The sequence below is a fragment of the Ptychodera flava genome, chromosome 17 (genome assembly GCF_041260155.1).
Source record: "Ptychodera flava strain L36383 chromosome 17, AS_Pfla_20210202, whole genome shotgun sequence".
In the NCBI taxonomy this organism is placed as follows: domain Eukaryota; kingdom Metazoa; phylum Hemichordata; class Enteropneusta; family Ptychoderidae; genus Ptychodera; species Ptychodera flava.
The window spans coordinates 1,932,505-1,987,500 of NC_091944.1; the positions used below are offsets into that span (position 1 = coordinate 1,932,505).

The window sequence follows — 54,996 nt, forward strand, 5'->3', positions numbered from 1 at the left end:
GAGTTGTTTCTGAGCAAGGAATATAATATCCCAGTCCACTGAACCTTTGCTCTGCTGAAAATCTATCCACTATCTATCTATCCACTGTCTATCCACTTCAAAAAAGCATTCGTAAGCACCATTTGTTATAGGAAAAGCATTTTTGGTTGTCCCTGTGATAAAGATATAGGTAATACGTTGATTTCAAAAAGATGGAAATAAGTTAAAGATTTTTTACCTTAAACTCTGTCTTGTACTTGCATAAGGGATATAACCTAACTGTATTGACAAAGTGTGCAGATTTGAGGTCAAAGGTCAAAGTGACTGTTTGGGTAGTGTAGGAGGGTCTTGTCAAAAAGTACTGCCCAGTCACAGAGTTCATTGTTTGATCAAACAGAGTCGCAAGGGAATTGGAAGAATAGTGGTTGTGGGTTGATGTAACAGTAATACCATTAGCAGCAGTGTATGTTGGTGAGGCTGAATATGAACCACCGGTCAAGTCAAGTCGCTGTCCGATATTTTCCATTTCATCCCATACAGCACTTCTACCATTGTTGTCCACTAGCAGTTTGGTGTAATCATCCTCAGTATGTTTAAGGAATACCGTTCCAGCAGCACCAGATTCTGCTATACAGCAGACTCGCCCACCATATGTGTCAAAGTTGCCATTGAAGAAACCCTGGGTGACGTTATTGGCATAGTAAGCAGCATTCGGCCACCAGATCCACTTCCTCCGATGCTGATGTCACCAGTACCACCCAGCGTTTGAATTCTACCAGTATGACCACCTGGTGAGTGACATAAGAATAACTGTTTGTACAGGAAAATGTCAAAAACCGATTTTTGATGGCTTATCAACATTGACTGTCACATGATCCTTTTGTAAACAATAATTACAAAATACACATCAAAGCATTCGCAAATATCTGAGCTTTCAAAACTATATACCTAAACGGGGTTATGAGCTCAGTTTTCTGCAGACAATTCATTGTTTAGAAATGCTAAATACTTGTCAAACACCCTTACAAATCTAAAATACTAAAGAGAAAACTAATTTCCAGAGTCACCATAAAGATTTCCTTCACACATAAAAATTACACTTTCTTGAATCAGTGAATTTTTTGATTACCAATACTTTTGAAAGACAAGTAACTTTGGTAGCAGTGTCAAAGAAACCTTCGAGTACTTTATTTCAAAAGTAGTGTGTTCAGTGATTGATCAATGATAATTAAAAATACTACAATTATAGCTTTATCACCATAAACTTACCCATGAGGGCGCCACCCTTAATACTACAATGATGGCGCCAACACTTTCATACCATGATCTCCTTTGACTTATCCATGGGGGCACCAGCATGTATGGTCATGCTACCATGATGGAATCAACACTTTGACAGCATCCTCACCATAAAGTTAGCCATGAGGGTGCCAGCATTTATGGTAATACTACCATGATGAAGTAAACACTTTGATAGCATCATCACCATAAACTTACCAATGAAGGCGCCAGCATGTATGGTAATACTACCACCACTTCCACCACTGTCACCATTGATACCTGGTGTTGTATCCACATCCAGACTGTTAGCTGTGATATTGCCATCTACTTTCAGTTCATGTGCCACATTTATATCAAGTATTCCACCACCTAGAATAAATAATAAATACACCTCTTGAAGTCAAGCAAGAAAGCAAATTGAGGACAGATTTTGGCCTGAAACACTTTTATAATTCCTCTCTTGTCTAACACTTGTGAAGCTCATTTTGAAACTTTTGGAATACATAAAGTATCACAAACTTATTTGTTTGAAAATTGAATTTTTCACTATAGAGTTGAAACACAGATGGCCATCTCTTTTGAATTTTTAATGTCAGTAAATTTGGCTACATTGCTTTGTAAAGACAAATCTTTGCACGGTGACCCCATTTTTATTCTTGATTTGGTATTAAAGAGAGTGGTTCATTCTCGCGAGCCAGACCATTTCCGCTCCGCTGACCTACCCAAAATCAAGCTCTGGCAGATTACGCCGGGAAACTTTGAAAGTATGAATGGGGGTTAATTAATTATTCATGAGAACATATCATCAGAATTAGCCAATCACAAATCGGTTTTACAAAGTCATGTCGGGTCGTAAGCCCCTCATTGTCTGTGTGTACACAATCGAGCTTTCAGGGCCTGAGATCCTCTGGTTCCATTCACTACGGCCCAAAAGTATGCCTCAGTGTACGGTATTCCGCGAAGCACAATTTCTATCGAACAGCGCTCTCAGCCGGTCGCTATGGACAACGGCAAACATTGTATCAATTTATTTTCAATAGATTATCGATCGAAAATCTGTTTGGGCGCCGCTTGTGCCGGGCGCTCATGTGTTGAGGTCACGTCTTAAACATTTCCACAATAACCCATATATTGACTTATACACTTATAACATCAAGGTATCCGTTGGTTTCCTGTACTGACAGTTAAATCGACGACAACTTTTTCCAGTTTTTGTGATACTTTTACGTACGTTTCAGCACATTTTGGCGCACCTCGGCGTAGTTTGGCGCCATTGTGAACGGGGACTACACGCGAGTGAGCGAGACAACAATGTATCAATTTCGGACAAAAGGATATCGATCGATAACGTTCACTGCACGATTACAGTGGAGACTCTACGCCCGTTCGCCTCTGTTCTGTGTTATTTTTGCAGTTTACTGGAATTTTCATAGTTGATATTCGCCAAAATTTGGTATAAATTACAACAACCTGACTGGTATTTGGTTTGTACAATTTAAGAGACGCTAACATATTAAAATGGGTTAATATTAGACCCTAATTCTGCATATGCTAACGCCGTAAGATCGCCATTTTATTGAGGGCAAGAGCAAAAATTCAGCGATCGGAAAAATAAAATGCAACTTAAACAAGTTTCGTCGAGAAATTCAAAAAACTAAAACGACAGCAATTTTGTATATATATCAAGGAAACACCGTGCCACTTTTCACTATAATTGGTTGAGAATTGAGAAATTTGAACGAGCGAGAGTTGTACGGTCTGTTCAGTACATTAAACGCCATTGTTTTCTATGGGAAATCGAGCAGATTAGACACATCGTAAAATGAAAAATACATCTGAAGAAAACCGTTGGTTTAACTTTTTCATTTCGCTGTTATTTTTTATAATATTTGGTATGACACATATCATGAAGGGTAACTAAAACTCTATGGTTTTATTTTTTTGAGTTTCTCTCTTATTTTTATGAAATGACGAGTTGAAGATCGTTTTGCTGTTGACTGTGTTTTTACTTGATTTTGCATATGTCTGTTATCGCTTACGTATTTTTGGAATTCCCTTGTGAAATTCTTCCCAAAATATTGTAATTGTAAGGGCAGCATATACTGGAAATAGGACCTGTTGCTCTTTCATTAATATTTAGATGTGCAGCAAGGAAATACGACGAAATTTTCAACATGACGCGGGAGGTGAAATTGACTCTCTGAACGCGCACTCCACGTATGTGTGGCGAAAATTCGGGACGCTATTACCGTACAAAATGGGGCGCCTTTGGGCCGTAGTGATTGCATCTCTTCCAATATATGTTGCATTAAATCCGACAGCTTTCAAAATTTTGACAGTTTTTCTGTCATGATGGAGAGCAACGGCGACACCATGTGAATATAACAGTCCAATTACTACGCACTCACTATGGAGTCAACAATTTGGCAATTTTGACCCCCTAAATACCACTTCCGTCCTATTAACAGTTTTAGGATAGAGACAATAAAGTTTCAAAGGGATAGGGTATGGTAATAAAATGTCGTTCTACTCGTCATTTGTGAAACGTCTTTGGGTGAAATTCACTATACCCTGTCCGAAAACTGTCACCAGGTCACACTGAGCGAGTGTACGCATATGGGCTACGTGTTGGCACCAGGCTGAACTGCAAACCCATGGATGGAACAATCTAAACCTCTCTTGGTTTGATTCTGTTGTTAGCGTAACTTTTGTGATGATTAATGAAACATAATCGGACTTGAACAACTACGCAATTTTCCGAGATCTGTGATTTCGGCAGTGTTGAGACGATCGGGAGCCTAACGTACATTTGTGATTTGTATCGCGGAGCACCAGCTCGAATGAAAGGGCCCAATATACTATTCATATGTTTCTAGCTCCATGTATACCCACAACACGATAAGAAAGCTTTCAGTGTGAACCTAAATGAAGAGATCGATACATAAACGTTTATACATAACTTGTGGTAAAGTAAATTTATGATCAATAGTTTTGACCAACAGGTTTTACACAGTGGTGTTGTTCTACGCCGTTCTACTGTGCACAGCGAGGCGTGGGGCCAGCTGCTCAGTTATGCGATACCCTTTGATATAACGCTCGTGAAACACGATGGGCCAGGACGGCCTGCCATGCCTGGTAGCATACAGACTTGCCACCGCTGGTCCTCGTGCAAAGAAACCCATTTCTTCCTTGTAAAATTATCAATGGCGTCTTATTGGTTGAATAGAGCGGTTGAGAACAAAAACATTAAACATTTACACATTGCGCGCTCTTCGTCGACAGTGAACGCTGTGTGGTGGTGAGCACCAAGATCAGCCCAAGTCGTGTATTGCTCATTACAATAATTTATGCGCGTTTATGAGACCTACTTTCTGATTGGCTCCGTTCAGCCAGCGCTGGAAACCAGCGATAGATCCGCGAATCTCTGCGTAATCAACCACGGTCTCTTAACGGGTAGCGCTGAGCTGTTGCTGTAAAGAGGCACGTGGTTTACAATGATGGAATGGTTCAAAGTTTCCTCAATGAAAGTTTTTAGCAAACGTGTTTGTTTTGAGGTGCCTCCTTCCATAAAAGTAACATAAACCTCAAAGATAACAAGTTTCAAACTTTTGCTTATCTATATCAAAAGGAAACCTTAAGTTTAAAGATGATTCAAAATTTATTGTAAAACTTTGAGAGTCAAAATATCTATCTGAATTAGCACATTCTTTCTGGATCAGTTTGTATGTCATGCCATGGAAGATCTTTGAAAAAGAACGGTTGAAAGATTCCTTTCCTATTTTTACGGAAAATTTGAGCTAAAGTTTGTATCATTCACTCTCAAGACAGACATCCCTTCAACATCTACATGTACTTCTTTCAAGCCAAATGGCCAAGACCTTTTTTGATCAATTCCTTAATTCTTAGGGAAATATGTCTACACTTAAATTCAATGAAAAGTAAATGAAACAAGTATGTAATGTACAGAATAGTTAAATCAATGAAGGACTTATGGTAAATGACCTAGGAAATGATAAGTACTGTAAATTACAAGTACCATAAATGAAACAGGTATGTAATGCACTGAACGGTTACATCAAGGAAGGATTTATGGTAAATGACCTAGGAAATGACAAGTACCATAAGTGAAAAGTACCGTAAATTAAACAGGTATGTAATGTACTTAATAGTTACATCAATGAAGGATTTACAGGAAATGACAAGTACCGTTAATGATAAGTACCATAAATGAAACAGGTATGTAATGTACTGAACTGTTACATCAATGAAGGATTTACGGTAAATGACCGAGAAAGTGACAAGTACCATAAGTGACAAGTACCGTAAATTAAACAGGTATGTAATATACTTGACAGTTACATCAATGAAGATTTACAGGAAATGACAAGTACCGTTAATGACAAGTACCATAAATGAAACAGGTATGTAATGTACTGAACAGTTACACAAATGAAGGATTTACAGGAAATGACAAGTACCGTTAATGATAAGTACCATAAATGAAACAGGTATGTAATGTACTGAACTGTTACATCAATGAAGGATTTACGGTAAATGACCGAGAAAGTGACAAGTACCATAAGTGACAAGTACCGTAAATTAAACAGGTATGTAATATACTTGACAGTTACATCAATGAAGATTTACAGGAAATGACAAGTACCGTTAATGACAAGTACCATAAATGAAACAGGTATGTAATGTACTGAACAGTTACACAAATGAAGGATTTACAGGAAATGACAAGTACCGTGAATGATAAGTACCATAAATGAACAGGTATGTAATGTACTGAACTGTTACATCAATGAAGGATTTACGGTAAATGACCAAGAAGTGACAAGTACCATAAGTGACAAGTACCGTAAATTAAACAGGTATGTAATGTACTTAACAGTTACATCAATGAAGATTTACAGGAAATGACAAGTACCGTTAATGACAAGTACCATAAATGAAACAGGTATGTAATGTACTGAACAGTTACACCAATGAAGGATTTACGGTAGATGACCTAGGAAATAAAACAAAACTAACCAATTCCTGCCTTGGATCCAGCACCACCACTTCCAAAACAATCAGGATAGTACATATTACAGTATGGCACATGTCTCTCCAATCGGCATGTTTTGAAACCATCACAGCCTCCGCGTCCACCCATACCGCCATGGGACGCTCCAGAGTTTCCGAGCCTATGGGCAACTCCAGGCGCTGGGTGAAAATTGTTAACAACTAGGTCACCGAAGGATGAAAACTAAAGAAAAATCATTACATACTGTGCAAGGAGTTTCAAAAAATAAGCTGCATCTCTTAAACATCTGCATCTTGCTCTTTCAAGAGAAAACCTACCAGAAGAAAAGCTAATTACATCATATTCTTACAGTAGGCACTCTATCATGATTATGTTATAACCACAAAAGCTAATATTGATATTATTTCCTTCACTCAAGGTGTTTCCAACAGCCTTTTCCTGGTTCTATTGATATTATAGCCTTTTGGTGATGCAAATCCAGTAGTTAGTTTGTTCTTTTTGTGTTTTTAAGTAGGCTAAGGGCTTTCAAGTTGTAAAACAAACAGACATACATATGCCTGAAAAGAAACAGAATGTATATCAATAGCTCCTATACCTAAACTGTACTGTTGGTCAAACTCTATGCGTCTTTACTATTGATATCTTTATAAACATACTGCAGAAATGACAAATGGCTGAAACAAATTGTTCCAATAATCCGACCTACCCTATTTTTTACCTGCCCATCCTAAACTTTTTAGAGCTTAGTAAACACGGATTGAAGTAAAAAAAGAAGAAGAAAGATCCTGTAAAATCATGCATTCATACCTGGCATTTAATTTTTGCTTCAACTCGGATGTATTTTATTTTGTTATTCCTTTTATATATAATATGTTTTTTTTTGAAATGTTGTGGCCAGTGTTTGATGCCCTGAACCCGTTAAAATGCATATTTAAAATAAAAAATATTTTGGAAAAAAATCCCTGCCTACCTACCTACCTTTTGAAAACTATGTTATTGGAACAGCACAATTTATTTATTTTTTGGCCTGATATACTTATTTCACAACCATGTCCAAAACATGTTTCTAGTTCTTCAAAACATCTACAGGAAATCAAATTGCATATAATAGTTCATATTCATCAAAACCCAAGTACTGGTAGTCTAACCTGAGAAATCATAAATATGCATTTGCTAGACAATTTGGTATACTGGTTAACTCACCTGGTCCTTTTCCAGCAAGATGGCCGCCATCATCACTACTGACGTGTCCACCATCATCTACTGTCATACTGTTGGCATCTATTCGCAGATTCTTGCTGTATACTCTGCCGCCTCCTTCCACGATCAGGTTGCCAAACTCTAGTTTGTACTGATCAGGGTGGGCAAATGGACTTGACGCATTGATGGCACTGTTTGCCTTGACAGTAACTGTACCGTTGAACCTGAAGTTAAGGCGTGAGAGTCTATTGGTAGACCCAGTCTGGAAGAGTCGAAGCTCCGCGCCATTTACGATTTCCATATCATGAACATGGTCCATGGTTCCTTCCAAGTGTACAAAGACATAGCTCAACTCACTTTTTGGAGCCAGTCCTAGGTAGCCTCTGTGGTAGACATAGGAACTGAACGGCGTGTCTATGAATTCTCGCTCCAGGTCCATGACTTGGTTTGGGCCGACATGGATGTAACCAGTGCGATCACCTATCATATGTTGGAAGTGTATAGATGCCCCATGGTCATATGGCTCAGTCAGTATTGCTAAGTGAGCACGGCCATATATCTGTAGTTCTTCAAAGTGGTAGTCATGGCCGCCTCCAGCAAATAAGTGCTCACTTGCCTGAGGAAGAATCCATGCTTTAAAGCTGTCATGTGAAATGTCAGAATAATTCTTGATTAGCTCTACGTGCTCACTGTTCAGATCATTGTTTTCTATGATGAGTGTTCTGTGGTCATGAATCATGTGATATGCAAAGATGGTACCTGGACCACCCGGCTCACCCTGAGATGTGAAGGTCTTATCATACCCACCATGGCTTTGGAATGTACCATAATAAGTCATATTCTCCCAGAAGTATATGGCACTTCTACCACCTGCACCGCCACCACCAAGGCCATTGCTATATTGGCCACCACCATTGGTTGTAATATTGCCGTGTCCTCGGAATAAGTTCAGATACATCCATACACTGCCTCCACTGCCACCACCACTCTCAGCATTTCCTGCCGGTGCACCGTCAGAACTTACCACACCATCAATCAAAGCAGTGTCAGACACATTGATCCATATCAGTCCACCTCCTGCACCACCTTGGCTTCCACCACCAGAGCTTCCAAGGTCAAATGGTTCATAGATATTCCCATACGGCTGGCCAGTTTCTGGATACCAGCACCATGTCCACTTGTGCCACCATGACCTCCACCAGAAGATCCATAGACACTGGTGTACCCTTTGCCAGGATTTGATCCCAGGGTAACCATATCATCTATGGCTCTATAACCCTTGCCATTGGCAGTGAGAGCACCACCGTCATCAATGGTGATATTCTCTGTTACAATGGTCATGTGAGTGACATGGAAAGTTCCGCCTCCTTCGATTGTGATCGTACGAGTTGTCATATTCATGCCTGGATTTTCAACAGGATTTTGAATGGCTGTCACCATGGCAGTGTCCTGGATCAGAACACGGTCAAACTCAAACTGATTGGGTTGGACAAATACAGTCTGTCCTCCATCTTCCAAAGCTAATAAACCACTGTGGTGGAGAGTGATGAAATCAACATGTGCAAGGACACCACTTAGCCATATGCTGACATTATGAACAAATGTTTCTGGAGCTAGGCCAAGGAATCCACCGTGGTACACCCTGACAGAAAATGGCAGGTCAATTTCATGACGGTTTTCAATTTCTAAGTCCATAGTTTGGTTGTAGCCAATGTGCACTGTAGCGGTTCGATCGCCTATCATATACAAGAAAAACATTGTTCCTGGTGCAAAGACTGGATGAGTGAGCATAGCCATGTGAGCTGAACCATACATCTGTATTTCTTCAAAGACGTAGTCATGGGTACCACCTGCAAAGAAATGGTGTCCAGACTGTGGCAGGATCCATGTACGACAACCGTCATGAGAAAGGTCTGCATAGTTATCTATGATGTGGTACTTGTCTCTTGGTTCTAGGCCTCCGTTGTCTATAATCAAAGTGCGGTGGGTGTGGATCAAATGATAGACAAAGGCTGTGCCACCACCTCCATGTTCTGAGTCATCTCTGCCAGCTCTCCCACCCCTTGTGTGATAGCTGAACCCTGTAGATGTTTCATTAGTGATGAAGTATATGGCTACTCGTCCTCCTCCGCCACCTCCGCCAGCATAGGATGGATTTGTGGAACCCTCTCCACCATCCGCTGCAATGCGACCATAACCCTTGATTATATTTGCATAAATCCAGACGCTACCACCGCTGCCACCGCCTCCACCATGTTCGTCAGCAAATCCACCATTTGCTGTCACTTCTCCATCAATATTAACGGTATCTGTGACATTCATCAAGATGATACCACCACCAGTGCCTCCTGGCTTTGCATTGTAGCTGAATCCACCAGCACTGCCAAAGACATATGGTTCATAAAGATCACCATAGGCAAAGCCACCACATGGCCATTAGTGTGTGAACCACGTCCTCCACTACCACCATGGCCAGCACCACAACCAACACCAAGGTCAGAATTTGGCTGGCCAATGTTCACATCCCCATGAAGTGAGTCATCACCATGGGTGTCATTGTTGTGGTATGGATGGTATCCAAGTCCATCTGCAGCTAACTTTCCACCAGCATCAACAGTGATGTTTTCAGCCAGAATGGTCATTCGTGTCCCATGCATTATTCCACCTCCTTCGATGATAAAGGCTTGCACAATAAACGTAATGCCAGGATCTATTATGGGATCAGTGGTTGCATTCAAGTAACCGTCATCTTGGATACGTACAAACTGAAAACTGTAATGGCTGAATGGTTCTCCGATTGTGCGTCCGCCGTGCTGACACCAAAAGAAGCCACCATGGTGCAAGGTCATGTTCACAACATGTGACAACAAACCAGCCATGTGAATTTCAACACCATGAACAACAGTGGCAGGTGCAAGGCCCAAGTGACCATCAAAGTAAACGTGCACGCTGAATGGCAAATCAATCTTCTCTCTTTCAAGATCCATTTCTTGTCTGTTGTAGACATGAACTGTTCCACTGCGATCACCAATCATATGTCGGAAGTGGATGGTCACCTTGGGGGTAGTCTGGGTGTGTAATTGTCTGGCTCACCAACAGTGGGCAGGGTGATTCAAAAGTGTCATTTGGATTGAGTATGGCAAGGTGTGCACCAGATAGATTTGAAGTTCCTCAAAATGGTATTCATGGTTGTGATTGGCAAATTCATGTGACCCTGCATCAGTCAGTATCCAACCACGGCAGCCATCTTCATCCAGAGAATTCCAGTCAATAGCTTTCTCTCTCGGCACCAGGCCTGCATTTTCCAACATCAGAGTTCGATGGTTGTGCACCATATGATAGAGGAATATGGTACCAGGGCCTCCACCTTCACATTCATCACAGCTGCTGCCACCTGCTGTCCCTCCATGAGATTCATAAGTGAACTCAACAAATGTTGTATTCTCAAAGAAGTGGAGTGAAGTTCGTCCGCCTGCCCCGCCACCACCATAGCCAGCACCATTTCCGCCGTTTGTTGATATCAATCCATAGCAGTGATGTGGTAGCTGTGCATCCAAATACTGCCGCCACTCCCACCACCAGAGTGGCCTGTGCCATCGGCGCCATTAGCTGACACTGTGCCATCAATCTGTATGGTGTCAGTGACGTTGAACCAAATGCGACCACCACCAGTACCACCATTGGGACCACCTCCAGCACTGCCAAAATGCTCTGGCTCATAAATGTGGCCGTACGCTCGACCTGTCTTCTGTATATCTGAAGAGAACAGTGCAAGAAAATATTTTACATTAATTTAAAAACCTCTATCTAAACATGAATGAGAGTATTAAGTTTTTTTAGCACAAATGATGATATGCCAAGTTTAGAAGGTCATCTCAAGTAGTACCTTATAATACAAGTATCTGATACTAAGAAGTAAATTAGATTTGTGACAATTCCAAAATTCATTCTATAAATTTGCTGGTCTGACTACAATGAAAATAAGTCTAAAGACTTTGTCTACACTGTTCAAATTGTTGACATTGGCATTTATTGAGACAGACTGTGTGGCTTGCTTTTTCATTTCGTGTATGTCATCAGTATCACTAAAGCCCCTCTATTGCAGGATTGGCAAAAGCTCAACAATCTTGTTTGAAAGACACAAAACTTAGCCATTTGCCCATGTTACACAACCTTCATAAATACTCTTACAGTACATTTTAAGCCTTGCGAGCCTGTATGTACTGTGAGATTATTACAGAAATAGTGCAAGGGATGCACTAGGACACTGGTGCAGTGTATCACCCAAAACAAGGTCAAGGTCGATATGCAGCACAACCATGTAAGTGTATCCTTTGTTTTAGTTTCATAATAACCTTATTATTACACATCTTACAATTGTGATGGGCCTATGTTAACCCTTTTTCATGTAATGTCAACAGTTGCCTTACTAAAACTCCGAACTGAAAAGTATACAGGTACTTTACTAGCACATAAATCCAACACAGGGTGTACTTCAGCAAAATGTGAACAATTACGAATATGTAAATCCTACTTCACAGTGGAAAATTTGCACCAAAATTGCCTTTATTTGTGTTAGAGGCAAGTGTCTAAATAAAATGTCTAAATAAAATATACACAGACGTATGCTACATTGCGATGAAGGTCTAACATTATGATCATGTTTTTGTGTATACATGAAATGTACATGGACCCTTGCCAGCTAGAGACAGAGTCAGTCATGCTGGTGTCATTACAGAGCGTAAGTCAGAATAATGCATATTTTTAGTATAAATAAAATGAACATGTGATTTTAGATATTTGCACTATTTATAAGTGCATTGATTCTAGTGTAGCCCCACCATTATTGAGCTGTGCAATTATTTACCCATGATCCTGTTCGTTCATTATGGCTGCTCAATAGTGTAATAAACATGAGTATCAGAACCTACACCATGTTTGCCATCAGCTTATTATATGACCCAGAGGAACCGCTTTACAAGTGCATTTACTCAAACAAACCTCATAACACAGCGATTACTCTTTTTTAGTTTTGACTGCAGCTGCTTTGAAACATACCTTGTATATGTTGTAATGACTGTTAAAGTAAACAGATGAAGTGCAGAGAGATTCATTTTAATTTTTCAGAAATGCATCTGTACAGAACTTACTAGAGCATTCATATTTTACATTAAGTAAAAACACATTTATATATTGTGTTGCTGCACTCAACACACTTGCAGAGAAAATTGCCATGACAGTGATTAATAATAATGCTTTATTTCCATTCCAAAGTGTAAAAATCACTTTAAAAAACAGTCATATAAAGAAAGTACTACGACATGTCTGGAAAAATGAGAGTGAAATATAGTTGTCCAGCAACTTGAAGAAGGGGATGGAATCTCAAATGTGTAAGTGAAGAAAACCAGATTGAAGTGCCATACTCAGCGTAACATCAAATTGTATATCGAGAATAATTGGTCCAACATAATTTATACATAAACTGTACAACGATCCTACCAAGTCTTTGAATGTATAAGTGCATTTTATGTATTTGTGCTATTTCAATATACATAAAGTATACATAAAGAGTTTCCTTTATTCTTGCTTACTCGACCATCAAATCTTATATAAATTATACACTATGTACGGTACACATCATTCATACTTATACTATGCACATGTCCTATTCATTCTTTACACACGGGAAACTAGTATATTTTGTGCATACAAGTATACCTTATGTAGGGTAATTTTGGTAAGGTTTTTTCAGCTGACTTATAGTATATGTATGGTGCGCTATCTTGTACACCATTCTGGATAGCCTGTGCACTGCACGTGAAGAGTATATGACTTCTGGCAATCATCCATTTTGTCCCTAGTAAATCTTCAACAGTGAGAGCGCAGAGGCAGTGCAGAATGCACTAAATATATAGGACACCTGAAAGTAGTAAATGATACAGAACAGGTGTTCTGTATTGCTTTTCCAGCACACACTAAACTCTTTTTTCTCAGTGGTAGATGTGTAATAAATATACAAGGTCATACACATGCTAGTGTATAAACACCCTTGGCTACTTACATCTGCCGTGGCCTCCTGTGCCCCCATGCCCACCACCTGAGCCATAGCTGCTGTATGTGAAACCCAATCCTTCATTGATGACACCATGTAAACCAGTACGTGGGGTGCCATCTGGCTCTCTGCTGCTTCCATCACTTACAGAATAGCCAAGACCATCTGCGCTAAGTCGTCCTCCTGCGTCCACAGTGATGTTCTCGGACCGGATGTACAAGTGTGTCCCTTCCACTAATCCTCCACCGTCAATCCAGAAAAGCCTTGTGGTAACAACATACCAGGATCACTGACCGGATCTGATATCATATGGATGTATCCTTGGTCTTGTACATGAACCACGTCAAACTTGTACTCACCAGAAGGATTTCCTTCAGTTCTCCCGTCCCTGTTCAACCAAAACCTACCTCCATGGTGGAGAGTCAGATTGTCAACATATGCAAGAACACCATCAAGGAAGATGGTCACATCATGGACAAATGTTTCATTGGCCATGCCGAGAAATCCACCTTCGTAGACGCGTACATTAAATGGCAGGTCAATTTCATCACGAAATAAATCTACTGTCTGTTTCATGCCAATGTGAATGGTTCCTGTTCGGTCACCAATCATGTTCTGGAAGAAGAATGAGGCTTCTCTGTCTGGTGGATCTGTCAATATCGCCAAGTGAGCTTGTCCGTAAATTTGAAGCTCATCAAAATGGTAGTTGTTGTCACCTGAGTCAAAAATGGAAAAATAACAGTTCATACTATAGTTTCTTTATAACTTATAATGAGAAAAATTACATTAAACTGGGCTTAAAAAGTTGTTCAAGAAAATCAATAAAAAAATTCAGTGCCATTCAGATTAAATTGTACACAACTTTCATGTAATAAAAAATATTACTTTGGATCTCATGACAAAAATGATAAGGTATTTGTATTCACTAACATAGGACTTAAAAATAAATCCATATCATTTACCAAAATCTAAATAGTTACCAGAAAATTCATGGTCTTCAGATGATGGCAGAATCCAGGCCCTGCTTTCATCTTCAGTGAGATCATGGTAATCCTCGATCATGTTTTCATCCTCTTTGGGTCCCCTTCCATTGTTGTCCACCATCAACGACAAGTGATCAAAATCTGACAGAAATAGGTTTCTCCCAAAATGAGATAGATTTCTAAGATAAAACCAACCTATGGTATGCATTGAGTGTACTTCATGTATCAACCTATAAAGTCATGTGAAAGGCTGTAACATTTTTTAAAACAAATCAGGTGACGCAAGTATTAAATCTTTTGCCCTCAACAATTTTTGATTGCCACAAGATTGCCAAAGTAGTTCTTAATTTTTTTGTACATACATTCTTCTCCGCATTTCACACATGAAAGTATGAAACAGTGGTAGCTCAGTCTGTTTGAGTCAATTCATTTTCTGATATCCTGAATGTCAATGATTTACATTGTGTGATCGAGTGATATTTGACAGGGCTCGAAATTAGCGGTAGTCCCGCGTCCACCAGACTATCAACTTTTCCCTGTGGCTACCAAAGTCCATGAAATGGTAGCCCACACGGACTACCAAAGCCTGGGACGTGAAATACTTGGGGTGCGATGTCCGTCACTTTCGGAAGAGCTAAATGCAGTCAATCGTCAGTTTCATTTGTTTGAAGCAATTATCCTTTCATCTGTGAAGTTGCTTATCTGGTGTGCAGTCTTTGTATGCCAGTTCACACTATGCTGTTGATCGGCTGCATACAAGACATACTTGTGTCATGTTTTGGAGTTTTGATGCTGAAATTTCACAAAAATGTCATTTCTATATCAAGAGATTGTGTAATCAGTTTGATTTGAAACAGTAAATAAATCACTGTGTCAGTTAAGCTTGGCTGAGTTTCGCTGTCTTTTATCTAGGGTTGTCAATCAGTTTCAATGTATTACGTTCTGTATAAAGAGACTTTGGTGTAACAATGCATGCCAGTTCATAAAGATGATGAGAATATTTTTTTTCTGTTTTTCTTTACTCAAGTTACAATTTCTTTGGATGTGTAAGCCGATTTTGAAAGTGATAGAAAGTGTTAAAATGTATATAAATTAGCATAAATTAAGCATTCGTGACACATAACATGAGGTTTCTCAAGTTGAAGCCCTAGTGTTGCTGAACCGGGGCATATACTCGGACGAGTACAGTATCCCTAAACTAAAATATTCATGGACTACCAGCCATTGTCACTGGGCTACCAACTTCAGAAAATGGTAGCCCAAGTGGACTACCAGGGTAAAAAATTAATTTCGAGCCCTGTTTGAGAACACTAAAGTGGCGATTTGTTGAACACACCAAACCAAGGATAATGCATGGTCACAAAGCATTGCAAACGATGACCAGAAACAAACCATAATATTCTAGGCTATTTCAAGAATTTATTTCTTCTCATAAATTTTGCACTAAATTTTGTTTGAAATCCATTTCCTTACAATACTACAGCTTGACTGAATCACATTATCATATGTTTTTACCATTATGATAGAAAATCATGGTTCCTGGACCACCAGCCCCTGCGTTGGCACCACCAGGGAGACCACCATGGGCGTTGAAGGAACCAGAGTAGGTTCTGTTGAGAGAGAAGTAGACAGCAATTCTTCCAGCGGCTCCACCGCCACCATGGTAACTACTGTGTACATGACCATCTCCACCGTTAACTTCAACTTCACCATATCCCTAATCAATGTACATAGAATTTAAGGTAAAAAACCTTTGATAGTTGCAGAATTCTTGATCACAATGCAAGGAAATATCATTACATTGTTATCTATTTATAAGTTGACTACTATGTGCTGGCCTTGTACAATGCTAGTCTGGGAATGTTATTGTTGATTATGAACTCCAGTCCACTTTTGAATTTATTTATTTCATCAAAAATAATATTGCATGGTACAAACATACAGACTGTATTTACATGTCAAAGACATGGATGGCATTACCACTTAAGTCTTTGGATAAGAAGAAAAAAATGTATTTCACAAACAGAACGAAAACCAAGCACAATGGAGCTTTCTACTTGTAATGAGCTCAAATACTCTTTGCTAGTAAATGTTCAAATGTCCACAAAGTTTTATACGAAGAATTGTTGTGTAGCCTGCCATATCATATACAACACTCAAAACATAACATTACATAGTGATGAAACTTTTTTTAATGATAACATTGGACATCATGTGAATATGCGAGTCAAAGGTTTCAGTAGACTTTTAATCCAGTTGTGTTTAGTCTGGTGACAAATTCCTTTACTATACAAGAATTTCATAACATGGTAAAAGACAAACACTGTTGATCAGATCAATTCCCGGAACCAACTTGATCCCTGCCTTTGATGTCCTCATAATATCATGTTTGGCTTAGTCACAAATTATGTGAGGTGTTCATCTTACCTGTATCATTCTGGTATTGATGCGTATGGAACCCCCACTGCCACCTCCAGAAGCCCTGCTCTGTCCGGATTCTCCATTAGCACTTACTTCTCCGTCAATCTTCAGCCAATCAGTGTTGATCGTCATCTTACCACCTCCTTTCCCACCTCCAGAGCCTCCTCCGGTACAACCAAAGTGGTCTGGCTCATACAGATGACCAAATGGAGCCCCTGTTTTTCTCTGCCGTGATCCACGACCACTACTTCCGCCATGACCAGCCCCTGTTATGATAGAGAGTCACAAAGGAATTTGAAAGTAAAATTTTAAAGGGAGACTAGATTAGGCTACAAAGAAATTTAGATTTTCACCAACGTTCCTAAATTAGAAGTTATGCCAATTATTATGACCGTCTATAAGATTCTTCCATAACAAATTACATGCCAAGGTTTGAATTTAACATACTTGTCCACAGATGAACTTGTTTTTCACTTTTGATAACCAAAAAGTCAAAAGATTGTTAATTGATTTCATTTGGACCGCTGTCATCCCCCTGACCACACAAAAAGGGCAAAGATTTATTTACAGCCCTCCAAAGTGACTTACGTCCAAGCACCTCTGTCACTATGATGCAGCTAACAGAACTTCCATCATCGGATTTCAGATACCTCCTTTGCCTATGTACGAGGCATGTGACTCCACAATAAAAGAGTATTTTTATCCCGTGAAACTAACACATGGATCAGTATTTTAAAATTCACAAGAGAATTGATATGAATATTTATCAACGTATAATAATAATAACAATAATAATAATAATAATATTTATTTCAAAAACGCCTTCCATGTAAAAAAGACATCTCAAATCGCTGTACAGTACAGTGAGTTGATAAAATGTTACAATCTATCTGAAAATAGCATTAAAAACGTGAAAATAGCATTAAAAACTTTCTAAAAACGAATGTGTTTTAAGTCCAGACTTATTCGACAAGTTTTTAATGTTTAAACATTAAAACTTGTCGAACTATGAAGATTTAATGGAAGCCTATTCCACAGCTGTGTTCACAGATGGCAAACACTCTATCACCATAAAACTAGGTATTAGGCCAAAAAAAGAAATGTTTCTGGTCAGTGCACACATCACTTGAACAACAGTGCGTCCCTTTTTTTTTCCTGTTTTGTGGCCAGCGGCCGAGGCAAACTACGTACTGCTTCAGCTGGCTATACATCAACTTTAAGGGTCACTGGACACTGGTGGCAGGCTTCATACATCTACCTCATGCATGTACCTCTTTCTCTAATATCTACCCACAATTCAACGTCTAGCTATTAGTAATACACACATTGCGCAAGGGTGCTTGGGAAGGATATTCCAAGGTATAAGGTCCACCCAGCATGGCCGACGACCTAATCCATCAACAAGGAGCACATACGTTCTGTGTATTGACATGTTTATCTAAGTTCAATAATGTTCATATATATGTGACTATATTGATATATATACTGTTATCTATCTATTTATCTATATATATATATATATATATATATATATATATATATATATGTGTGTGTGTGTGTGTGTGTGTGTGTGTGTGTGTGTGTGTGTAACTATATTGATAAAACTATAAAACTGGCCCTCCTCCCTCCCTTGAAGGAAAAAAATTATAAATTCACGTCACCGCACCATTTTTTAACCCTTTTCCTACCAAACAGAATCACTTCCCCATCAACCAAGTCAGTAAAAAGTGGTATTAAGCCAAAACATGACGTATTTTTCACCCACTTGGCTTGGTCTGTTATAGCATCTTTCGTCCAAAAAATCAAGTTTTTCAAGTTTTCAGTATTTATTTTTTCAACAGCTTTCAAATTTACGGTATTATGTAAAATACACCATATGGAATATGTTGTGTTTCATTAATTTTACCATTTTGACCTGATGGTGGAATATGGACTTGGCAGGAAAAGGGTTAAAGAAAGGCCTGACCAGAAACATTTCTTTTGGGGGGGCCTTACATACTGGTTGATACAAACTGAATGAACTATTCGTTGCCAACCGAATGCTTCTACCCAGAACATCAACACTTAAAAGTTCTTTCAAGTATAACGGGGACGTATCATGCAGAATCTTTGTTCAACATAAAAGTTTGTACACAATGCGCTTGTGAACTGGAAGCCAGTGCAAGTAATGCAATACTGGTTGTATATGAATTGATTTCTCAGCTTTTGAGACAAGAGGTGGTGCAGATATCAAGTTTTTAATAAATTGTAATATCTTAATCCGATACTTTGGAAGACCAAAAGTAAACTATTACTGTAATCAAGTCTAGATGTAGTAGAAGCATGTACCAATTTTTACCAATTTTTCTGTAGAACTCTGATCAAGTAGGTTGCAAATTTTACCAATTTTCCATAAGGCGAATGAAGCTGATTTATATAAACTTGTCACATGGGCTGACATAGTTGCAGATGCATCTAAAATAACATCAAGATCCAGAACTTCGTTTGATGTATGAATGCTGACTCCCCTACGTGTACATCACAAGCACGCAGTTGACCCACCACCAAACTTTGAGGAAAATCTTATTACCTCTGTCTAAACTGTCATTAAGTGCCAACATGCATGTCAATTTTAATGATTTTAAGTATCTTTCGAAATGGCCACTAGCCTATTTCTTTTTTTAGTATAAAGCACCAAAAAACATGGGATAATGTGCCTGAGGGTAGGTGACTCTTGCTCAATGCAAGGAAGACAAATTGTCTCCTACCTCGAGGATACATAGTCCCTTGTTTGAGCTATGTTTTTCTTACATGCCTCTCTTATATATTTTTCATTTCAAATGTTTGGCTTTACATACAAATGAATGACAATCATATGCTTTATTTCCATGTTTGATGAAATTATGTCAAAAATAGAGCGATTTTCTCTATCAAATGGCGCACTGATATATTGAAATCACTGTCATGTAGTTTATCAGATTTTTAATGCATAATTTTGTGAAAACACTATTTCCTATGTAAAACATCTGATTTGATTATTTTTAAACCCCGAAGTTATCAATTTGAAAATAGTTCCAGTTCATTTTGAGTCAAATGATAACTATGTGGCCGACTACATATTAATCAGGTTACCATTGAATCCATGGAGCAATTAGCGACATTCAATATGCCATGAAATAAGGACCAGTATGAAACCTGTGGGGAGCTCTTCAACATACTAATCTCCCAGTATGATACTGTACGTTCTATACATATGATATCACTAGTAATTTTTTACACTACTTTTAAATTTAGAGCTTTTTTCACCTACCAGAACTTCCATAGTCACTTGATCCAGTTTTGCCGGCACCTTCTGAGACATTGCATGGAATGGAATGATAGTCTGCCACCAGACGACCAAGATCATCAATAATCAAAGTGTCGGCATTTACTTCAAGATTTACTGTATGTACATGTCCACCGCCTTTAATGTGAAAATCTCCAACCTGTGCGATGGGCAGAAGTAAGAATTAAGTCAATATAGGGCACTTTTGCTATTCAAAACAACTTTACCATGTAGGAATTGAAAATATCTAAACAATTGTCAATTTCCATGGGTAAGAGTTGCCGGTGTACAAGCATAGAGAGAAGGTGCATGTACCGGTACACCGGCGGCAACTCCAGGCACCTGTGGATATGACAAAGTCATGGAACAATAGATATCTCTTACAAATTTAAAACAATGTACCATTATTGGCCATGAAAAGTGTTCTAGTGTGAATTTTGAATCAAAATTTTCAATTTTACTCTGCAGGCGCCAGCTCAGAAGCTGACAGCCCTATTGTGATATTTTGCAGTATGAGCATTTCCTGGATATTATCCATGCATCAAAATCTGAACTCATTTAATGAAAAAGTTACCGTAAATTTGATCTTTCTCTGTGTATCATCAAGGCCAACCATGGATGTGATTTCACCGTTGTTTTCCACTTCCAGTCTGTCAAATCGGAAGTTGCCAATTTCAATCCCCGTGTCAGCGTCATCATCTATCAGGTGAGAACGACCAGTGGGGCTGAGAAGCAGTCGACATCCGTCACCGATGGTGAAGTTATGAACACTCAGAATACCTCTGAAAAATGGCAATAAAGGTCAAGCAATGAACAGTCCTGACTCTCTCTCATACGCACACACACATTTGATCTTTTAGAGGGAATAGTTTACAAGTTCAAGCCCTTTAAAAAGAAACAAATTCATTCTTTGTATATTTTAGTGCTAGTAACTCTTGCCTAAATATATTATTTAAGAAACCAATACATTCATGAAATTCATTTTTCATGTTCCTCATAGTGTATTTGCTAAATGTCAAATACTATGTACAGCAATTTTCACTTTATTTCCACAGAATACCTTTAACTTGGTATTTAAAATACTTACTCTACAATTATATCCACTCCTCTGCAAGTACATTTTGGAGGTAAACAAGCTCTCCGTCTTCATGTACATGAATATTGACTTCAAATGTCTCATGACTTTCAAACTGGCCTACTGCGTACTGATCAGGTCCGATGTGAAGCCATCCTGTTTGGTCTCCAATAAACTGAAAGGCATGTAGTCCTAAAGGCCTGAAAAATGATAAATAATAGATTCACATGTGTATAAAATATTAATAATCACACAAAAGTACAAATATGACCCTGCAATTTTGCAGTTTCATTTTTGCACAGATTATCCTGCTTAAGTTTTAACCAGATTAGGTTTATGAAATACAAATTGCTAATAAAACAATAATCTCTTTGCAATATGTATTACTACAGAATTACATGACAGAGTTGTTATTAGCCTGCATTGTGCAAAGTCACGCATGTGCATTTAAACCTGAAATCACGATCAACGTTATTTCAAGTTACAAGTCAAATATGGCTGCCGCAAATATGTGCCTGAATCTTATAACACCACCAAGGATTGAAATGGGGACATTTTCAATGACAACATAACTTAATGACGAGTATCCACACACTCTCCAAAATTAAATGGTATTTTTCTGACAAGTAAAAATACAAAATATATAGCTAGCAGGGCTTTAAGTATCTCTAGTTCTTCCCTTTTCAAGCGTACTTAGCTGTCTTGGTTAGATTCTGTTGAGTTTTCCATTACAGGACAAAATGGGACTGCACTACAGGAGTTGTATACAAGATATATCCTGTGACATGAATTCTGAATAATATCTCGCAGACTTATGAAAGTGACACAAACCTAGTGAAGTTAGGATGCAAGGCAAGATGTCCATTTCTAATGATGTGAACCTCCTCATAATTATGTTGATCATCGTATTCAAACAGCCAAGTCCTGCTTGAATCTTGCTCATACTGATCGTAGTCTTCAATGAGTGGTGTTGGTGGTGATCTGTCGTTGTTATGGATGGTCAGTGATCGATTGGTTATGTGCTCTTCAGTGTCCTGGAAATAAGAGTGTTCACAAAATATATCAAGTGAAACTAACATTTGGCAATAAAGGAAAGCTCATAATTTGGGTAATTATGTTGCGAAAGTAAAAATGTATGGTATCACAAATTTAGAATATCTTTAAAAAAAAAAACCAGATAATTAATTAGTTGTTTCATGATATCTACGATCGTCAGATTCAGGAAACTTACCTCAGTAAAAACAGTACCTGCCCCTCCAATACCATAGCTGCCATACCCACCATATGTTTGGAACTGTCCATACCATAGCTTCATAGTAGTCCAGTAGAGGGCGATGCGACCACCACCACCGCCTCCACCATTTGTACCACCACTACCACCATTTGCCTGAAGGTCCAGGTACAGTTAAAACAGGACTTTAGATAAAGTAAACATTTACATATTAAATGAATCAGAGTATTCAGAGTAAGCAAGACATCAGTCAAACTTTGCCTCATCAACATGCACATACTGTAAATTCGATCCACACTAGCTACCACTTGCCTCCAAACACTGACAATATTCCATCCATTTGAACAAATTATGAGCAACCTGTGAAATCATTAACTAAACTACAAACTGGCATGGATATGAACAACATTTATAAGCATTTCAGCAACATCAGTCAATCAGTTTATCAATTCCTTTTAAAGTGGCATGTGCCTCAGAGTTGCGCAGACTCAAATTTTTCCAATACTTTACTGGTCTACTGGTGCCAGGGTTCATTTTGAAGCTCTTGGTAAAAGTGAATATTTAAGTAAACTTTTTATGATCTTAGTTTTGTGAAAATTGAAATTTTAATTGCTCCCCATAAAGTTAAGACCAAGTAGTGGCCAACATGGCTAAATGCTGTGTAATTATTGCTAAATGTACACAGCAACCCCTAATTTTTATCTTGATTTGGTCAAAAAATGGTTCAGAGTTTCCTTGGGGAAATTTGAGCAAGTTTCAATTCTGAGGTGCAAGCTACCTTAAGTTAAAGGACTACTTCTTGATTCTGTAGCATAGAGTACATGTACGTGTACATCTTTTGTTACACATTGGACAGTGAAGACAAGTTCTAAAAGAGATAATGTGTACTAAAACATAGACCTATAATGTAAACAAATAACCTATCTCCCACAATCTGGTAATCGAATGTTGGACTCCCTGAGAATCAGCATATTGGTAAGAATAAAAAGTGTACATTACCCGAATTATTCCAAAACCTTCAAAAGTTTCAGTTGTCACCCAGATGGACCCACCAGAACCACCGCCAGTGTTGGCGGTTCCTGAATTGCCATCAGCACTGATAACACCTTCAACGGTCAGGTCAGTCTGCACAGTGAGACGCAATATACCACCACCTGGAAAATACAGATGTGGATGTAACAAGTTAACCAATCACCTTCACTCCCTTATGAATTGAACTTCGAAGCTCAATATAACTTAATTAATTTTGTTCCTTTACACTATACAAGGAATTATGGATGAAATTATTGCCTGGAAAGCTTTTTGTTTCCATCATCAGGATCTGTTAGGTATTATACTCTTACAACGTGACGTGATATCAGATGAATCTCCATGGTATACCAAACGTATGAACAGAATATATATGTTAAAATTCTCAACTTATTTCAGTTGTTTTAAGGGACAACATCATACCGGTACATACATATACACTGAGATGCAAACAACATTATCCATACAAATAGCTCCACACAAGAGATAAATTTGTTCGTCTTTTACAAGCAATATTAAAGCAGAATGCGCCTTTGGGTCAGATATTAGGGCTTTCAAATTTTAATGATCAATTCTCTTCTGATCTACCACTTGTGGGGTCTCATTTAAAGCTCTTGGTGTAAGAAACGTTTTCACCGTCTTTGTTTCTTGAAAGCAAGCAATATTAAAGCAGAATGCGCCTTGGGTTAGATATTAGGGCTTTCAAATTTTATCAATTCTCTTCTGATCTACCACTTGTGGGTTCTCATTTTAAAGCTCTTGGTGTAAGAAAAGTTTTCACCGTCTTTGTTTTTTTGAAAGTCTAAAATTATATTTTTTCTTGTAGAATTAACCCAGGGATGTTGGTCATTTTAAATTTCAAATATCAGGAAATCTTACGTACGTTGTCTTTACAGTCCAAAGTTTGAACGTTGAATCGATTTTTATTCCTGTTTTGTAAGAGAATGGTCAAAAGTTTCATTGAGGAAAGTTTGAGCAAAAGTTTAAGTTTTCACTTTTGAGTGCATATTACCTGAAAAGCCTCACATGTTGTGAGACGAAGCCAATTTTGCCAGTATAGTTGCCGTTGCACTAAAATTGTTCGATATTAATTTTGAATATTTTTATCTCAAAGAAAGGACTTTACTTACCAATGCCACCATTGGTGCCAGAACTATGCCCAGCTCCTCCACTGCCAAAGTCCTCTGGTTTAAGTTGTTTACCGTATTCAAGTCCTGTTGCTGTATCTATATTGGGTTAGCAAATACATACTATGTTGACACTTATGCAGTTTACTAGCTGTACAGTCCAAATATTTCATTCACAAACTCACACTGTTGGCGTGCATAGCAGTCTTACGATGTTGTCAGGGATGAACTAATTTCTTGTTTGATTGCATTCACGTGGAAAATTTTAGCAAAGATGTGTGTATCTCATGGCCAGTATGATAATTTCTCACAAGATAATGCAGGTTTCCCTGAAAATACTTTCATTCTTGTTAAAATATTTACATTAGCCTTTCACAATAAAATCAGAACTTATTCCAGAGTCATTTTGATTGAACAAACTAATTGCTGAAACTATTGTCATACAGACTTAATTGTTTTACAGTTCTTACCTAAAGCCTGTCCTTTTCCACCACGGCCGCCATATCCGCCGCCTCCAGCTACCAGGGCAGTTGGTGTTCCTGGTCCTGACAGTACACCGCCTTATTCACAGACAGTAGACCAGCAGAATCAACAATCAGTGAATGAGCATTTAACTCAAGGTTTGCGGCCACAAACTGACCACCACCCTCTATGGTAACTCTTCCATATCTCTTACCTTCACCAGATCCTGGTACAACCTGTAAGTTTTGAAGATACAAATATGTGTTAGATTTAAACCAAACTGCGCTCTCTCTCACTCTATCGCTCTCTCTCTATTGCTCGCTCAATCAATCAGTCAAGACTTTTCTTTAGGACCTTGCAACTTAAAGGAAACCAAAAACTTATGATTTCATACAAGTACATCATTGCAAAGTAAAGACAGAAATTCAGAATAGTTGACCATGAGGAAGTGACCGTCAATGTTATCAGCTGATGTTTGGATCTTCCAGAAATGGGTATTAGGGATTGTAAGGCCACTGAAGTGTGCAGTGGAGATCCTCTATTACTGAGGGTGAATTTACATGACAATTGGAGAGCATGAATTCTAAATGTGTTCATCATTCAGAATCTTGAGGTAATTAAGAAGTAAGCAACGTCACTGTGAAAGGCTGCACACCTAAAAGAAGAACATGATGTGATCTACTATTCAAATATGATGAACTTTGACCCGCAGCTCTGGATACTGTAAAGATGGTCAGATTCAAACTAGAGTTGACAGTTTGTCAAAATCTTTATCTGTATGATATCTTTTATGGTTATTGAAACTCAATTTGTGGAAACTTTTGATGGATTTTTGCTCTGTTATATATAGTTTCTTATTCAATCCCCATTATTAAACTTATTTAAGCAATAATCCCCGCCGCAGGAGGGTATACACGAGATTTTGATACAATGCGCGACATATAGCAGGTGCAGCCAACGGAGCTATTCATCGAAAAAGCTATTCCAGGAGCAATTTTTGAGGGCAGGGGAAATTTTAATTTTGCTAGGGCAGGGGACATGTTTTTAGGTGGTAGGGGAGCAAATTTTAGTTTTTTTGTAGGGCAGGGCGGATATCGGTTGATTGTCCTGGGGACAGGGCTTGGCGAAAAACTTTTTGAGGGGAATTGTTTCCAGGGCAGGGGAAATTGGCAAGTTTTTTTCGCCACAGGGCGAGGGAGCTTCCAAAATTCACGGTGGGGAGGGGAAACAGGCAAAAAAAGTGGGGAGTGGGTAAAAATGAAGTTTGAGTGTGGGAGGGTAAGTCGAAAAATTTTCTGTGGGAGGGCAAATCATGAACAGCTAATTAATTACCCTCTTGATTTAAAATTAGTCAGTTCACATTATTTGTCATGCGCAATATATCTTATCATAGTAAGGACCTTTTTAAAAAGTGTATTGTTCGTTGGCTGCACCTGATATAGCACAAGCCGATAGGCGAGTGCTATATGGAGCCAATTGTACCAATATCGAATGTATACCCAACTGCGAAGGGGTTATTGCTATTATATTATATCAACTTGCGTGTCTTTTCTGTCTTACTTGGATATTTTCATCACTCTAAGCCCAAAATGCAGAAAACGGACGTCTGAGAGATTGAACGTCGGAAATTTGATGCAGTATTTCTTGACATATCAGACTAATTACGAAAATTCAATAATTGACATGATACTGCTACATGCCGTTAAACAAATTGATGTGCATATGTATGACATAGGTCAATGTCCTTGTGCCAACTTTGAATGATACTGGTGGAAATATGTCTGAGTTATAGCTCTGTACATGAAAAATCGTAACAAAATGGCCACCAGACAGCCATTATATTGCATTGGACTGTGAAACCAATAGACAAGCATATTTATGACATGATAGGTAAATGTCCTTGTACCAACTTTGAAAAAAATCAGTTGATACATATCCAAATTATGGCTCAGGACATGACAAAATCATAACAAAATGGCCACAAGGCAGCCATATTGCATCGGATTGTGAAACCAATTGACATGCATATTTATGACATAGGTCAATGTCCTTGTACCAACTTTGAATAAAATCCAATGATACATGTCTGAGTTATGGCTAAGGACATGAAAAAATTATAACAAAATGGCCGCCATGCGGCCATATTGGATCATATCATGAAACAAATTGACGTGCATATGTATGATATAGGTCAATGTCCTTGTACCAACTTTGAATAAAGTTGGTTGAGATGTGCCTGAGTTATGGCTCTGTACATGAAAAAATCCTCACAAAATGGCCGCACGGTGGCCATATTGGATCGTATCAGAAAACAAATCAATGTGGATATCCATGACATAGGTCAATGTCCTTGTACCAACTTTGAATAAAATCGGTTGAGACGTGCCGAGTTATGGCTCTGCATGACATGAAAAAATTGTAACAAAATGGCCGCCATGCGGCATGCATATTGGATTATATCGTGAAACAAATCGACGTGCACTTGTATGATATAGGTCAATGTCCTTGTACCAACTTTGAATAAAATCGGTTGAGATGTGCCTGAGTTATGGCTCCGTACATGAAAAAATCGCAACAAAATGGCAGCCTGGCGGCCATATTGCACTGTATCACAAAATAAATCAACATGCATATGTATCAGGTGCAGCCAAACGAACAATGCACTTTTTAAAAGGTCCTTACTATGATAAGATATATTGTACATGACAAGTAATGTGAACTGACTAATTTTAAGTCTAGAGGGTAATGAATTAGCTGTTCATAATTTTCCCTCCCACAGAAAATTTTTCGACTTACCCTCCCACACTCAAACTTCATTTTTTACCCACTCCCCACTTATTTTGCCTGTTTCCCCTCCCCACTGTGAATTTTAAGCTCTCTCGCCCTGTAGCGAAAAAAAATTGCCAATTTCCCCTGCCCTGGAACAATTCCCCTCAAAAAGTTTTTCGCCAAGCCCTGTCCCAGGAAAATCAACCAATATCCGCCCTGCCCTACAAAAACCCCTAAAATTTACTCCCCTACCACCTAAAAACATGTCCCCTGCCCTAGCAAAATTAAAATTTCCCCTGCCCTCAAAAATTGCTCCTGGAATAGCTTTTTCGATGAATAGCTCCGTTGGCTGCACCTGATGTATGACATATGAAGTAATCCTTGTACCAAATTTGAATGAAATCACTCCTGGCATCTCTGAGATATCTGTGTAAAGAGATGGACGCAAGCACGGACGCATGGACGCACGGACATGACCAAAGCTATACGTCCCCATGGACACACGGTCCGTTGGGACTAATAATGACAACTGTTGTCCCTGGAATGAAATAATTCCTTCATGAACACACATAATAGGCATAAACGTTCAAACATAAATCTCAAAAGATATCACCTGGACATGCCATCGGTCTTCTTTCACACCCTCAACACTTTTCAAGTCAAGCAGGCCACCATCTTGAATTGAAATGCCAAAAAATTGTAGATCATGCTTTGCAGGTAGCTGCATTGTGATTGTTCCACCTGGAAGTCAAGATAAAGATGGGAAGTCTTGAAGGTTGAAGGTTGAAGTTTCTGTTGTTTCATACTTGCTCACAATGTAGTTGTAGATGGTTAAAGATCAGCTTTATTCAAGTTTCACAGTCAACATCTTCAATATTTTGGTGTTATTTGAATATTATTTTATTCCCACTCCATTATAGTCATCATCAAATAGAAGCCAGAGAGCTTTAGTGACAACCAACAACCAAACCTTACAGAAAAACATGTCATATTAATTTAATGACTTGTAATGATCTGAAAAAACAAACTAGAAGGACCAAGCCATTTGCAAAATGGTAGAAATGATTGAGCATTGCTAGACTACAATCATGACTATCTTTTCTCCCTCTATCTCCATGACAACACTCACCTGTGCCAACCAGAAGATGTGCATTGGACCCATCCAGGGTTCCCCAGATTTTGTCTTGTGAACTGACCAGCATTGAGGCAGGACATGGGTTGAAGGCTCCGGATACTTCATTCCAGTCAAAGGATTGGCGGAATTCACTCGTTGCTGTGGGCAACTTAAAGGTTGCATTCTCATAGATGTATGGAGCATACGTGACATTTTCTCTTTTGTAAGGTGAGACCTGGCAAAATATCACACACATTCAAAGTAGAATACGTCCCTGGAACAGATATTTGGACTCTCAAATTTTTACACTTCTACTTTTCTTGTTTACTGCTTGTAGGGCTCCTTTTGAAGTTCTTTGAGTTACGTTAAGTTTTCACAGTCTTAGTTTTTGTGAAATAAAAACTTTAGTTTTTCTCTATAAGACAGGGATAGCAACCATTTTGAATTTTAACTATTGGTACATCTCAAGTCCTTTGTTTCTCTTGTACATGATTTTTATTCTGGATGTGGTAAGTGAAAGTTTGGTCAAAGAAAGTTTCAGCACAAGTTCAATCTTTTAATTTTGAGGGCCACACTGATATAAAGATCTGTAAATTAACATGTTAGGTATATATTATAAGACTCATTTCAGCATGTCAGAGGAACATGAACTGTTCTTCCTATGTAATACGATAGATGTGTGCAATTGTAAGAACTTGTATGGCTTGGTAAACACCACAGAATAATAATTTACACTTTTGTGCCTAATAGCCTTCTTTGGTGTAATTGAACTTGTATGCTAATGAAACCATCTAAAAACATGCTATTGAGCCAATCACAGTGCAGCTACTGAGTTGAAATTTCACCATGAGGGAATACAAATCAGGCTTTACCATTGGTTCATTAACAAGTGACAAGGGTGACACAAAATAGATGTATTATTCTCTATGAAACAAAAACTCATAAGACAGAGGTACTGGGACTTGTCATTCTTGTGATAAAAAATACCAGTACTATTTGATAGTGAAGGATACAATAAACCATACAATAAACCTTACCGCTGTGAGTTCTAGGTACTGATATGGGCCAATGCTGACATAACCAGTGTCATCTCCATAGATGTGATCTGATTTCACCACAGTGCGATTTCCAAAGATAGCCAATTCAGCTGCACCATACACTTCAACATGAGTAAACTCATAGGTGTAGTCATCAGTTGGGGGTAACAGATATGCAATGGCTCCTACATGAGTCAAAATGTAAAAAAGTATTTGAAAATTTGATATGATGTAAACCAATACATGGTGATGATTCTCTCCCTAGGTTTAGAGAAGTTGTCTTTGAAAATTTTCTCTTGAAAATTTTCTCAAGGAATAAAATCATATGTCATTGGACATGTGAGCAACACATACTATTGTCTTCACCAATAAAAGTATATGAAGGGTATTTTCGTAGGTAAACGTTTATAAAACTGGGATCATTAGAGGCCAGCACTATTTTTGCTGTATTTATCTGCCAAATAAGTTTGAAATACAAATACATCACCAATAGCATATCAGCTCATATGTTTTGGAGAAAGACAGCCATACCTGTTGACAAATATTCATTGTAGTGTTCATCTGTGGCTCTGTCTCCAGTAGGTCTTGTCACCTTCAAACAAAACAGAAAATTGTGTTGATTCCATTCTCTGACTTTTCAGAATGCCACAAACTGAACTGAACATTTCACCAGATATCTTGCAAATTTTTGTCAAAATGAGCAAAAAAGATGAAACATAATCCATTTTGTTTAGTAGAATAAATAAACGACAAGAAGAAAGAACTTTTACTTTTCTGTCTTTGTTTTGTTTTGTTTGTCTGCTTCCTTCCCCTCCCCTTCTTCCCTTATCATTTCAGCCCCCCCCCAATCTTTCCTTTTTCTCTCCCGAATAAAAATGTGGACTTACATGTGCTTGTTGACATTTGTTGTCAATCCTTAGATTTCGATGGATGGGATTTGTCCCGCTCAGATAGCAACACCTGGACCGCCTGGCTCTGCATTGGAATTAGAAACACTGCCACCTGCAAATGTAAAACATCAATAACTTTGAATCTCAAAACTATGCAGTTGTACATAGCTTTGTTGGTCACTTTGTTTCTCAATACACCAATGCAGGTGCAATATTTTGCACTGAAAACAATGCAGTTGTACATAGCTTTGTTTGTCACTTTGTTTCTCAATACACCAATGCAGGTGCAATATTTTGCACTGAAGCCTTAAATTCTGACGGATTTTGTTTTTTGTGCACCTTTCCTTATTCCTGCAGTTCGTGTTAAAATCCTTTGACAATATGTGAATTAAGGTTTTGATCAGAAAATCAACGATGACATGCAAGAGTTACTTACAACAGTCTCATCAAAATTTTTGTACAAATATTTTTTTTTGGATATGTTAATGATAGACTTCTCTGAACATTAAGAAGCAGTCCTGCTGTATTTTAGTCTAAGGCAACTGATTTCACAATCTAACTGTCATGGTGTGAACAGAATATTTTGATGACATTATCTTTGAAAAAGAGTGGCTGCATTGTTCAAGCTACTCAGTGTATGTCAGAGGAGTGTATGAAGAGGCATCATGACACAGTGACTACTGTATCCAACTTGCCATCATAGTCTGGCGACTTCAGACTCAGAGATCACCAGTATGAGAGACTCTATCAGACGATGGTACGGTTACCACACAGGCAATATGAGAATGGTATGTGTGTGGTCAGCTTGTGGTACCTACCTTTGGAAGTAACTTTTCCGCTATGGTAATCTCCTGTTTCATAATAAATGTTGATTCTTCCACCAGATCCACCACCTCCATATCCATTCCCATTTCCTCCATTGCTGGCAATAGTTCCGGTACCAATGAAAGATTCAGTACGTATCCAAAGCCCACCTCCACTACCACCACCACCATTAGACCCCTATCAAAGAGCAACGGTGACTTTACAAAATCTTTCTCCATCAAATAAAACTACCAAAGATACATGTTTGTAATGTCTCTGAAATTATTCACTGACCATTCAAGTCCTACTTATAATTACTGTATATTGCAAACGTTATGCAATGTTTCAGTTTAGTTGACAAACCATGCCCCTAGGGGGAGCTTTGTGGTAAGTGCTGCTGAAGCTCTGACATGTACCATAGACAGGTAAGAAAGGTTTCTCGACTGTCTATGAATGTACTAGGAAATGTTTTATGTACACTGGCTGTAAGAGAAATCTCAAAATTCTTTTCTTAATCCCAGACAAGCAAATACAAGGAAATGACACTGACAGTAGCATGGAAAATTTGAGGGTGCTTGATAAAGCACCCAGATGCCAAAGAGAATTTTTATATAGCAAATCTTCATTTAATAACTAATGAATAATATACACCTGCGTCTGTAACCTATGGAGTTTCGTCGTAAAGTTTGGTATAAGAGGAGGCAGAGTCCAATAACTTTGAAACAGAGTACAATAACTTTTGGTGTTATTGGACGCTATTTGACCTTTGACTTCAAAACACGTTGACGTCATCGTGGGAAAAAGGAGAGGTGATTTTTTAAACAATTTTAACAAAAAATACCGCAATTATACGGTGTCGCTCAAATTTGATCAGAATTGGTATATACCAGTGTTGGTTACCAATGATCAACAATAAATGTTGTTTCTATCTGTTCAGTGGAGGAAAATTCTACGTTGATGTTATGACAATGATTTCTGCACTGTACAACTAGAAAAACAACAAGAAATATTTAAACCAGAAAAACAAGAATGACAAAAGTAATTAAGGTCTGAAACTTGAAGTACTGGAGGTCAACTTTAGCAACATGCATAGCAGAAACAAGCCCCTCTTAGTTTGACTATATGGTCTTCCCCCCTCTACTGTCTATGGTTTCAGCAGGTCTGTTAATATGTAACAGTTCATAAACAATGACAGGAAATGACTCAAGATCAGTGGAGTTGGCCTGTTTCTTACTGGCATGCCATCACTCCTGCACATTTGCAGGATTTAACTTTTTCTTACCTCATTTGCACATTTTTGACACTGATGTGTTCATTTGAACAAATTCACATCTCAACCCCTGCATCTACCTGTACACCAAATACTGAGATGGTAGCTCTGGCGGTATGGGAGCCTTTGTGTGTGACGGACATACATCCGCACATACATACCCACAAATATACAGACATACAGATGCCACCGACTCATCATATAAGCTCTTTTTGGTATATACAAAACCAAATATGAGCTAAAAATATACCTCTATACATTCAGTAATTCACAACGTTAGTAGTGGTGAATCATAAACCTGTGAATTCAAGTGAAATTATGCTGCCGACCTACAATTTCTACCACGTACAGTGTGCTGCGTGGGTTTGAAATTTTGTTCTGTGTGTTTAGTGGACGAACTGCACGCGTTCTCAGTTTGCTCGCGATCCCGACCACTCACAGTGTGGAAGGGCATCCCAAAAACGCTTTGACTTTTTCGCGGTAAAATTGGACTAAAAGGTGTATAGTAATAAGGTTATGCACAGAATATGGGATTTATGTCCTCATATATCATCTGCTTCGGTATTGTCCTGGACACTAAGCGTCTCGGACAATACCTCCGCTGCACGATGTACTTGGGCATAAATCCCGGTATCTTGTGAATAACTTTATATTTAATGCTATATCAATGCTAAATGTATAGAGAATATCTGTATATTGAAATGCTAGTCTGTACTTAATGCATTGGCAAAGGGCATCCATAGGCACTATAAGGAAAAATTGCGAGACTATAGAGTGAGAAAATGACGCTGTCTCACAATCAGTGAGAATCTGTTCTAATTCTCACCGCTGTCGGTGAGAAAATTTTAATCTCCACTGGAGATTGGTGAGAAATGCATTCCTTGGCGAGAATCAAGTGTGAGAACAAATTCTCACCAGTGAGAATTTTTATTCTCACCGGTGAGAATTTGTTCTCACACTTGATTCTCGCCAAGGAGCGCATTTCTCACCAATCTCCAGTGAGATTAAAATTTTCTCACAGACAGCGGTGAGAATAAGAACAGATTCTCACCGTCTCGCAATTTTTCCCTATAGTGATGAAATATGGCATCAAACAGATATCTGTATTAGAGATATATCTACACACACCTGGTTTTATGAATGGCATCAAACAGGTATCCGCATTCTTTCTTTCATGAATTAGACTTTGTTGTGTGTACCGGTGCTTTTCTGTGCTGCTTTGTGTCTATGTTTATTACTAGCGTGCTACGAATTTTGACCTAGTGTTATGGATTATGGATAGGTATGATTGCAATTATATATCTATAAACACCCGCTTTTACCAGGCACACACTACTTACAGCAGCGTTTTCACCATTCAGACTGATATGCCCATCCATGGTAAACAAATGTACTTGGAAGTAAATTCGGCCTCCGCCCCGACCACCAGCTCCACTGCGGAGCCACCACACTACCCCATTCAATCTCTGTATCCCGGAATATGTCAGCGTACGGCATGTTTGCCAAAGTACATTCACTTGATGATCTGCAGGCTCTGCCACCTCGCCCACCGTAACTTCCTCCAGACCCCCAATAGGAGTGGATGAAATTCCTGCACCTGTGAAACATGAGTGTGATGTCAGTTGTTTGATGCTGATCACCATGGCAATCAATATTCATATGTGAAATATCAAAACAATTGATAATTTGCCAAATCCATTGTCTTTTCAAAGGGATCTTTTGTTTGCTTATCATTCATAATAATACATTACATTATGAACAGCCACATTCATCAAAGTACCGGTTTCACTGTAAAGTATGGTATGTTAAAACAGTAATATTGTATGGTTCTATCTTGCTACTTTTACAAGTATACTTGTACTTCCTATGTCTGCATTGGTGATCAATTTACACTGAGCAAGACAGAGGGAAAAGTATTCCATGATCAGCTTTCCTCTGCAAACTAATATTCTAGAATTGAATATTGAATTTTTTATTTTTTCAAAAATTATGAAACTTTAAAATTTATTATGACAATAAATATTTATTATCATAACTATGGAAGCGTATTCGTGCGATTTTTGTAAGAAAAAAAAATTAAAAAATCTCGTAATTACGAGTTTTGATTCTCGTAATTACGAGTTTTTGATTCTCGTAATTACGAGTTTTTGATATCTCGTAATTACGAGTTTTTAAATCTCGTAATTACGAATTTTAAAATCTCGTAATTACGAGTTTTTAAATCTCGTAATTACGAGAATCAAAAACTCGTAATACGAGTTTTTGATTCTCGATTCGTAATTACGAGTTTTTGATTCTCGTAACTACGAGTTTTTGATTCTCGTAATTACGAGACTTTGGTTCTCCTAATTATGAGATTTTAATTCTCGACATCACCTTTCTTGTGATATTTCTGCTCAGCAAATAATATTTGCGTGGGCTTCTTGGGGTTTAATTTTATTTAACACTTCTGTTAGCGTCTATTTGTAGCCGACTTCTATCTCGTTTTGATGACACGTGATGAAAGAGAACGCAACACGCTTCAAAGGGACGTGTCCTACCATGCCGGCCATTTGATCACAACAACAGTGCGACATGTTCGAAGTCAGTCAACAATTACAAACATTTTAAGAAGAAGAAACTTCATTGAGCAGTTGTTTGAGTGTTACCAAACCGAAAGGTAAGATCTGCAATAGAACGGAATTACATGAGCATACTACATTGTCGACTGTTTTCACTGCCGCCATTATCAGTGAATGAGGTGTTGTCAAGGTCACGCACAGCCACAGCTAAGCTAAGCTCGGATGGGAAGTTCTTGCCTAAACGCGGTGTAGTTGGTCCTGAATTTTCACTGAAATGTTTCTTTCCAGATTGGTCAGTTTCCTGTTAGGGATAAGAGATGCATGCCATCCAATGATCACCGATGTGCTAGCCACGAATGCGCGGCATTAGAGTGATTGACCTGTATGACCCCTACTTCAACAACAACCCACCATGCTGTATGAACAGCTCCATGTTTGCAGTGCGCTCAATGATGCAGGGTGATCTGTCTGTCCGTATCATTTGATAAGTAATAGCAGGAATTAATTAAAAGAAGTCAAGTCAATTCCTGTTAAAGACCATTGTACATATTACCTACCAATACTGCTTAATGTTGTTGCAAAGTATTTTCATTGTACAGCTTGTCTTGCATTGTGCATTCATGCGTGCATGTGCGTTGTATCGATGGGTTTGTTAATATATCATGTTGTGATGGAATTATGTTCTAAAATATCTTATTTTCCCATCGGTTTCAGATTGACCGGATAGTGATCCAAAATATGGATGGTGAACTTTGAGTAAATCACATGGAAACGTATTGCGATAGGCTAGACACCATTTAACAAACGCACCTGTTTGAGAATGCCAATGCCATTTGCAATCAATATTTGACAGTTTTCTTCTTGTAAGTTTGTAAGTCGTCAATTGTAGTTCAGTTTAATTTTATTTATTACATTTATGCTGTGAATAAATGCATTTTTTCAAATATGGTTGCGATGTATCAAACTTTTTGACATTCGGTGCAAGTGAGAACTGTGAATTTAATTTTGATTTGCTGATCCACTAAGTACAGAGTTTACAGATTACAAGTTGCCCTTAAATTGGCAAACTAAGCAACATTGCTGAAGCGTTTTGTTTCTATATAGGCACAGACTTCCTTAACACTATTGCAACGTTCTCATGTTAATGGCTATGCCATATCATGCCCCCAGACTGACCAAAGTCGTGTAATAATGTAGATAGAGGTAATAATGTAGCTGGAGGAAAACTACAATGTGTAGAGGTCATGTCAGTACGCCATTTGAGTAGATAACGAGAATGAAGACACATGATTACGAGAATTAAAACCAGTAATTACGAGATTCAAAAATTCATAGTTACGAGAATTAAAACTCGTAATTACGAGAATTAAAAACTCGTAATTACGAGATTTAAAAACTCGTAATTACGAGAATCGAAAACTCGTAATTGCGAGAATTAAAAACTGGTAATTTCGAGAATCAAAAACTCGTAATTACGAGATTTAAAAACTCGTAATTACGAGATTTTAAAACTCGTAATTACGAGAATCAAAAACTCATAATTACGAGAATTAAAAACTCGTAATTACGAGAATCAAAAACTCGCAATTACGAGAATCAAAAACTGTAATTACGAGATTTAAAAACTCGTAATTACGAGAATCAAAAAGTCATAATTACGAGAATCAAAAACTCGTAATTACGAGATTTAAAAACTCGTAATTACGAGAATTATCTTGTCATGAGAATCTATAGTCCGTCATTGTCATTGCGAATAAATGAATAGATGGTCAGAAACTACAGTCAAGTAATCGCAAATTTCTAACAATCTCAAAATTATGAGGTTTTCAAATTGCCAGAATGTTTGCAAAATGATGATTTTGTAATTTCAATGTTTATGGAAGCATATGAAAATTTAACTATCACAGCGTTATTTCAACTCATCGTCTATTTTGAGATTTCCTTTTCACTTCTACTTGATAACATCTGTGATAAAAATAAACATATTTTCGCTTTTATTTGCCATTTTCAATCATTTCTTGGGTTCTTGAAATGAGTTGCACTTCAATTCGGTCATTCATCTTGATCATAATCAATGTTTGTGTACTATTCTTTTACATTAGAAAGAAGCAATGCAAAGACACGGATTGTTAAACTTTCTTTACTTTAGCTGTCTCCATACAGACTTTGATTGTGTAAATCTTTGTTAGCAAATAATACTAATCTGAAAGTTTGGAAATCTGTCCGACTTCCTCATTCACTGCTGTTTTGGATAATGTCTTTTTCACACATGAAGGGGTGTCAGAAGATGTCAGTTGTTCGTCATAATTTCTAGTGCAAACCCAACATGATGGCAACTGCCAATCTATGCTGGTTGTAAAAAAATAACATCACATTGGCAGGTATTCGGAGTTCGGTATTATCTCCTGAGGCGGGGAGGGGTGTTTATCAGGTTGTGAGACTCTAATAAAGGTGTTGACAGATGTGAAATATTTGCATAATGTCATACTATTGATATTTTCACCCTAAAAAGAATGTTTATCCAGCCAGGCAAAATCTACACGCTATTATGCTTGACTTTTGATCTAATGGATAACATACTGAATATCTACAATTGTAGCCATGTAACAGTCCAAAGTTCATTCATTTATTTATTCATCTACGAGTGTATTATAATTGCTTACTAAACCTTATAAATCAAGATAATACCATATTGAAAACACCATATTGAAAACACCATATTCTCGTTGAACAATAACCAACAATATGTATGAGAAATAAAAGCTCAAAACTATATAAGGACTGAGTTATTAAGGATTGTCTGATAACTAAGAGAATCAGGCGTATAGTGTCGAGAATCAAAAACTCGTAATTACGAGAATAAAAACTCGTAATTACGAGATTTTAATTCTCGTAATTACGAGAATTGAAAACTCGTAATTACGAGAATCAAAAACTCGTAATTACGAGATTTTTTTTCTTACAAAAAATGGCACGAACAGCTTCCGTACATACACTTCTCATAGGACGAAACAAATGATAATAAATTTTTTGACTAGATTGATCCATGATCTTATCAGTGATTTTGCTAAGGTTAGGGAATATTGGCAAATGATTTGGGAACCCCAGTACATTGCTGCTGTCCCCTGATTGCACTGATATATCAAGGGGAACCCCGGTAAAAGACTGGGGAACCACAGTAATATTTACCTGTTTATGGTCCTTTGCAAAAACATTGATTATGAAAGAGAAAGACAACAGAATGAGCACAAAGTGACACTGTCAAGTGGAATAATTGGCTGCTGATTTGTGAGAGAATATTTCAAAATTCTGTAAATGAGCAGAAAGAAATTCTGAGTAGATGCAGAATGTAATTCATTTTAAAGTTCAAGTCGGAAGGTAAATGAAACACATGTACATATATTACCAAGAGTTACCTTCCCGAAAATTTTAGGGTTTTTAACTATTAAGTGACCACAACTGTAAAATGTTATTGTAACTTTGCAAATAATACTAGTTGAACAGAACTGATTTGTGATGGGGATCCCTAGTTACTTTATAACTGCTGAAAGCCACCTTAGCTGGGTTATGAAGAGTAATTGTCATGGAATAAAGAGTGACAACCAACTTACCTGGTCCTTCATCACTGAGGTAACCGCCACCATCCACGCTGATTTGTCCAGTGTTTCCGACAACTGCTGTTGGAGTTTCAAGATGGAGAGATCCTGTCTTCAACATCCCATCAACTGTTATTTGAATTTTAACTTTTAGGGTCAAATAGGGGGTTCCGAGGATGTCACTTGCAGTCGGACCCTTATAGTCAATGTCAAAGACACCCCCTGCATCTATGGTAAGAGTTTCACAGATCAAAGGAAATTCTTCAAGGAACGGGATGTACGATTTCACACTGCCAGCTATGTATGCAGAGAATATGTACCAGGTTGTGTTGGGTTCAAAGGTCATGATGGCACCGGTGTCAACTATGAGGAAAGTCCATCCATCATCTTCAGATAGTAAGCCACCATGGAATTCACCAATCACTGTCAGGCTGACAAGATGGAAAACTGATGCTTCACCCGCTGACCATTGTCTGTTTGTGTGGTCCCCTGCTGCAGTGTCCAGTTTCATAGTACCATTGATTGTAATGGCATTGGTTTTTTCATCTGTCAAACCACGAATGGTGATTGGTTTCAGGACTTCCACCAGGCCACTGTCACGCACCACAATTTCATCAACTATTTCCGGTGTGGCTGGGTCAAAGGTCATTCTACCACCAACAGTCAACTTGACTGTGGTGAATGACAAGTTCAAGGCAGTAAAATCACCATCAAGGGTGATGTAATTTGCCAACAAAGTGGAGTATGTCAGGTTGGTGCCGCCGCTGCCTTCGTAGTTTCCACTGTCAATGGTGATATTGCCACCAGGGAGTTCAGTGAACATAAAACAATATGTCGTAGCTCGTCCTTTGATTATGATTGGATTGAGAATGTCAACTGTTCCAGCAATGATGACAATATTGATTGATAGTTCAGATGTAAATGCCTGGAGAGTGAAAAGTCCTACAGGACCAACCGTTAGTCTGTTCCATCCAGTGCCAGCTGTCAGTCCACCAGCATGCAGTGTACCATCCACTGTGACAATTTCTGAGTACAAATGAGAGGGAACATCTCTCCAAATTTCTCTATCTCCACCATCCTTGTCCAAAAGTATACTTCCTTCACTCCCAATTCTCACAAAGTTGCACAAGGGGTGATCTTTCCCTTGAATTGTAGCTGGATTAAAAATCTCCATGGTGCCTGCGGTAACTTCAATGTCATTACAACTGAATTCTCCAAACGCTTCAAACTTGAACTCGGCACTGCTGCCATCCACTACCAGTGTATCCCAGCCGTACACTTCACCTGTATCCACAGACAGCAATCCGGCCTGGAATTTACCATGGATGTACACCTGATGCGCAATTAACCAGGATGCATTTGACCAACTTCCGGCTCTCTACCTGTAATGTCATGATACACTTACCCTCATGTCTGACAGCTAGACATAACATTTCCGTGATAGACTCTGCGATGATTTGATTACACAAATTTCAACAAATACCAACAAATCACTTTGTAAACATACAACATCATCACAGACTATTTTTCTACACAAACTGTACCAGCAGGTTCACATGCAAGCAACGATCTCACATTTATGCAAGTCACCCTCTGTTCAAAATAGTTTGCTTATCTGCAGATTTTGGCTGGATTTAAATTTCCCTGCTACCATTATGAGAATAACCACCACCATACACCTCTATATGCAGTCTAATTGGCATTAATAGACTTGAATTATGAATAACGCATTTGACTGAAATGGTTTGACAAATACCTTATGGATTGGGAATGTCAAAGTTTACTTTGTTGATTTAGGGTGGTGAATGTGTAGTGTTGAGGGTGTGCCAAGAACTTACAAAAATGCAAATTGAATTGTATATTACCGGTACCTTTTATGGTTTGACAAATGTTTGCTCATGTCTGTAGGAGCCCCCTGGGACTGGTTCAATGTGATGTCAGCCTAGGAGTTGTCCCAATTTCAAAACAGAATCCATAATGTACAAAGCAATTTGTGTTAAACATCAATTAATATCTTGCCGGTGCTGCTTATATCAAAATGACGGTATAGTATTGAGATGAATTACCAAAAAAACACTGAAATTCCTACCTGCTACATCGAACAATAATTCACCGTCAAGACCAACAGAAATTGCTCTCACTCTGTGCAACTTGTTCCCTCAATCCATACAGATTTTGAATCACCATCAGACAGTTGACGTTTATTTCGTTGAGTTTAAGCTTTCCATCAGATGTGAGATTGAAAATATTGGTTGCTTCAACAGATAATACATCCCAACCATCCCCTACGTAAAGTTTATTTGCTTTGAAACTGCTCTCAATTCATGAACTTTGACTTAGTACATGTAAAACGAAAGCAGACGGGATGTTGGATGGAATTTGGACATCAATTGAGAATGCAGAGCCATAGTTGTTTGAGTCTAAAACTCTTTCCTGATGTCCCAATTTTAACAAAGTTACAGAGATCAGTCTTTTTCCTTCAGCACAATCGGGTTGAACATCTAAACGCAAAGTCACTGCATCTGAATTCTTTAGATGCTTCAAACTTGAACTCCGCATTGCTGTCATTGATGAGCAAGCTATCCCAGCCATATACTGACAGGAGACCGGCCAGGAATGTACCCTGTATGTACACCTGATGCGTGGACAGTGTGGATGTGTTCCCTTACAAAAATATCCTATACCAGTCCTATAGGGTAGAGGCATGTAGGGTCTTATAGGATATCAGGCAGTAGTAGTCTTACAGGATTTTGGAACGCAGTCTTACAGGGAACCCTATAGGGAGCCCTATAGGGGTCTTATAGGGAGCCCTATAGGGAGTCTTATAGGGAACCTTATAGGGAGCCCTATAGTGGTCTTATAGGGAGCCCTATAGGGGTCTTGTAGGGAGCCCTATAGGGTACAGAATATGCTTTACATATTGTTATCATACTTTCTAAGAGATTGAACTCGCACAAGGCAAACAAACTTCTGTAAAAGAGTGCAGAAATTTTGTTAAGTAAGGAATAACTCCTGATGATTTGCTATAGGTACCAATGCAATGAATTACTGCAAAACTCACAAAAAGTCAGTCAACTTACAAAACAAGTAATTATAAACATGTAGTTTATTTCTAAAGGAATTAAGATTAACAATCAATCAAAACAGAAATCAATGCAACATACAGGGACTACAAAATATAAAGCAACCTACACATATGAATGCAAGGCCTACCTTTGACTTGTCACCTCAGCCAAGTGCATTATTAACTGAATAGATGTGTATCTTAACTCACGTAATTTAGAGGTCAGTTCAGTTGATGCTGCAATGTTGATCCTTGCAGTTGACATATTAGTGAGCTCCCTTCTCCATAACACTGTTAGAATCTTGCTAATGGACCTTGGATCCTAATGTTACATGCAATTTGGAGTTGAATTTTAGTACTTTACATTACAAGAGCCATGCATGTTCACTGTTGCCTGCCTCAAGTTCCAATGAATAATGCGTAGCTGTACTATTATGTAATCAGCCCATTGTAAATGCAGGAAACTATTTACATAACAAAGCCAAGGCACAGGTCAGCTCACTTGACCTTGGATCTAACAAAGAGAGTCTTTGTCTCTGTACAGTCATGACATGTACAAATGGCAAAAGGAATATGGTATGTTCCTTGCATGAGTGTGTAAATAGAAATAGCTTTGAGAAAGGGTATATGAGAATGTGTGAAATTCTACAGACTATTTTCGTAAGGGAATAATTATAATTATAAACATTACTCAAACATTACCTGTTCAGTTTTACTGTCCTAAAAGTCAGACAGAATCATCTTGTAGGGTGTCCTATAGGGCACAAATATGAGCCTTTAGGACTAGTACGAACCTATAAGACATGACACATAAATCCTACAGCACAGGCATTGTCCTATAGGACGGGTGCTAGAGGACGGAGGTAGCCCTATAGTACTCCTGCAGGGATCCTTGGGTCCTACAGGGATCCTGTAGGACTTTTTTGTAAGGGTTTGACCACTGTCCAGTCTTTCTACCTACAATGTCAAAGTAGAGTTTACCATCTGGGCCGATAGACAGAGTTCTCACAGACTCTGCACTGGTGGAGCTTTCTTTGATCCAAATGTGGTTATGAACCATCATAATCCCATTTACAGTCAGTTGGTCCACTCTAAACCTGGCTGATGTGGTAAGTGAAAAATTACCAGTGCTTCCTACAGTTAGTGTATCAAAACCGTCTCCTAATGACAGTGTAGTTGCCATAAACTGTCCGCCAATCAGACAGTTTCAGCCGACAAAGTTGATAAAGAGTCTGAAGAACCACCTGTGAAAATTTAGAAGTTGCTTGTATTATTATACCCCGGCGAAAGTGTCGGAGGTCTAACATGGACTACCATGTTAGTTCATGGTCACCAACCATGGTCAACCACAGTAAACCAAGGTAGTTAACCATGGTTAACCATGGTTGACCATGTTATTAACCTTGGTCAACCATGACCAATGGTATTTGATGGTTTTTGAATCAAAACCTTGGGTTGAAAATTGTCAGAACGGAAAAAATATTGATATAAACCTCACCAAAACTCTGCAAAACACCAGTGATCCCTGACTGGTGTCATTATAACTTGACAGACTCACTAAAGGATCAGCAAACTTAGCCTCCATTATGGTGTTCACTGCAATAACAGCCAAGCCCTTCAGATTCTATCAAAGGTCATCCTCCAACATCTTCTGAGTGTTTCCCTGAATGTTCGATGAGCAAAAATATCCAAAATTTCTCCCAAAATCGATGTTAAAAATACGGCTACTTTTCCAGTTGTTCACTGAACAGACAATCCATTTGAAGTGAATTTTGAAGATGGCTGCTTCAAATGAGTCAATCAAATGCATTGCTTTATGACATGTGACATCATGGTAAAGGGTCAAAGGTCCAATGGCAATGGACCTATGACCTTGCCTATGTTGATATCATGTTTCGAGGCAAACATTGAGTGAGACTGAGATAGTATTAACTTCCTGCCATTGCAGCAGTGCTTTCATGCCCTCCATGTCAATAATTCCAAGAAATTCAGCTCAATATTTGTCCACAGTCTTCAGACGTGAACAAGAATACAGCAAATTGGTCTAAGCTTCCCGGGCAACGACATTAATTCTCTCTAAACAACTGTGAATGATGTCAAGAGACTTAACTATGTAAATATAGGAGTGTATATACCAACAGCCTATTATCAATATGATCATCAAGAAAATTGGGCATCAAATTAAACTACTATGAGTCATCAAATATCATGGTCAACCATAGTTGACCATCAGTAACCACGGTCATAAATACAATCAGTCATCAAATACCATGGTCAACCATGGAAGCCGATATCCATAAACAGGTCAGCCATGATAGACCGTGGTTAACTGTGGTAGACCATAGTATTGGAATGCCTACTGTGGTCTCATATCATGGCCAACCATGGTAGTACATGGTCAAACATCAAAAACCATCAAATACGTTGTTGACCATGGTACACCACAGTTGACATTTCGCCGGGGTAGCCAACACCTGCTACATCAAGGAACACTTTACCTCCCCTCTCCCCAACAGTGTTACCAAACAGCAGTAACTTTGGGATACATTCCCAAACAGGCAAGGTTTCCTATCCACTTCCAAAGTGGAATATTTACTGATCATGTGAAAGTTACAGTGAATCTAGTTCACTTCAGGTACACTTACTTAGTTGATTAATAATAGGTAAGAATAAAGAAATTTAACCCTTGTTTAGCACTTTAGACAGAAGAGGCAAGCAGTGCATCAGTTAAAATCTGCCCTTACACAACCCGTGCAGAATACAGCAATAAACTGCACCTGTATTTGACTACAAAGTTTTGATTTATTATATTTTTTGTTCTGTACCGGTATATAGATCAACCACAGTACCATAGTACAATAGTTACAGTTCCTGAAAGCAGGATGAAAGTGGGATGAAAGCATATTGAAAACCAAGTATTGAACTTGTTAACCTATGATGTAGACGTACATGTATAACCAAACATTACTGGTGTTGAAATTACATTTAAAATCAGGAAAAAATGTCAGTACCGAAAATGCTTGTTAAAGATAGACTAGGGTGTTACAGACATCTATTGAGGAGGAGGCCAAGAAGCTGTACCTGACTCAATGTGTCTTACAAATCTTCGGAACAAATTATTTAAAGTTTTATAGTTTACTGGCTCTCTGGTTGAGTGAAGACAAGCGAATGGCAGCAGAGACTACAATGCAAATATTCACAGCCTTTCATTACACCAATGTTTTTAAAAGTTACTTTATCAGCATTTCAAAGCAGCCAAAGACTTAACAGCAACTTCAGGGTGAACATCGATCGCTAATTCATTCCAAATAAGAAAATTTGCATGTGTGACACCAATACTACGTACAGTACAATAATGTACTATTTTTGGGTTATGCCATATTTATTTATAATGAAAAGGCACCCAGAATATACATATTTCTACCATAAATGTACATGTACCATAGAATTTTGTTTGCTCTCAGTACATATGTCTATACTTGTACTTCAACAAGAAACATATTATATGCGATGATTATTACTACATGATAACAATAACATAATGTGTAGTGTGAAGTGTACATTTCATCACAATATTTAATATTGATATTTTTTACATTTATATTTGATGACAAACAAATCAATTCTGGCAAGAGATTACTCAACTAATCACTTATCAAAAACTAATATCTGTATTCATATGATGTCCATTTTATAATTATTGTCATTGTTTTCGTAATGTTTACTGGTGTTTTGAATCATGCTTCAAATAAAGGTTTGTATTTAAAACTTCCATTTTAACATTGATGTCTGCCAATCTGAAAATATAGGGCCAAAGTCCCTGAAGCTATTATAGACATGGATACAAAATTAAGTGTTTCCTGACTCTATGAAATTATCTCACTAAGGTCATCTTAGGGACCTGTAAACCAAATATTAAAGCTGTCTGACCAGCGGTTTTGAAAAAACAAGCGACCCAACAGTCGACAGAGCTCTGCTGTGTTATGAAGAGAATAACTTTTTGTGACACATGTATTGATGAAGAAGGTGGATATCTTTGATAGCTCATTTCAGGATGGCCTGACCAAAAATGGCAAAATTAGCTGCAAAAATACAAAATTGAAGATTTCATCATAATTTCAATATATTACATTGAGATAAAGCCTAGGAACCTGTATAACCAAATATCAAAGCTATCAGATGAGTAACTTTTGAAAAACAAATATTTTGACCAAAAATGGCAAAAATTGCACCAAAAATACAAAATTGCAGATTTCATCATATATTCAATATATCATATTTAGTTCATCTGTAGGAACCTGTATACCAAATATCAAGCTGTCAGACGAGCGGTTTTGATGAAATAAAGTTTTGACCAAAAATGACAAAAATATCATATTTAGTTCATCTGTAGGAACCTGCATACCAAATATCAAAGCTGTCAGACTAGCGGTTTTGATGAAATAAAGTTTTGACCACATACAACAAAAAATTCCTTAAAAATACAGATTTGCATATTTCATCACAATTTGAACAAATCTAAGTTCGGTTATCCCTAGGGACCTGTATACCAAATAACAAAGCTGTCTGACCAGCGGTTATGAAGAAGAAGATTTTTTACCAAAAACGCCTTTTTGGGGGACTAATTTGCATATTTTGAACAATATCAAAAACGTAAAAAAAAGGTTTCTCATGATCATATTTTTGCATCTATACAACAAATATCAAATCAGTAAGTACTGCGGTTCTCAAGATATTTGAGTGGACGGACGCCTTACAAACATATACATATATACAGACTGACGCCGGATGCCGGACGGATACCCATACAAATAGCTTCTATAGACTATAGTCTATAGTAGCTAAAAACAAGTTGTGAGTTGAGTACATCTACTAGTAAAAATGTTGACTGGCTCGTGTGACTTAATACAGAAACAATGTTTTTTTGAGGGCAATGAAATTAAAGAAATATCTGTAAATGGCAAAATATTTATTAAAATTTGATAATTAGAGTATAATATTGCATTTTATTACCATTCACATGCATGCTTACCCTGTTCGTCGAATCTAACTTCTCCATTTTCACCGATAATGAACGATCGCACCCTGTGTGTGTTTGTTGCACATCCTTCCATCCAGATGGGGTTTTGTACAATCATTCGACCATTCACCATAATGTCATCAACTTCAAACTTGGCAACGGAGGTGAAGTTGAAGAGGCCACCTTCCAAAACGTTGAGGATTTCCCAACCAGTTGACAGGACGTCGTCTCCGTTGTTCTTCATTGACTTGGCATGCAGCTGACCACTGATTTCTGCATCTCTGAAATACAGCTCCGACCACTGCACCTCTGGGTGTTCTGTTCCGTTGATCACCATATTCTCATTATTTGTATCAAGATACACAGCACCAGTATCGACAATAATGAAGTTGAGAACTTCGTGCCATTTAGTTTGCCTTCAATTATTGCTTTATTTGTCACGTTCAGCACACCTCCGATCTGAAAAGTGTCGAATTTCAGCGGACTATCCACGGACATGGTAGCTGAGGCCTGTGCACCCATATGGAGAATCCTTCCGCCCAAGGACGATGGACAGCTGACCTTCAAAGATGACCCCTCCTCCATGATTAGTTGAGCAAAGAAACCGGCTATATGCAGACTGTAGCCACAGAATGTCGGATTGTTTGAATTTTCCAGGATCACGGAAGCATTTTCCTTGATGGTGAAAGCTTTGATGTGGAAACTCATTGTCTGCATATGGATACAGAGTCATCTTGCTGTCTTCAAACCACCAAAGGTAAACCAATGGGAGTGGTCTGTTCTCAGCTCACCCCACGCTGACAACGATCTCTTAAAAGAAGTTGAATTTTCTGCAAATTCCAGGACAGCACTGTCATATAGATAAAGTGTGGATGTACTTGCAGAGTTGTACCCGAAATGGAACTGGTTGCCACTTGCCACATGTAATATGGATGCCTCTTCACCAAATATATCATCAAATATTGCAGTGTCGTGGTTCAGGACAAGATGGCCGCCATTTCGCAGAGTTACCTCGTGGAAATTGTATTTACCGACTTGCTCTGCTTGCAACCATGCAGCAGCTCCTTTTGTGAAATAATTGAGTGAGAGTTATAAATCACCATTAAAACGATGCATAGTAAGGATGGCAAACCATGAAAATCAGAAAAAAAATCGAATATATGACTGAACTGTTTGGGTAAATGTTATTTAAGAATATATATATTCCCTGTGGCATAATTATGTATCAAAAGTGTACGTTGACTTGTGTTTATAATACTAAAGGCAAGGAAATTCATTTAATGAAGTGTTGACGATTATTTTGTTAGACCAGTATTATTCCAGAGTTATGAAGTTCTTTGCGTGACAGTCAATCACTAAATGCATCAGGAAGCAAATAAACCCAATCTGTTTTCAGAATCTCATAAACTTCCCGCAAAGTGTGAATTGAATTGAACTGTAAGTTACCTGAGTCTGCTATTTGATATTTGGTACATTCATCTGTCACTGGAAACTGCAATCAAAAAGTTACGTGTGGGGAAATGATAGAAATGTCAGTGCTATGGTCAAAAGATTCAAGATTGGAAATAAAACCCGTCCCCCCAACAATAACAGAAATATACGAAACAACCTCAAGTTACATACAGCGATAAAATGCATGTGAATTTGCTAATCCTTTTTCTCATAAGAACAACTCATCGTTGATGACACAGTCCCCACTTGTTAATTGGTAATTTGATTACACGTCCTCTGAGAGTGAGGATAGAGTCCTGTTAATTAACTGCAGGGTCTATGATTGAAAATACTGCAATACAGATGAGGCTTAATGGCCGAGAATGAGCTCCATGGTGGTGAAAATGTAAAACCAATCTGGGCTGCCACCCTAATTACAAAAATGATTCAAGTAGTAATTAATCGACAGGATATTGCAAATCATTTTTCATTCAATTATAACACTGACAGATTATCACCTGTATCACATTTCATACAATTTGATGCAGTGCTTCTGGGCATACACCCTAAAAACAAAACTTCATTATGTATGCAAAGAAGCAATTAATTTAGATGACACTGCTAATTGTCACTGAATTACAGCACTGTGAGATCAACATCTATACCATGTTTCATCACATTTGATGTAGTATTTCTTGACATATCATTGAAATCAGGAAGGTTCATTAATTACACATATTGGAATTTATCAACATGGCACTGATAAACGTCATTATTCACTGTTAAAGCAATGAAAACAACATCTGTACCAACTTATATTTGATGAACCATTTCTCGCTATACTGGCCTTCATTACGAAAATTAATAATATATGCAAATCAGCAGTTCATTGATATGATGCTGCTACATTTCTTTACATGCCATTACACTATTGAAGGATAAATATACGTACCATGTTTCATTAAATTTGATTCAGCGCTTCTAGACATATTACACTAATTATGAAAGTTCATCAAATTTGCAAATTAGCAATTAATTGACATGATGCTTCTTAATGTCTTCACACAGTATTACAGTACTGTGAGATTAACATCTGTACCATGATACTGTTACATAACATTGCACGTCATTACACTACTGGAAGATTTACATCGGTCCGTATCACGTTGCATCAAATTTGATGCAACACTTCTAGACATTTCATACTAATTATGAAAGTTCATCAAATATGCAAATTAGCAATTAATTGACATGATACTTCTTCATGTCTTCACACAGTATTACAGTACTCAGAGATCAACATCTGTACCATGTTTCATCAAATTTGATGCAGCATATCTGGACATATCACTCTAACCAAGAAAGTTCATTTCATATGCAAATTAAAACTTTATTAACATGACACAGATAAATGTCTTTATTCACTGTTAAAGCAATGTGAGCTCAACATCTGTACCAAGTTTCATGAAATTTGTTGAACTATTTCTTGACATATCAGCCTAATTACGAAAATTCATTAAATATGCAAATAAGCAATTAATTGATAAGAAACTGCTACATATCTTTGCACGCCATTAGACTACTGGAAGAACAAAATCTGTACCATGTTTCATTAAATTTGATGCGGCATTACTAGACATATCACAATAATTATGAAAGTACATTAAATATGTAAATTAGCAATAGACATGATACTCCTTAATGCATTCACATAGTATTATAATACTGACAGATCAACATCTGCACCACATTTCATAAAATTTAAAGCAGTATTTCTGGAGATAGCCCACTAATTAGGAAAAGTAATGAAATATGCAAATTAGCAATTAATTAACATGATACTGCTAAGTGTCTTTGTACACTATTGTAGGGCTGTGTGCTGAAGATTTGTATAATTTGTTTCATTAAATCTGTTGCAGTATTTCTAGACATCACCGTAATTACAAAAATTCATCAAATATGCAAATTAGCAATTAATTGATGCAATACTGACATATGTCATTGACTGATATTAGAACTCTGTGTGAAAAACATCTGCACAAAGTTTCATCAAATTTGGCACAGTCGTACCAGAAACAGCGCTCTAATCCCGATTATGCAAATTAGCACTAATTATGCATGCCACACCACTATAAATAGACCTGCATATGTATGCCATTGTGCATGTGTAGGATCCTTGTACCAAGTTTAAAAAGAATTGGCACAGGCATATCACAGATATCTGCATTCATGAGCCCCTATGCATGGACATAGCATTAATATTAATACAATCCTTGAACCCCTGTGGATCATACCTGGTGACCCTGTTGATGGATATCAAATACAGGAAAGAAAACGGCCGTCACACAACCATTTTTGATCGAATCATTACAAAAATCGTCGTACATATATATGACATAGGGATTAATATATGTACCAACTTTCAATGCAATTGCGCCTAGCATCGCTGAGAAATTTGCGTGAACGAACGCACAGTCGTCAATTATAGGAAACAAAATGGCTGCCACACAGCCATTTTAGACGTGGCAGCCATTTTAGACCAGATCAAAACAAAAATCAATGTGCATATGTATAACATATAGAGTAATCTATGTACCAAGTTTGAATGGAATCGCTCCTAGCATCACTGAGAAATTTGTGTGAACATACGCACCCGACATCAAATACAGGAAACAAAATGGCCGCCACACAGCTATATTGGATCGGATCACAAAACAAATCGACGTACACATGTATGACATAGGTAATCCTTGTACCAAGTTTGAATGAAATTGCTCTAGGCATCTCTGAGATATCTGCGTGAATAAATGGACGGACGGATGGACACATGGACATGACCAAATCTATAAGTCCCCCCGGACGGTGTCAGTGGGACTAATTAAATTAAATTTACATTAACACCAAATTTATATTAACACCATTAACACCAAATTTTGAGAAAAAACTAACAGCCCATATATCTCCAATTATAATATGCTTAACTGGAATCTGGCGATCTGATTGGCTGGAACCGGGGTTTATGTTCTCAACAAGAAGACCAGTGAGCTACGGCATAACATTTTTGAGCTTGCGCAAATTTCTAACTCCAGCTCGAGAGCTTAACGTGAAATATTGTCCAACAAGTCTATGGTTTGAGATTGATTTTGATTGTTGAATTTTAGTTTTGTGCAGCTCGATGAACCCACAAATGAAGAGCTTGTATAGCAGCGATGGTGATGGAATAACAACATAATTTTTTTAAAGTTCTTTTTGAACATTTTTCAAGTACAATCCCTTGAGTTCGATGTGATGCATTACCGCATTTTATAGAATCAACTGTGCATGCACAGGCGTTCTGAAATGTTCTTTTTAGAGTTTGTGTTGAGGCTGGGCTCCTGAACCCTGGTTCAAAGTTTGGTCCCAAATGACGACATTGCCCACTTGTATTTCACTTAAGCATTTCATAATGAGGTTATAAACAGTGCGCTTGGTATTTCGTCACGAATGTAAGACCTCTGGGGTGAAAATTAGTATATTTGTGGTGAAATAATCACCTCACTTCTCTTCGTGATTACCGGTATTTGCTGCCAAATATTCTACTTTTTTCCCCAGAGGTCTTATATCAGCAACCAAATACCCTTGCGTGCCTTTTATAATCTCTAACAATTCTGTAATTTGCCCTCAAAACACAAATATTGACATTTCACCTCATTTTTTGCAAACAGCTTCTCAGCTTGTCAAAAGATGATCTGCAATATCCGCAAAATCTATCAGCAAAATAAATCACTGGGCCATATGTATGTTGTAGTTACAGCACGCAATCCTATTTGCGCTAGTGATATGGATGTACATTGTATCCTCACACAGCGTCGAACTAAAATAAATTATAAATCTGAAAATTTACTCAGAAAAAAAATAGCACAGCTTTTCTCATTTGAAAAATAAATTTTTAGAAATTTACAATTGTAAAAAAATGTTCACAATTTCATTGTGACCACCCCCCTCCCAAGATCTAATGGTCCGTCCCTTAGTTTGAGCAGGTCTGTTAATATGTAACAGTTCATAAACAATGACAGGAAATGACTCAAGCTCACTGGAGACTAGCATGCTGGCATGCCACCACTCATGAACATTTGCAGAATTTCCCTTTTTCTTACCTTATTTGCACATTTTTGACACTGACGAGTTAATTTGAACAACGTCACATCTCAACCCCTGCATCTACCTGTACACGAAATACTTAGATCAGGGGTTTCATTAAGAGCCGGAGCCGGCGAAATTGACCGGTTACTCTCACGATTTCACCGGCTACTTTTTTGGAAATTTGAACTCTTTCATATCTAAAATATTTTTTACCTTCTGAAATGATATGGACAAGTTTCATAAGATGTGTAATCAAACTTTTTAACAGCTTTTATGTGAAACAAAATTTAGAAGACGAGCGACTACTACGATCGCCTTGTGCTACGATGCAGCACAGCCTTGCGTATACTGCCTCAATAAAAATCGGAATTGCAATTAATGAGCTACCTGAATTGCTGATTCCTATTTGGTGACCTTTATATACGCTAATGAAAACGTGCATACTACACCTGTGGGCCGTCGTTAGCTCAACTCAAAATGGTTGATGAACAAATGAAGACGGAAGCGATCGCAAGGTCAAGCTTCGCTGTACGATCCGCGTTTTGAATTGGACCAAGAAACAAGAGAAGGATAATTTCCTGGATTTAAACTGTTTTCGAAGGCAATGACCTGATTTTTTTCTCACGAAAAACTTTCCGATTACAATTGGAATTTTAGTTAGCCGATGTGCGTTGCACTGCGGTAGGCGTAATTGTGAAGGAGTATAACCAGCTGGACGTATGACATGTACCGCTCTTTGGTCTATCGACGCCAATAAGAGCGTCACCCAGAGTGGTTACAATACGATCAGACCTCTAAATTCACTTCAAAAGCGATCGTCAGGTTAAATCCAAATGTGAGCTTCTGAACGTACAGATATATCCTATATCAAGGTTCTTACTTTGCATACCCATATAGTCAAATAACTTTGAGGGTCTTTGTTTCTATTTGCGCAATATGGTAATGATTGTCATTTTTATCATTAATCGTTATATAAATTATCCTTTTTACCTCCCCAGTGGTATAAAAGTTCTTCATCTATAGATTTCCACACCAAACATCATGGTTCTTAATTTTAAGCATAACATTATGCATTAATGAACAGTTTCTAATTTACTGTGCTTAAAATATGAGTGTATCGTCCAGGATGGCATCAACAAGGGGGTTTTCCCCCTTTACCAGAAATTTTTTGGGCATTTCACAAGTTCATGTGTTCTACTTGTACCTCTAAGGTGTGACTAGCACCATTTCATGGAGGGGGAGAGTTGTCCCCTGACAAATTAATTGGGGGTGCCAACATTTCAACAGAGGGGGAATCCCCTATCCCCCTGTCTAGATGTAACACTGTATAATATCATCTACATATCAAATTTATATCATTAATAATAGTGAATTATTATAGTTTACCTCCTAAAAGCATAGAGGCTCTAAAGACTTCAGTTTTCTTTGTTCAAATTATCGTCAACATTACCACATTTTATCATTTTTAATTATGAATTATCATATTTAGGCCTAATCTCCCAGGAAAATGGCTTTTATGATATGAACACAAATTGCCCTGGAACACTGCTGACAATTTTCCTGAAAATACTAGAAATTCAAGTGACTGTAAGCTGTAAAAAGTAAATTTTAGCTCATTTTTCAGGGTTTCCGGCCTTCGGCCGGGAGGGGGAGACACCCCCTCCCCGACCCTCCCCCGATGTCGACCGCTTTGTAGTCATTGCAGCTGCAAAGCCGCCAACTTTTTCATTGTAGCCCCCTACTTCAAAACTTAATGAAATCCCTGGAGATGATACCTTTAGCAGTATTGGAGCCTTTGCGTGCGACGGGCAATGAGTACTTGGGCCGTGATAGAGTAATTTTGAGGAAAATATATACTACTATTCAAATATGGTCTTGAATTTCCTCCTGTCAATTAGGCATTTGATTAACTGGTTATTAAACGAAGCAATGGCATGACAACGGCAAAATATGTCTAGCAACTTTTGTGGAGTTTGAGGCAGGGGTTCTTTATTTATAGTGGAACTTGCTTAAACTCCTTAAATATTCAAATTACAGCAAATTTCTTTTGTTCTCGATGGTAGATGTCTAATATTTAGATGGGCATATTTAGATTTCTACCCTATAGTTATCCCTATATACCAAAATTCGGACAGCCAGCTC

General features: G+C 38.0%; 1 long non-coding RNA gene across 1 annotated transcript; it reads right to left on the reverse strand.

The window, feature by feature from the left end:
* Positions 1–28,616: 28,616 nt before the first annotated feature.
* On the reverse strand, positions 28,617–31,982 carry LOC139116431 (uncharacterized). The gene is made up of 6 exons (XR_011548288.1): positions 31,805–31,982; positions 30,984–31,098; positions 30,628–30,688; positions 30,097–30,281; positions 29,075–29,294; positions 28,617–28,686 (listed from the first exon to the last, which is right to left on the reverse strand). It is a non-coding gene; the product is annotated as an uncharacterized lncRNA (long non-coding RNA).
* Between the last annotated feature and the right edge of the window lie 23,014 nt (positions 31,983–54,996).